At 42.4% G+C, this 71,210-nt stretch overlaps 5 protein-coding genes across 5 annotated transcripts; 3 read left to right on the forward strand and 2 right to left on the reverse strand.

Annotated features, from left to right (window-relative positions):
* The first annotated feature begins 16,634 nt into the window (after positions 1-16,634).
* On the forward strand, positions 16,635-23,435 carry fndc5b (fibronectin type III domain containing 5b). Its single transcript, XM_068747325.1, has 5 exons — positions 16,635-16,716; positions 18,783-18,901; positions 19,836-20,034; positions 21,440-21,529; positions 23,296-23,435. The coding sequence occupies exons 1-5, from the start codon at positions 16,635-16,637 to the stop codon at positions 23,433-23,435; spliced, it is 630 nt and encodes a 209-aa protein (XP_068603426.1).
* Positions 23,436-27,568: 4,133 nt separating this feature from the next.
* Positions 27,569-34,830, reverse strand: ldlrap1a (low density lipoprotein receptor adaptor protein 1a). Its single transcript, XM_068747264.1, has 9 exons — positions 34,767-34,830; positions 32,504-32,646; positions 31,727-31,839; positions 31,461-31,575; positions 30,758-30,830; positions 30,467-30,562; positions 29,970-30,076; positions 29,689-29,723; positions 27,569-28,361 (listed from the first exon to the last, which is right to left on the reverse strand). The coding sequence occupies exons 1-9, from the start codon at positions 34,828-34,830 to the stop codon at positions 28,265-28,267; spliced, it is 843 nt and encodes a 280-aa protein (XP_068603365.1). The 3' UTR covers positions 27,569-28,264.
* Positions 34,831-37,496: 2,666 nt separating this feature from the next.
* On the reverse strand, positions 37,497-43,533 carry maco1a (macoilin 1a). The gene is made up of 11 exons (XM_068747178.1): positions 43,454-43,533; positions 41,630-41,771; positions 41,172-41,298; positions 40,935-41,058; positions 40,607-40,785; positions 39,710-40,244; positions 39,442-39,600; positions 39,007-39,189; positions 38,722-38,842; positions 38,243-38,417; positions 37,497-37,699 (listed from the first exon to the last, which is right to left on the reverse strand). Exons 1-11 carry the CDS (start codon positions 43,531-43,533, stop codon positions 37,497-37,499), a joined length of 2,028 nt encoding a protein of 675 aa, XP_068603279.1.
* A 220-nt stretch (positions 43,534-43,753) lies between these two features.
* srfbp1 (serum response factor binding protein 1) lies at positions 43,754-46,481 on the forward strand. The gene is made up of 3 exons (XM_068747347.1): positions 43,754-43,827; positions 44,170-44,736; positions 44,821-46,481. Exons 2-3 carry the CDS (start codon positions 44,170-44,172, stop codon positions 45,997-45,999), a joined length of 1,746 nt encoding a protein of 581 aa, XP_068603448.1. The 5' UTR covers positions 43,754-43,827; the 3' UTR covers positions 46,000-46,481.
* A 904-nt stretch (positions 46,482-47,385) lies between these two features.
* e2f3 (E2F transcription factor 3) lies at positions 47,386-50,934 on the forward strand. Its single transcript, XM_068747579.1, has 7 exons — positions 47,386-47,507; positions 47,623-47,675; positions 47,978-48,215; positions 49,173-49,347; positions 49,441-49,614; positions 49,793-49,940; positions 50,121-50,934. The coding sequence occupies exons 1-7, from the start codon at positions 47,386-47,388 to the stop codon at positions 50,222-50,224; spliced, it is 1,014 nt and encodes a 337-aa protein (XP_068603680.1). The 3' UTR covers positions 50,225-50,934.
* The last annotated feature ends 20,276 nt before the right edge of the window (positions 50,935-71,210 follow it).

Here is a 71,210-nt window from a genome sequence, read left to right on the forward strand (position 1 = left end):
ACACAAAGAGATACGCACCCAGTTTGGCGCGTGTTGTGGCAATGGGAAGCGGTTCGGATGGATAGGTGTGTGTGCAGGTATGGCTGGGTCAGCCAGAAGAGAGTGATGTTTGACGGCTCCGAAACATTCTCCTTTATCTGTCAGACAGGCTTAGAGCAAACGCTCAGACGTCTAATGACAAGGTGAGAGAGAAAGATATAGAAAGGGAATAAAGGGAAGAGACAGCGAAAGAAACAGAGAGAAGTGCACACTCAACATTTTCCAGGTCAACCCAAGTGCCGGGGGCTAAACTCAACGTTCTGTTACGGTTTTTCTTCTCACTCACCCATCCTCTCACCCGCTCACCTGCTCTCTCTCTCTCTCTCACTCTCTCTCTCACCCAGGGGCAAAGTCGAACTGCAACAGGATTCAGCCGTTCCCACGGAGACCGCGGATACGGCGCTGCCATGGCAACAAGGCATCGCTTGCTCAAGCGTAGCGCTGCTCCGTTTCGACTTCTCTCTAATCGACATTCCACCTCTCGCCCCGTCTTGTTATGTTGATTTGGGAGCCTTTCCCCCTGCCTTTGATCAATCTTCCCTTCCTTCTGGTTTTCTCTCCTCCTCTGTAGCTGTCTCTCTCTCTCTCTATGTTCTTCCTCCTATCCATCGATTCTCATCACCAGAAATATAATGAGAATGGCACTCCCTGAAAAACCGCCAAAATAATAATTAAAATCCTGACGCAACTGAACGTGTCACAGAGATAAGAACAAACACACACCGCACCTCGTACTTTCAATGTGTGGCTAAAGAGAGAAAAACGTTTGGATGGATTCACAGAATGATTTAATCTGCCCTTCATCTATGGTTCTGCATAGATAACAGACATTTCATTAACTGTGTAATATCTTGGATTCTACACATCAAAATCAATAGTTTGATGATGTAGTCAGTCCTTTGGAGATTACGGGGATTGTTGCTCTCAAAGCCGTCTCAAACATCAATGTTTTTATCTTCATTTAACATTTAAAATACACATATTTTTGGAGGATAAATTGCATTAAATACATGAAACAGGTCATTTAAAGCCAATTCTTAATGATGATGAAGGGAGGCCAACGCCCCGATTTGTATGCCACCATCAGACACTGGTACCTAATAAACAGGAAGTGTGTAATATCATGATTTAAGATTGAATAAAAGTCGTGCTACAACAGGGTCAAAAGAAGAGCAGACGGTAATGAAAAAGTCAGATCCATTCATACAAAACTCACAAACAACACATCGAACCCAGCAGGTGTTCCCTGGCTCCACATCTTCCTGCTGTGACATTTGATTCAGCCTAACCTTTAAAGTTTCCCATTTTACTTTTGGAAGAGATTCCTCTCCTTCCATCGCACTCTTCCGTATTTTGCTTTTTCCTTCTCTCATCTATCACAGGTCATTAGAGGGCTGACAGACCTGGCGGAGGGTTGAGGCACGTTTCCATGCTGAGTTTTGAGCGTGGCACGTGACACGATGCCACTTAATGGAGGTTTTGGTGAACATGTGCATGACAGCAGGAGCCTGATCTTATAGATCGTGTATACGGGTGTCAGAGACATTCAGCGTCACAAGTAGCCGGATGGCGAGGGGAGCGGTTTTTTTTACGTGCGTCGTCGTATGTTCTAGAGCGTCAGAGTGTCTTTCAGCTGTCTGTCAGCTGAAAGAAACGTGAGTTCGCTGACAAGCGTTGTAGTAGTGACGTGATCTTCATTCATACACTGAGGTCCCATTTATCAGACCTGAAGCATTTAGCCTACACACCACCGATGACAGCTGATAACGTATAGGAGTCTGTATAGAGTTAACTTTCGCGAAGAAGCCGCCCTCACTGACCCACACACACCACCCATAAACCACTAATGGACTGTATGGATTTTTACATAGAGAGCTCTTAGTGACTGCGTCCTATTGTAGTCTTTAGCACTAACATGGCGACACGTTCATAGATGTGATGCAAGAGCTGAGTGTCAACCATGTGACCATAGTTCCTAAATAGGTTACACACTTACTCCAGTATCGTCTGAAATGTAGGTCATGCAATGACACCCAGTGGGAAGTTACTTTCTATGATCATGATTTAAAAAAAAGAGAGGCCGTTGTGAATGCTTTAAGTATTGTCACTTTACATTTTCAAAGACAATTTCATTCTTTACAAGTGAAAAAATATTAATTATTTCGATGATGGCCATGTTTGCGGGTTGTCCGTTTGCAATCAGCCCAATAAGCACCAGATTCACATGCATTGTGTTAATAGTCCAATGTGTATCATCCGCCAAAAGCATGAAGCTCTCATTAACTCTTTATTTTTAAATGTGTGCCTTTATTTTTTAAAGGCTCACCGTCATGGAGGGGCTGCCAGTTTTCTGAATGAAGGAAAAAAGGTATATCCACCTCTTGACTCAACATTTTTGAGTGTACTTTTAAATTTTATACCCTAATATTCTGTATGTAATTTATTTCAATATATCACTATAAAAATGTAAAAGGTGTTGGATCCTTTAATGGTCTACCAAAAAAAAAAATGCTAATATGGTTGAAGCCCCAACAGCAATCAGTCATTTATAATGATTTCAGGTTCCCACTTTTGGAGGAATATTGTCTTTAAAAATATATAAAGTTTTTAATTTGAGACATATTCACAATATTTGTTTCTGCAGGAAAAGAATGTTTTAGTTTAACAACTATTGCCGCAACCACAAAAACACACTCATTTTAATACACAAATACTCACCCATAAATGCCAACACATGCCCCCCCCCCCGCTAGGCTTCTAAATAAAAATCCACCAACCACACCGGATGTGCATCATCAGTTGTCATGGCCACCCAGGAATATTCTTCAGGGTTGCCAAGGTAACAGCTTGGGGGATTCTTCACCAGCATGTCACTCTGTCTAAAGGCAGATTGTCATATACTGTATGATGATTATGAATATATTTATTAGATAGAATGTTAGAGCAGTACAAGTACGAGTATATGTGTTTTTGATTGCAGTATGAGTGTGTTTGCCTGCATGTCAGGAATAAAATAGAATGCACAACAATTGCATCTTCACATGTTGACTGAACACACACAGAGCAGGGGAATCTCAGTTTGATGCTTTTGTTCGGTGTGTTAATGCGTGTTGTAATATGAACTGCACGGTGAGGAAAAAAAGTCAACGTGTGTGTGTGTGCACTGTCGCTCGTGAGGGAGATGTTGCTGCTACTCGCATCAAGTCAGCTGCCACTCAAACCGAAATAGACAGGGGAAGAGTGAAAATGAGAGGAGGACCCAGTTGCTATGGTGATGGAATATTGTTTTTCCAGATTAAGCATTCTTTTCCTGACTGATGTCAGCATTCTATCTCACCCGCATAACAAACACATACATGAACACGGTCATGCATGTGGACATGCAATCATGTAAGGTAGCAACAAAACAGCAGAGCGACTTAATTAAGTCTGCAAACAGGGAAACATTTGATTTATGGTCATGAGTTGTTGCACACCAGAAATGGACCTGACCACATGTGTGTTCTACCATGAGGAGTCAGCCATACTTTACTGATGGAGCCTACAAAAGACACAGAACAATTGCAGCAATGAAGCCATTTTTTCCACAGCTGCCTTCTCCTCTTTCTTCATTCCCTCCATCATTTGCTTTCACATTACCATCCTATCCCTTCTCTCTCTCCTCCCTGTCTCTCTTTCTCCTGTCCTATATTCATACTATAATCTGGTCCAGTCAGATTTCTTGTCTGACTTCAGTAATCTTGTCAGGACAGATGGCCCACACACACACACGCACACGCACACACACACACACACACACACATATATAGAGATAGATCTGTGACCCAGATTGGCCTGAAACTCACATTGCATCACATTTCACACCAATCTCATATTCCTCCCACCACACACACACACACACACACCTAATCATGTGACCTGTGTAGTGACGAGCAATTGATGACCAACAAGTCAGCAGATCAATGTGTCTACTTCCTTATGCCTTGAAAAATACACTGGATTTACTGGAATTAGAAGAAAATATGAGTTTCTAAATGCTCCACTACATCCACAAACAATCTATATGTCTGTCTGCAGTTGATTTACAGAATACTGCATACAGATTATATATTATATAATATATACAGTTGTGGCCGGGAACAATAAGAGCAGATAAAACAGATCATAACAAAGATTGGAGATGAGAGTAACTGTAAATACAGATGAAAACGGCAGGAATGTGTTTTTATAAAAGACTAAACTGTCCAGATAGAACAAGCACAAAAGACACCAAATGTGTCGTCTGGATGAGAGATGGAGGAGTAAATTAGCAAGGCCTGAGACCTTTATCATGGATGAGAGGCTATTAGTCTCATGGCTAATCAATCGATGGCTTATTAGTGTGTCCTCTGGTGGCATCCCTCATTCTATGTATAACCAGCTAAAACGCATGGCCGAAAGGTTTAATGAATGGAATTGAACACCTTTGGTGAGATGAGGTGGGCATGCTTTACGAGGCCAAACCAGGAGGAAAGCGTTACGTATTTCCAGGTATCGGCCACTGAGGTGGGATCTTCAGTGCTGGATAAAAGCAGCGCTGTGTTAGATTGTTTTCCTTGAATGTTTAGGCATGATGAAGGTAATCAAAAATATGTCTGTATGATTTTTGTTTGTGTGGTGATGGAATGAGAGGGTATATGAAGCATCAGGACGCCGTCTACCTGCCTCAGCCTTCCCCACTTTAACCTTCAGGAAGGGCAGATGAAAGCAAGAGAGAAGGTAAAATGCAGATGGAAGAGGAGTGCCAGAGGGCAATGGTGGCCTTTACCAATCAGCGTGGGCCTGATCAATACGAGGAACAGGTCAGAGAGAGAGAGGAGGCATGTAGTATCTGGAAGGACTTAAAATGTCCTTGGTGGTAGCGCTGGGCGATTTTAAAAGCAGATACAGGCAGTAGGTAGTAGCAGAAAACTACATTTCCCAGCATGCTGTAGACAGACAGGGGCGAGATGAGGGGGGGGGGGGGGGGGGGGGGAGCTCTCTCTCTCTCACACACACACACACACACACAAATACAAACTCTTGGGAGTTGCAAGTGGCAGATCCTCCATTTAATCAAGCATGGCACGAGAAATACAAAATAAGGACTCGGCTGATTGGATGTAAAACAACGAAGACACATAGACAGTGAGTGTGTGAAGATGGATGATGTTAGGAATGCAAAACAGGAGTAATGGATTCACATGTAGACAGGCAGCGGAGAGGGAGAAGTGGGGGTGAGTTCATATTGGGGAGGGATGGCGTTGGTGATGGGAGACATGGGCTGCATGACGTTTGTTTCCATGGTGATGGGTTCTCCGTCTCCCACACATAGGGAGGAAGATGGTGCTTTAATGAGTCTGTGTGTGTGTGTGTGTGTGCATTTATAAATGTGTGTATGTAATGGTATTTTGGTCAAGAAATTACCAACTGATTTTTCGTTGGCATGGCGGGCATTGCATTGACCCAACACTGCATTCAACAGCTGTGAATTGATCGTTTGCTTTATGTCTGTAGCATCCTGCACACTCCCGTTTCCTTTGATGGAGTGAAAGATGCTTTTGAGAATGCAGACGCCACACAAACCAACATGGGGCGAATTTGAAGTGAGAGCAGCGTTTATACCTCGCCTTTCCTCAGGGGAGAGGGTTCTTGTGTTTTAACATCCTGCTGATGCATTTTCAGGGACTGCAGCGATGCATTTTCAGGAAAATAAAAATTCATACATTGCAACTCCATTACTTTGCCTCTTCATTTGAGACACTGAAATTATTGATATGAAAATACTGTCAAATAAAAGCCATGCATAAAATATGCATTTTTCCGCCCCTGCAGACATCCATCAATCCACATTTCAAGAGTCGGACCAATTAATTAATTATCTTCTACCGGTAAATCAATTGTAATGAATCATTTTCCACCTGAGCTCTGTGTTGCTGTAATCCAGCCTTACACACACACACACACACACACACACACACACACACACATCGATGGCTGGATAAAAATAGCATCAAGTGGGCTGATGCTTTACCATTTGGATTGGAAACACAACAATATGATTGCCGTTAATGAAAAGAGATGCATCAATGCTGCATCTTGCAGACTGACTTGGACATGATTTGAATTTGTGGGTTTAAAATGCTCAAGAAAGTGAACGCTTTGAAGATGTCTGTGTGGTTGGCAATGTGTGCAGATGCATGTTGCCGTTTTTGAGAAGTGTGTGTTGGAGAAACAGGCTGATACCGAGGTGGGGTGTGACCAGCATGGTGAGAGGACCGACTGCCGATGCACTGAGCTGGAGGAGGAGGAGGAGGAGGGGAACGTGGTTGAACAAGGAATGGTCAAGAATCTTTAAGGCAACACCGCCCCCTGGTGTCTAATCAATACGAAGGCTGGAAAAAATATAAGAAAGTGGATCTAATCTGATTTCAAATTAATAAATATATGCATGGATGAATTGCGTAACAATTGTTAGTTAGCATTAGTTCAACTACAGCACGCAGACACATTTATCAACATTTAGGCATTTGAGCAAACACTCCATTGAGCATGCGGGACCAGCGTCGGTCAGTCAGAGGACTGGCAGGTTTCCACTCCAACGTTGGAGCAGATGATTCACATCTGTTACCCTCCATCGTCTTGATATATCACTGTCAACACCTGCAACAGCCTCCATCTGTCTGTGCATCTGTCTCTCTCTCTCACACACACACACACACACACTTCTTGAATGTCTGTCTCGTTGTTTTTTTTTGGGCCATTTCAACATTTGAAGGAATATTCTTGAATTAAAGACATGGACAATCAAAAACTGGGTTATTTTGATGTCCCTTTCAGCATCCGAATGTGAGCTACAATTATTAAAAGTGTTGCCTTAAGGCATAGAATGTGATGAAATAGACGTATAATTAAACTGAAGAGCCAACGTTGGAAGCGACTGAAAAATCCGGACCCAGGCCAAAGAACACTTAGTGAACACCAAAGTAGAGCTAAAAAGAAAGTAAATATTCAACCTCTAATGCACAATTGTAAAAACATATGTATTGCACATGTATTGCATGCGCAAATGGAAAACTGCTAGAATGTTCTTTTAAATAAGGCCACAATATATTGGTGTGTCGAGAAATAACCAAAAAATGTCAGATATGGCTGCTTTAGGCATTCCAGATTATCATGTTATTCATCATTGCTTTGGTGCCGCCGCATAACAGTGAATGAACTTGAAAGTGACAATAGAAGTATAGGCTATTAAATTATTATGAATAACTTTAGCTGTTAAGGTTTCATACTGAAACCGCTGTTGAATAAAGATTAATAAGAAACTGACCAATAGAGGGAGCTCTGAGTTAGTTCATCAGTTCAAAATACACCACAAGGCAACTCTCACATCTCCCAAACAGCTCTGCCCATCTGCCCATTTAATTCCCTTCAGCTGTGAAGTTGAGACCGTCCATGGATGGAGGCTGTCAACTTTAATTCTCAGGATGAATGGCCAATCGCCAAGAATTAAAGGTCGCATGTTGAAATTCACCATCTTTCCGAGCTCAAGCATAAATATCACATGGCCTCTCTCCAGTCCTTGTCATGCACGCACATCAGCAGATAATGATGTTGGTGTTCGTCCTATATTGCTTATATCAACTTTAAATCAAAGTAGGAACAGGTGAAATGCTCAACGACGCATACCTCGCATGTGTTTGAGGTGACTGGAGAGCCGATCGATCCATTGCTGTTTTTTCAGAACTGAGATACTAACAGACTCCCCACACTCTACCCCGGATCCCTCCTCGATACCCCAGGAGGCAAAAGACACCCACCTCATCCTGATTATATATGCCACTGGTCTCCATGGTGACCCATCTGGACCATCCAACACACACACAAAGTGCATAGTAAAACATATGCACACACACACTGGCATTAATGTCTTTAAATTGAATGGGATTTTCTTCTAATTATAATTTTAAGTGTTAAATTCTGAAGAACAGCTGACAGGCCCCAGTTTCTCATTACCACAACTGTTCCCCGTGTGCATGAGATTTATGGTAATGTCACCGCTGGTACTTTTGCATAACCGATGCCACGGAAGTCAAAATGCATTCAAAATGGCTCCCGTATGGCGCACGACTCCACCTTCTGCTACACCTTCAGGCACAAACACATTTTTGCACGGGCAGACTAACAGAGAGAAATAAATGAGTAGCAGCTGAATTGTAATTCAAGCCACCTATTAGCTGGTGCAAGACCATCTCTGGCAACACCTTAAATGCGCCCCCCCCCCCCCCCACCCCAGCAAGATGGAGCACCGCTGATGAAGCAGAGCTGCAAGGCTCAGCTCTCCGGTTTACACCACCACTAAATCAGTTGGTCTCCAGTACTCCTGTCAGCTATATGTGTCCAGCCGGAGGATGAACTGGAAACAGGAGAGTGTGTGTGTGTGTGTGTGTGTGTAATACATTAATACGTGTTCATTATCTGTTGATTATCTGTGACCATTTTCTATCCTGCGAGAAGGATACTGGCAGGTGCCAACGTTTACTACATCGAGTGGGTTGTACTCATGCAAACCTTCGGGCTACGGAATGCGCCGTTGCCCTTTCAGCGCCTGATGAACCGGGTTGTTGGTGGTCTGGATGGTTGCGCCGTGTACCTTGATGATTTGGTTAGTGTATTCTAATACCTGGGAGGAACACTTGTCTCCTGTGAGAGCTGTTTTTGTCCGCTTGGCTGAAGCTCGTCTGGCAATGAGCTTGGCGAAGTGTGCGTTTTGCTAAGGCATCACATGTGATTTATCTGGGACGAGTTGTTGGCCATGTGTTTGGGCTGTGCGGGCCAAGGTTGAGGCGATTGATCGGTTCCCGCAGACCCAAACCAAGAAAGAGCTAAACGCGTTTTTTGGCAATGGCTGGATGCTAGCGTCGTTTTCGCTTGAACTTTTCCACCGTTGTTGCGCCTTTAACGTGTGAGTGGTAGAAAGAATGAAGACTGGTTTGCAAAAATGACTGTTGAGTTTAAGTGCAGGCTTTCACTCCGTCTGGCTGGATAATGCTATTGCGCGTCAATCAAGAGAGGAACAAAACAACTCACACATTCCTCACGCAGGGAATCACTGCCTTTCCTTAGTTTGGTGGGGGAAACAATACTCTTGCCTCTCCTCAGCTGAAGAAATACGGCTTTAGAGAGAACGCAAGAAGAAGAAAGAGGACGCGGCAGAAGACTTGGGCTTTGCATACAACCTGAGTGTGTCTTCCAGGTGTCCTGTGTTGTGACGGCATTACACACAAAGTCCTCATGCTGCTCACAAAGCTAACGTTGTGAATAAGTAATGGCGGCTCCAGCTGAAGTCCCAGAGCTGCTACCTTTTGAAGCTGTGATGCCAAATATAGCGAAGAATTGCACAGGAGCAGAGAGGGAGAGGATAATAACATAAGCACTGACCTCTACCTCTGAGCAGGGTGTGAGTGTGAGCAGGGTTTACACTTGTTTTGGTGTCGTGTCAAGTGTCAGTTTTGGTTGTGAGGGTTTGGCTTTAATACCTCGAGGTTTCTACAAGTGTGTTCAGGCTGGCATCCATGCATTCATTCTCCTCAGTAATATTTAATTATGCTTTCACTCTGAACATCAGTCTTTTTGAGTGAGTTTGATCCTGACAGAAAATACAGTGTATTCTGTAGTTGATTTATGCATGTGGAAAGATGCAATCTGAAGCCTATTAGTCGAGGTAAACTTCTTAATAGCAATATTTTGTCAGTTACTGACGCACCTCAAGGATAAAGGCACGACAGGCTTTTTTTTAAAGTATGTTTTGTCAGTAACCATAATATTCAAGTCTCAAAGTTATAATTGAGATGGCCTGTGCTTCTGAGCAGAATAATCATACTAACAGCTCCTTAATATGATATAGGATATATAAGACTTGCACATTGATGCACTTTTCCTCCCCCCCAGTGGCTGCACCGTTATTGCAATGCTAATGAAGCCAACGCTTAGTGAGCTGCAGGATCGTTATACAGTGTGTGTGTGTAGAAGGAATAATAGAGTCAGGACTGGTGAAGATGGTGATTACAATGATGGCGTTTGCATCTTTTCTTGATATGAGGACTCAATCTGAAACGTATTGAAGTATTCGCTCTTCTCAATCCAGCAAGTATGCAGAATTGGTCCAGAGAGCACAGCGGCAATAATATCCTAGCCTGGAGCCAAAAGAGAGAACAAGTGCGGCTGGCGCTGTGTATATTGTGTGTGTGAAATAAATAGGAAATCTTATAAATTGGTAAAGAAGTCTGTGTTATGAAATTTCTTTTGTCCCATTTTGCCCAAGCTATTGCTCATTGTCAGCCCGTGTTGGCACCAAAGTCTTGGAAAAGAAAGAGAGAAATAAAGAAAGGGAAACATGTGAGGTGATGGCAACATTCCATTTATGAAAAACTATATGAAAATAAATGAACGCAATGCAGTTGTTTTTGCAAAATCGTCAGAATTAGTGGTGCAAGACAAATTTATACCTTGGCCTGACATACAGGATACTGTGATGGATCACTTGAAAAAAACCTTCTACATGTTAGCTGCCCGCTCTGGAGCAGCACATATAGAGCTTATAGCAATGTCACTGATTTCAGTGATTTCATGCAGCTAGCTAAATGAGCCAAAGTTGATAAACTTTCTCATTCTGATTTTTTTTTTGTCCAAATGATTGTTTTGAATTTACAACCTTATTGGAGGCTCTCCCACACAATCGATTGTTACAAAAATGATAACATGCTAACCAGACCTGGGAGAGGTGCGCAAGAAATGAAGGATGACTGTGGTGAAGGAGGCATTTATAACCTCACGCACCGCCTTTCAGTAATTAATAGGTGTGTCTCGCTTCAGTCAGGACATGAGAGGACTTGGCATCCTGTGCAACACGTATTCTATTTGGTGAATTAAAATGAACTTTATAGAAGATAAACGTTTAGTCTGAAATGATGTCAGATAGAGCCATTAATATCAGGCCAGAAAAGCTCCACAAAGTTTTTCGTGTGACTCGTTACATTTTTGAGAGATTCCGCTAACAGATAAACTTGCGCTGGTAAAAACAAATCATTCTTAAAATAGTCCACTGCTCTTAAATAAATGAACAAGTATCATCATCGCTTGCCTGTCTGGTATTAAGTCTGTAAGTCTGGTATTAAATGATCATCCTTCTCAATACGATGCAAGTTTTAATTAGATTAAAGGGTTCAGGTGGTTTTAGTCTGAGCAACACATTATAATAAAACAATGAAAGAGACTTTTACTCTGCTCGTTCTATCATGCATCTAAGCCAGCAGCAGCAGCTCCTTTCTGTAATGCTACAGCTGGGCCTGTTCTCTCAGCACCAGCCACCTGTCAGTGTCCTTGCAGGAGAGACAGGAAAGGATGCTGAGAAAATACAATGACATCCGAACAGGGCGGCCATTTATCTCCCCTTCTCTCCTTTTCACGCACACTTTGCAGCATATCTCTCCGTCTTTCTTCTCCTTGTAGTTCTCCTTTTGAGGGCAGTCCTTCTAAGCGATGCCAAGCCTTCAGTCAGGACCACTTAAGAAAATAAGCTGCTGCCATCTTTCCCCTGCTCCGTGCTTCTGCCATCATCGCAGGCTGCAACCTGACCAGGGACACTAGTGCAGAACTTGCATCTGAAAACATGGGCATGCAAATAATGCAGTACGTTTTCCATATCCCGATCACAAAACTCTGGTAACAGCAGGAAGCACCAAAATCTCTTATAGTGTAACTTGCTATTGAATACAACATCAGTGAGAGAAACATTTTGCATGTTTCTTGGTGAGAGAATGTAAAAGCCTGTGACTTTTACAGCCCTCTCAGTTCAATGGGATGGTCCTGTTTGAGGTGTTAGCAAATCATTATTCCCCGAGTGTGTCATCAGCTGATTACGCCATTCCTCTATGACGCACCACATCTATCAACCCCGGATGTTTCCAAGTCTACACTATTATTAAAAGATTTCATCAAGCAGATTTAGCACTTGAAACACAGATTTATTTAACCACACTCTGCTTGTATACTCACAATAATGTTTTCCCTTTCCTGTGGTGCAGTTCAACTTTTTTTTATTCTCTCCTATGGCTTCAGGTTTCACTTCCTGTCCTGCTTTGCCGTGTACAGACCTAACACTGTGGGCACATGACAGAAGTGAATTGCTTTAGTCCCATGTAATAAGTCTTAAAATTGAATTCCACCTCCAAGGACAAATGGGTCAAATATCTGACAGAGATAACCTAATAATATCAGCAGCTCTTTGGTTTTAGGGTAGCAGCATCCACGTGTGTGTGTGTGCGCGCATGTGACATTGCAAAGATGCCGAGTTGAACAGGTTCGGTTTGGCATCGGAAGGACTCCAGGTAACGAACTGAAACTCTTTTTATGATCTCTTTATCACACTCTCATTTTTTTGTCCTCTTCAAATTTTCCAACATCATTCCCTCTGCTACAATCTAATTCTAATGAGGGGAGCTTAGAGCCCCGTCTCCATTCTCTTATTCTATCTGCTTCTACCTCTCTATTACCACTTCTACCTCTCTTCCCCCCCACTGCCCATGCCATTTCTTCTAGGATTTCCCAACACATTTCACCCATAAAGCTCCTGCATTTTCATTTGCATGAGTCAGCCATAAATACTCTTCCATCCGACACGCAAACATACAGTGTAATAGTGTAATTAAACTGCTGCAGGGGTAGTTTGGAGGTTATCCGTGAGAGGAGGCGAGAAACAAGCGAGCGATAACGCCATTTCAAAGCTGCCCGCAGACCGTTTCATTCCACTGCAGCTTCAGATGGATTATGGCCACTTCTGGCCTGTTTGTACCCTCAGCTGCCCTTCAGTTCAGCACAGAGGTCTCTTTGGAAAGAGAAATGTCCAAACTCTAAGTAAAGCAGCGCACCAGTCAGAAAAAGGGTCACTAATATCTCACATAATTATGAATATTGAAGTTAAAATAATACATTAAATTAGCCAATAAAGGTGAATATTTTGACCTTTATTGCTTTACTGCTTCTACATTTACAAGAAAAAACATTGTCACAGTCTGATTTGCATCGTTTGTATGCAAGTTTGTATATCATGCAAATAACTGAAGCAAGACAGCAATATAAACCCAACACGCTAACAACAGCACATCAATACTATTTAAACATCATGATAATAGTTCTAAACTAAGTGAATTACAATTAATTATTTGATCAAACGACTGATTTCTTTAGAAATGTAGACAAAAGCAGTTTCTTTTCTGTGCCCTATATGTCTTGGTTTTTAAGGCGCGCATCTCGTTCACACGTCAACACTGTGTTTGTTTGCTGACGCACGCATGTAAAGGCATGGATCTCTCACCATCATGGCCTGTAGCAGCAAAAGCCAAGATCAACGGCAGATGAAAAAGCAAAGTCGCCTGTTTGCTGAAACAATAGTCACTGGAGGAGATTTTACTCGGGTCAGTAAAATCGAGTGATAAAATTGTCAGCGACAGAGCAAATCGATACGCCGTTGTCATCTGAAATTGTCCTCATAACCTTCAGCTGTGAAAAACGAAGAGGAGGAGAGGAGTAGAGTGGCTCTCCTGCCTCTTATCATTGAAATGAAAGAGACATTAAAGCAGCATCAGTTAGGAATGTTAATCGTTTATCGATCGGTGCAATCTATGTTTAACTCTTGTCCCTGTGTGAGCGGCAATAAACGCCATTGTAATAATAACGGACTGGTTTCTCGATTGATCTCCAGGCAGAGTTTGTTTCCCATACGCGTCGGTATTGCAGCTTCAAAGAGACCAAAAAAAAATAACAAACGACAAAAAGGAACCGAAACAACCAATACAGTGTCAATCACTCCATCACGATAGCAATGCAACGTAGCAACAGTGCAACAAACATATTCACTCGTTTCAACAGTGATCCAATGCATGTCTTTTAAGCAGGTAAACAAACAATTAAAGTCAACCCAGAGCAACATGAATGAATGACAAACAAATATCACAAATATGCCTACAAGCAATACGTGTGAAAGGAACGACTCACAAATATATGGTGCTTCTACCAGTCGTTCACCCGCAAGCATGATGTCTTCATGCTCGGGCTTTGTAGAAAGTCATGCCCGATGCTGGCTCCAAAATGGCATCGCCCTACTGACTCACATGGCCCTCCTCTTAAAGCCTGTGCTGCATCATGCTATAATGTCCCACGAATCCGATTGGTCGAAGGGAATAATTCTGATTATATGCCCAGAACCTCATTGGCCTCGGCCACACCCAGGAAGGTGTCTGGGATTGAATTGCTCCAATCCAAAGGGCATCGAGGCCAGCGGTCACAAAAATGGCTGAAACATTAATGGCGAACACAAAATGTTTATTTATTTAACCAGATAAGTGAATTGAGAATTAATTCTCTTTTCTAATAACAACCTGGACCCGGGTCACATGTGTTCGGTGGTGGGATGAAGCCGGAGAACCCAGAGAGAACCCACGCAGAATCCTCACAGAAAAGCCACAAGTTGGATTTGAACCTGCAACCTTCTAGCCGTGAGGCAACAGTGCTTACCACTGTGCCACTGTTCTGGCAACAGCTGCAACGGAACAAATTTGTGTTGCTGTAGTTTAGATCACAACATGCTTCGCAATCCAATAAATCCCATTTACGGCGGTAATGCTCCTGCCACCTTGAATCGCCGGGTTCAAAAGGCAGATGCAATGACTCGGGCTCGGCGACATACTGTCATTGACCAACCACAGTTACCATATACCTTACAAGGAACCCTCCAAACGGATAAACTTTGTTATCGGCCTTACAAACTCCCCAACTTGGGTTTGCACTCTGGCCGATCGCACCAGTCCACCTCTGCCTTTGGTGACTCTAACAACCAAACCTAAAGGCCATAACCCTTTAGGTGAACTTTCCTCACCCATCAACATGAGTTCGCCTTCAGTGAGGTTCGATTTAAAGTCCTGCCATTCCTTTCTTCCATGTGACAAGGGCAGATATTCCTCCAAGCACCGCTTCCAGAACATGGAGGCAAGATACTGAACTTGTCTCCAGTGGTTGTGTAACAATTCCTAGTGACAAAGAAGGGTTCCCCTTAGCAATAACAGATGGTTTTGTGTCAACAGAGATTCATCTTTGACGTCATCACTACACTTTGTGAGGGGGCGACCATTCACTATTCGCTCCACCTCACAAAGGGCTGTCACAAGAACGTCATCAGTAAGCTGATGAGAATGTGTATGAAACATTGGAACAGGTGCAATGATTCATACACATTCCTCCAGAGTCCCGTCTGCTGGTTACGTTCCAGCAGACTTTTTTGGATTCAGTATGTTGGTCAAGGACAGACGGAACGGCCTGAATGGACAATGCAAAATGATTTAATGGGAGCTCACATCCTGTTGCAGGGCTTTCCTCTGGTGCAATGCCACCACTTCACTTTGCTGATTGGCGATGAAGCTCAGAATAAATTCAGTCAGGACGACTATTTTTATACTCATTCATTCACAATTTTCTCCCTATGCCTTTTATTATTCAGCTGACTGAGAATAGTTACTCTTTCAGTAAAAGGAACCAGATTTTGTCTTTTGATTTTAACAGCCTAATTATTTCACCTTCCCTCTCAGCAGATTATGAAATCTGCACAAAGCAATAAATATCAGGAGTTAATAATAAAAAAAAATTTGCACAGTAAACTGGTCTTCATTCCACATGCAAGCCAAACATAATAGCCAAAAATAATGCCACAGTTGGGGCAACATGAACTGGAGCAGGTGCAGCAGACCAGACGAGTCAGGTTGACGAATGCCCACCAGTCCAACAGTAAGTCTATGCCGGTGTTATACACCCAGAGGAATGATAATAAACGCCCTATTATCTGGTCAACTGTAGGAGTCACGACCCAAAATCAGGATCAGCGTATTCTCCTGCTGCACCTTATTGTTGTGTCTCCTTTTTTTTGTGATGGATCAAATTGTTATAATCATTAAAAGTTAATAAGGTGAATGTTCATCCATCCCTCCACCAATCCATCTTCCACTGCAATGCAATCTATTTCACTCTTAGAGCTATAAACATAATTTTATTCATACTGATGTGGTTATGTATTTTTAGGGATTGACAGATTCTGTTGACTTGGCAAGGAGTGCTGTAGGTGTGTGTGTGTGTGTGTGTGTGCGTCTAAGCGAGAGAGAGAGAGAGAGAGAGAGAGAGAGAGCGATTACTTGTGGCTGCACGTTGCATCCTGCAGAACTTCACACACTCCCACTCACCTCCCCGCGTAGTAAAGCCCACCCACGCTGCCAGTCTGCCCACGATCGATTGGCCGTCACTAATAGAATGTGCACGCTCTTGAACATCACCCCCCTCCCGTGCTCCTAACCCCCCCCCCCCCCGCTCCCCTCCCCTCCCCTGACTTGTCGCGCTACTGCTGCAACATCCAAGCTCAGGTGAAGCCCCGTCTCCAGCAGCCGCCGGGATCCCTTCTCCATCCCGCTGAAAGGGATGATCTAAATGGGCCGTGCGGGATGTGAAGCCGCGGCAACAGAAGCAGAAGCAGGAGGATGGCTGAGCCAGGCTTTTCTGCGGCGGTGCTGCTGCTGCTCCTGCTGGGCTCCTTCCTCTCGGGGTCCTCCGTTGATGCCGGTGAGTCCTACTACAGGTTGTCGGGGTGATTCTGCACGTCAGTATGTCCTGCTCAGAGCAGCCCAGCGTGATGCATTCACGTGCCTGCATTAGTAGAGCAGATGCAGCATTGCATAAAAACATTGTTATGGATGAATCAGCATCAACATTTGCATCAGGTAGGAGCAATGAGCTTTGTAATGATAAAATAAAATGGCTGACACGGTTGCTGGTCAGTTTGGAGACTAACAAGTGATGTTTCATAAGAGGGACGACTTATAGTTTATTACTTTAAGAATGTTTTCGATGCCGTTGACATCCAAAAAGTGACCAGAGTCTTTTGGATATTATCAGAAAAGGAATCAAAAATGATGATAACGCATGAATAGTTTCAATCAGATAAAACCAATAATAGTAGATAGGGTTGGACATCTGAAGACATCATGTCACCCTCAAATTTGACTTTTGGCTGGGTCAGCACAGTTTCATCTAGCCTTCATGTAGCCTCATTCTTTGTCATTGTTGTGCATTTTCTGTGAGCCCCATAAATGTAAGCATTCTGGGTCATCGGATAATATTATTTGGATCCAGATGAGATTTGAACGTGCAGTACAGTATCTCATGTAGGAGTTATCGTCCGAGGTTTGTCCAAGCATTGATGTTTGAATTTTGGAATACTGTATACAAAATTGTAATTGGTCTATTTTCACAAAGGTGAAGTATCCTTTCAAAAATCATTTCATGACATGTTTCAGTAATCCTAGTAACAGACAGACACACAAAAAACAAACAAACAAACAAACAAACCATATCAACCATGTGGCTTAGGTAACATTAATACAGCCACATATATCATGTACCTACTCATCATATATTGTGCATGTAGTACATAATCTATCTTTCATGATACTGCATATTTTTATACAGTATACATTCAGGAACATCTATCTCAAAGCTAGGACGTTGTTTATGTTGCATCCCGAGGAGAAGCTGAGAGATGGCTGATTGTCCCCTTAGAAGCAGAAATGCTGGCGATTGAATCACGGTTTATCTAGAGAGATTTGATATTTGGCTTCTTCAGGCTGGAGACAGATGCTACAAAGGCTGTGTGTTTTTGTTTTGTTTTTTAATAAATGTGCATCTGGCTTTGAGCTGTTTGGCAGCAAATAGGATTACGAATGGATGTGAACGCCTCTCTGCTTCCGTATTGTTTCTGTAAGCCCTGGAAGACAAACGGCAGCTGGTCAAGCAGGGACCCATCGCAGTGTGTCACACAGGAACACACACCATCCGCTCTGCTTCGTCAAACACACACAAAGCTTCCAGGAGCCACTGAGATAAAAACAACAACAACAATGTGCAGCACCCCTGTTTTCTCTGCCGTATTGTGGTGATTGTGTTAGCATCGCGCACACAGGGTGCTTGGACTCCTCAAACAGTTTGGAGGCCAGGTGCTACATGTCATTCTTTTCTCTATATTGTATTGAGACCGTGTGTTCTAATTCCCAAAAAGTGATCGACTGTAGCTGCTGCTTGTAATCTGCCATGTAAACAGAGACTTGTCAGAGTAAAAGTAGGGAAGCATGGCACTATGCAGCAACCTGTCACAGTAAAAGTAGGGAGGAATGGCACCATGCAGCAACTTGTCAGAGTAAAAGTAGGGAAGCATGGCACTATGCAGCAACCTGTCAGAGTAAAAGTAGGGAAGCATTGCACCATGCAGCAACCTGTCAGAGTAAAAGTAGGGAAGCATGGCACTATGCAGTGTTTTAGCATCTTTCCTCTTACACATAAACTGTGTCATTCAGGAGCCATTCATTTCTCAGCCTGCCCAACATGAACCTTTTATAAAGTGACACTGACTCAGTTTACTGACTTCGTCTCTGTCATTTACCGCTAGGGCAACATTTTAGCATCATTTTAGCATAAGTATGATCCTAATAGCTGCTGTGACAGGACTGCACAGTTGGTGATAAGCATCAGTGAGGTTGTTAATACAAAGGATCCTTCATGATAGCCTTTTGAGGTGAGGTTAAAACTTCAGTGTGTGTGTGTGTGTGTGTGTGTGTGTGTGTGAGGGTGTGCAGACACCCTGCTGTCAGCTCCGCTCAATGTGACCATCAAAGAGATTGAGGCTAACTCCGCCGTAGTTACGTGGGAGATCTTGGAGGGGGACCCTGTCATTGGATTTGCCATCACCCAACAGGTATCGCTACGCAAAGCAAAGCAAAAAATTACACTACTTCTTAAAGTCATCACCCTTATTTTCAGATGTTGTGTGACTTAGGCAGCTTCACAGAATAATACTTGTTATATTCATTGTAAATAAATGACTGTATATCCCTTAAGGAAGCAAAATTGCATTTTGGGATTTTCAGTAGTGTCATACGTTTAACAAGCATGAAATGAACTGATAATATACATTAATTTTACTTATATTGTAAAACTTAATTTCAAATTGATGGTTGATCAGTTTTGGAGTAGAATGTTCATTTATGCGCTGTTCAGAAGGGCTCAGAAATGTCCCCCTCTAATTGCCAGAGAAAAATAAAATGCCCTTAAGCAGACTGAGTCTTGATCTATCATGATCTAAATGACCTGAACAAGCAGCCTTTCAAGAAGTATATTCATGCTCAGGAGAACACACTATTTCTGTAAACTTAATTAAACTGGCAGAAATTCTCTAGAGGCTTTAATTCAACAAATTCATGTACAAAAAAAGTACATGCATTTGTTGAATGTTAGCTCTAACCAGCGGGTAGTTTATGAGGTTGTCAGCAGGAAAACCTGAAATCTGCAGGTAATAATGCATGAAACCATTGAAGGTTGGTCATAAACCATTATAACGCCTTCATGTAGCAGGGTAAAGTGGAACCTCTGACATCAGTGTATTTATTAAACGCCTTGACCCTTACCTGTGACTCCTCTACAGCGATGATGCCAGAATGAAGAGTGTGGTGGTAGCCAGCGTGTGTGTGTGTGAACGCTTGCTTGTCTCTTGCACCTCCTGTCCAACCGCATCTGGGCCCGGCTCTAGCCTCAACGGCCCTGCTCATGATAAGAAGTTGTAGACATTGGACGGATCTGTGAATTATTCTATTTACATGGAGGCCTCTGCTCCTCTGCTCATTCGGCTACAGAAGAAGGACGCGCGCATGCTGAGATTCATCCAGGAAGTGAACACCAGCATGCACTCTTGTGCATTGTGGGACTTGGACGAGGACACAGAGTACATCGTTCACGTTCAGAGCATCAGCTTGGGGGGCAGCAGCCCCCCCAGTGAGCCAATTCTCTTCAGAACGGCCAAAGAGCCAGAGAAGATGGCGTCCAAGAGCCCAGGTGAGGGATAATAATGCTTAATTTGTTTTTTATTACTTTGTTGAACTATCTACTAATTTATATGTAATATTGTGTGTTAAAACAAGGTTGAATATCTGAAAGTATTTTCTTTTCTATTGGTGACACAGACAAATCTCTGCGCTAATCTAAGCAGCTTTTAGTATGAGGCAGTAACACAGGAGGGTTAATAATATTCATTTTGTTTAAATGTCAACCCATACCATGATTTGCTCTAGTTCTATAAAACAGAGCCAGCTGTTATCTGGAGCAGCTTGCAGTACTTCTAGTTCCATCATGTCCGACCCAGATACAGAGGCGAGACCAGCTGCTTCGGGCCGACGCAGCAAATGCTAAATGCCCATCAGCAGCGATGCATCAGGATGATAAGAGAGGGAATGGAAGACATTGGGGAAGGGTGCATTCCCTAGGAACACCCATGTGTGTGCCAGCTAATAGAGGTCCCCATGGCAGGGGGAAAGTGTCCAGCTGTGATGCACACTGTAAAAAAAAAGAGAGAGGCTACGCAAGACACAGGTTAGGAGGACTGACTTTGAAGACTTGAATAAAATCTTTATTTTATTAGATGAAAACTGCAATACTTCTCTCTGTGGCTGAGGTCTTTAGTTATGCTCAGCAAAGTAAGATTTTAGAACTCAATGCCAGACAGAAGTATTTCTTATCATAGTTGGCTTTATCTTTTGCAGTGTAAGTGAAGTCAGGTGACAGAGGTCTTTAATTTGTATTGATGTTGAGAGGGCTGACTCATTTCATTTGCGGCGACTTTGATGGAGGGTCCCGTGTATGTGTGTGTGTGTGTGTGTGTGTTTATAGAAGCATTTATCCGTGATTAAATCTTCCAGCCATTACTGCTCCCCTCTCCTTCTAAGCAGGTATTAATCAGCCTGACACTCGAGTCTCTCCAGGTACACTGGAACACATAACCTTTCAGGGTATCTGCTCAGCTCCCTGCCTGCAACTCATTTATAATAACAGCAACTCAAATAACTCAAACCCTGGATGCATTAAAGCTGAAATGTAGTGAAATATTTGATGTTGGTTTATTACATTATACAAATGTAATGGAACATGCTTACAGCAATCTTGCTGTTGCAACCTGGATCTTAATTTGTAGGCGTTGCAGCACAGTAAGTAATAGGTTCAGGATCCAGAGCTATCTACCATTGAGGCTGTCTGCACTCCCTTTGCTATAATTACACTGACCAGAGTGAGTCATTTACAACGGGCAGCCTCTTTGCTCTACTATTGCCTTGTTTCATTCTTTAATCTCTCCCTGCAGAGTTTCACAGTGATCACGATTACACAACTTCCCTCGGGAACAGTGAGTTGTAGGTGTCCTCAGTGGGACTTTATTGACCCCCTGAGTGTTCCTGTGTCTTCTCTCCAGACGAGATGACGATGGAGGAATTTGGACAGGCTACCCAGCTGAGAGCCGGAGAGCTCATCATCATTGTTGTGGTGCTCATCATGTGGGCAGGTAATGTTCCTCTGCAACAATGCACATTTAGCACTGCAGACCTTAGAGTCCGCCCGCCGCCTTTGTAGAAAATAAGTCTCTGACTGAGGTCAGAGGAGACAAACTGGTGTTTGGTGCCATCCTCTGTAATAACTAATTGGGGCCTGACTTGCTTTTGGGATGATTTGATGCTGGCCAAGACACCTTTAATGATTCAAACACCACAAATCCATGATTCAATCATAGACGTCTGTGGATGAACTCAAGTCTGTCCATCAAATTACGCAATTAAGCTGTTTAGTTTCATTCCCTGGAGGGAGATTTGCCTGCAGCCATGTGAACCATAGCAGCTGAAAACAAGATAATATGAAGCAATAAAGTAATATTAAACAAAACATCAATTATCCAAATCACGAATAGTGGATTCTATGTTGTTCAGATTGCAAAGCCCTCTCTGAGGCAAATTTGTAATTTGTGAATTTTGCCTGGTTTACCTAACATTTTATACATTTATTTAAGCTCGATTTCAAGCAGTGAAAATTGAACACAATACAAATTTCATCCCAGCTGAGGAACGGAGGACATTTGCATCACTCAGAAATGGTATGGAATGATATGATTCCTTGACCATGAAAATCCATCCCAGAATTAAGAATCATGCTGGTATCTTTATACTTTTCATAGATATTCTCTAAAAACAAAACATTTTCTGCAGGAGCTATACAGCAACTCTGTAACTTTTGAGGATGACTCACATTTGACATGTCATGAGAAAACTTTCAGCAAGGAGTCGATCTCTGTTGCAAGTCTGCAGCATTTAGCCCTTAAGGATCCTGATGAGGATCCGGCTCACAATTAGTTCCTATAATGAATTGCTCCTTGGTTCAACACCAAAAAAAGACTCTTAAAATTGTATCCCTAATTACTCATAATCAAAGAACTTGGGCCTTTTCAGAAAGCATCATGCTGCAGTTAGCGCTTCTGCATTGCCTTAAGCATCATCTTGAGAACTGCACATCTCATCTCATTATATTCAAATCACTGTAGGAAAAGTCATGGAATCAATAAAGTTGTGAGCTTTCATCTTATGGAGACTATTAATGTCTGTACAACGATTTGGCTCATCTGGAGCTCCTCACTCCTTTTTTAGATACTTCACAGATGCTATAAATATTCACCATCCATAACGAGATACAAATATGCCCAAATACTGTATATGAAATATACAGCAACAGCACCACACTTCCTCACCAATTACCTACGAGGGGAGAATAGACTGATGGAGATTTTAAAGGGATCAGCGAGGAGAAAGAGTGAAAAGCTCAGCATTTGAGTCTCAACAGGGATGAATGATGAAAAGTAAAAATTGAAAGTCGAGGTGCCAAATGGTGTTTTTCAGCTTTTAATTGGGCCCGCAGGAGTTGCTGACTGATATCGTAGATATATCTCACCCTTTGGTGTTACAGTGATAGGATGAGTAGAAGCTGACATAAACAGGACAATCAAGACCAAAGCCCATTCTGGCCACTTTTCTCCTGTCGTAAACCACACAATTATTCTCTTTCTTCCATATTATTTCTCTCAAATGTTTTTAATCTTTCATGATTCGCATGGCTATTTAATCCTAATGTTTGTCCCTTTTTTTGTTTTACCTGGAAATAATAAATGTCATGCTGCTCCACAAGCTGTGACCTCTGACCAGGACGGTTACACGTGTGAAGAAAAGGGAAAGGATTTTTAAAAGCTGTCATTCTAAACAATGATTGTGATGACCATTTGTCTCCCAGGGGTGATTGCCTTGTTTTGTCGTCAGTATGACATCATCAAAGATAATGAGCCCAACAATAACAAGGACAAAGCCAAGAACTCCTCAGAGTGCAGTACTCCAGAGCACCCACAGGGGGGACTACTGCGCAGCAACGTTTAAGACCAGCTAACACGGCCTTGTGCAATAAACTCGAACCTCAGGACAGGTGAGGAACAATTACATATTATTTTAATGGTCATCTTCAAAGAGCCCTTAAAATACCTCATATAAATACTTCATTGTTTCTTTTCTTATTTCTATGTTGTTGTTGTTGTTTTACTTCAATCCGTTATGTAAAACCATTGCATAAAATTTAAATAAATTAAGGTAAGCATAAAAACTGTACAAGTGTGTGTGAGTACAAAGAACTGTTACTGCAGGTGGGAAAATATATTTTTAAGCAGTGCTACTTTTTTCTTCCCCTCTTTTTTACTTGTCACTTTGAAAACCGCGACCCTTGTTTTATTGTTTGACCCTGATCTGATATGATCAGAAATAGTCTCTAAATTCACATTTGGTACAAACTCATAAGGAATACTTTGTGTTTGTTAAGAAGTGCAGAATGTACTTTAAAAGAATAGTAGTTTTAAATGACTCAGCTGCACCATGTAAACTGGAATGAGAGTTTTCCACTCATTTCCAATAGTAAATATGGCAAAACCCTCTCACCTATAACTGTTCAGACTCGCTGAAACAGTTATGGGTGACAGGTTTTGCCAATTTTAAATAAGGAATAACACAAAAAGTAAAATTTAAAACATCCAGACACTGACTAAATTGTCTTAGTGCTCCACAAACACTTTCCTATCTTTCCTACCTGAACTGTTACTGTCTGTTTCTCATCAGGTACGGTAATTGTTTCTTTCAGACCCTGAGACCAACAGAAAGCCATTCTCAGACACCGTCAAACTGAGGAACGATTAACCATTACCAAAACATGAACTTTACACGATCAACTCTTCAAAATGAATGGACTAAATCTGAACTTGAAAAAACAACCAACCAGGACTGCTGCACGACCAGCGGGCATATACCGTAACTTTAAATGGTCGTCGGCCAGAGCATCAGAAGGGACTTCCGCTTGAAAGGAACTGCTCAATTCATAAATTTATGGTTACTCTTCATCGAATAGCAGAAGCGGATCATCAAACATGAATTCGCTGAGTGGGGATTTGTTTTTCCAACATCTGGTTCGTCACAGATTGCAAAAGTTTTCATCAGCAGATAATTAAGCAAGGCCTTCTGTAGCAGCTCATCTCTCTCCCTGTCTTTCTGCATCGGCGCCTCTATAATGATGACATTGCTGTCTGGTGCTCCTCCTATTGCGATTGTTTGATCCTTCACAATCCAAATCCCATCGTTTTGTCGGGAATCGAGCACACGGAGTCTCGTGTCCTCCCTTTCTCCCTCAGCGTCATCATTTCGGTGATGCATCCCTTTCTCTCTTCTCTGACTTGGAAGCTGAGTGGTTTTCCCAGTTCAAGGATAAAATCTGAATCCTATACGTTGGCATACGAGCTGGAGGACGCTTTCTGAATACAACCCAAATTCAGATTGCACTGACAGAAGTGGGGCGTTATGGTTTGTTAAGGAAACAGGTAGTGCCTGATAAAGTAGACAATGGGAATTTTAAAATCATTCTTTCTCCAAAGAGCAATGCATCTGCCAGCATCAACAGATTGACCCGTTGAAAGCAAAAAGACTTTCATTAGCTTTCTGATTGCCCTTTATTTTACTGTTGTGTGAATCTGTCATGAGAAGACCAAGTATCAAGTTGTCCACGGAGACGGCAAGGCCACTGAATACTGCACACATCTCTGATGATGATTACTTCAAATTCCTATTGTGCAAGCGTCTCTGGTGGGATGACAGCTTTGTGGGCAGGATAAAAAAAGAAATGGAGATAGCTACCTGGCAGCATTCCAATAAGCTTGGGTGAGATTGATGCAGATGTGTAAGTTTCTGTACACACGTAAGAATAGCATAGTTATTTAGACATTACATTTCCAGATGTCTTAGTTAGCTGGGCCAATGGGGGTTAACACGATCTGGATCATTAATCTGATACAGAGGGTGATAAAATGAAGAATGCTTGGTAACCGTAGTGACGTAGACTCTGAACTGATACTTCTCCGGCTGTGAGCCGAGTGTATTCCCTGGCTGGCTGCATATTGCAGACTGACACGTTGGTGGAAGCAGCAGAAGGGAAGTCTGGCCCAACCCGCTCCATCTCTGCCTGTCTGAGACTGCAGGGGGGTGACTCAACAGCTGCTCAAGGTGAACATGCAATGAGGCATGCGCGAATGTAGAGTATGATACTGGGAGAGAGAGAGAGAGAGAGAGACCTAAAGACAGACAGGAATGGAGAAGGTGAAAAGGGAAGAGGAGGCAGAGAACCAGAGGGCGTAACATTGGGAGTGACAGACACTGAGGACGAGAGCGGATCATTACGCCCAGTGGGATTCACTGGGCCAAAGCTCCAAGCTGGATCCTGTATGAGGAAAGGTTTTCATTTTGGCAGGAGTGTTTGGAAACCATAAAATGTGCTTATATCGCAATCCTAAAATAATTTCCAACCAATCGTTTTTTATTGTTGTACCTGCAAATGCAGCAGGCCAATTCATTTAGGAGATTCAGTGCATTGTCAACCATGGAGGTGCTTGCTTTTTGTCTTTACAATCGCTCCAAAGATTATTTCATGGGTATGAATGCGTCAGGCCCTCAGAGCTTGGTTTTGAGTAAGATGTAAGGCATCGTAATGAGGATGCCGTCGTGCCGGATGTCTCACTGCAACGCCACCAGTTCCTTGGCGACCCCGCCCTTAAAGCAAACTTGTGCTTATGTGATCATCATGTGGCGACGCTCACGGTAGTTTGCCTTTACTGTGGATGACTGGATGAAGGACAATGATCAGCATGATCAACTTCACGCATAGTGAAAAATATAGGGCCATTTACTTATGGTAAATATTTGTACTTTGTGTCAGAGCAAATAACCAAGAAGCATGGAGTCAGTGTTTTATGTACAATCATGAGTCCCGTGTTTGAAACATTTCGACGTCCATGGGATGAAAACCTTTTCATGAGGGCTAGCATGTCTCTGCTATTGTTCATACCCATGGTATCTATACTATTTCTATGAAAATATAGACGTAATTATGTATTAACATGAGAAATAAATAAAATATTTTCAATGCACCATTTGTATGTCCTTTTTTTGTGGTTTTTAACTCCTTTCTTTCAGTTAGAGAAATTCCATTCGTTCTTTTCATGATGGGAAAATCCTGAAACAGCTCGTAGACCACACTGGACTCATCTCTGTCGTTGACACACTTCAACAACCTCCAGACAAAAAGGCAAAGCCAGGCTCTCTTTCCTTCTCTCACGCTGCCAGGCAAACCCTGGCCAAGACGACAATACGAAAGGAAAACCACAACATTCATATTTCACTGCTTTTATGTCTTGAATAAATTACCCTTTAATGTCACTTATCGACATTAGTGCCTGCTACTTAGCTGTGTGTGTGTGTGTGTGTACCCATTGCATCTGTTCCATCCTGGCTTGTACCTCAATGTGCATCCGTTCACCAAACGCACAGAGACAGCGCATCGGAGCTCCCTTTGAGGAAAGGCTGTTAAATAATGCAGGTGGTTAAGTGAGCTAGTCGGGACGAATTGTTAAACAGCCTCTGCTTCACTGAGCCAGAAACTGCTGGATGAAGGAAGGGGGGGGGGGGGGGGGTCTGCACTTACCACCCCCCCCCCTCCTGGAGTTCTGTTCATACACATTGGTCAAACAAGGCAAGGAAAGGCAGAATCTCTACTGTGCTCTTCTCTCAGCATGTCATCAGTGCTTCCTCTTTATGACGGCCTCTCAGAGCTAATGAAGTTGCATTTATTGATCTATAGTGTCACTTAGAATATAGGACAACAGCACGGGGAATGGGGGGGGGGGGGGGTCAGATGCCTATGTCATTGTCTGGCAGCGGGGAGCGTATGACCGTCTAGGTCTGCAGCTGAAGATGTGACCAGCATCAAAGAGTGATCCTGACTCAAACAGAGTTTGAGCTGCTCTGGGAGGATTTCACTTGGTTGGCTAATGCAGGGCTGCCCCCTGCTGCTGGGAATGACAAGCTGCACCTACTATTCAGACCCCAGAGCAATCAACACAACCCGAAAGTCATTCCTCCTGTAGTCACACCCGGTATGTGAACGCCGTCATATCCTCAATAAATGTATCAAAAACAATTTCTCATTCAATCCTACATTTATTTCTGTGTCATGTAATGTTGGATGTGAAATGGAAATCTGCAACACATTTGGGCTTCCGTGAAAACGGCATTGTTGCACTGCACTGCAGTGAAACGAAAGCCTGCAACAACTTGTTTTGTTTGAACCACCGAGTCCTTATAAATGCAGTACATCGATTTTTAGATATAAAACAACCTTCAGTTTACGTCCAGTGTGATGGAACACGGTCACACATCAGCTAGTTCAACTAAGACGCAGTCTGGCTGATTGTCCTGCCGTTATTTAGGTCTGTTGATACAGGTCTGCACATCTGTCTGAGCTAAATCCTCGTCGAGTCTTCATCAATGAAAAGAACAAACAAAAACATCAACTATAAATTAGAATTAAACACACATACAAAAATACTGATTGTAATGCCAAAACTACTGAAACAAACAAACAAAAAACTGACATCAATATATCTCGATGAGCACGAGTCTGAAACATTGCGCTGCTTTGGCATGTTTCCACATGATGAGTGCAACAACACGCCGGAGAAGCCCAACAATCACATTTCTATGCAAAAGTTTTTATGGATTTAGTGCAGCTTCCTCGTGAAGACACGGGAATATACAACGGCAGCCTTCCTTGTCCTAGTTGTTGTCGTTTCTCAGCAGTATCAAGCTGATCAAAAAGCCATGGGCATCATCCCCAAATGGGCTCAGGCCATTGGGAGCGTTGCCATTGGTTCTGTGTTCCAGTCCTGGGGCGTCACCCCAATGTCCAGGACCTGGGGGTTAGTACGCGACACTGCCAGGCTGAGGAGGGATGAGAAAAAGTTTAATGATGAATTATTAAAAAAAAAAAGAAAATGCTCAATTTATTTTTCAAATGAGGCTAATGTTATGATTTTTTGTTATGTCACAACAGACATCAAACCCCAATGACAACAGGGGCTAGTCTGAAGTGGCAGAAGTCCATGTGCTCCTACTGAAGATGCAGATCTGTAATAAAATGCAACGCCTAATGAATGTTACCGAAACAGAAGTGAATGCTTCCACGCAATTTTGTCGGTAGTTATGTAGCATACAAAAATGTTGACATGTCTAATGCAAACTTTCCACAGAGAAAGAGTGGCAGAAAAGGTCAACACTACATCTTGGATGGGGAAAAGCTGGGGCTGAATATAGACATTATGAAATTAAAACACAAATGTCAAATTGGTTAACTAGTTCGCAATAAAAATCCCATCGACTGGTTACTTTCAGTGGACTCGAGGCATAATGGAGCTTCATTATGGTTGAAGTTTAGGAGACACAGGAATGCTCAATCTCTACCAAAGGCCTCAGGTCGGCTGTAAAGCGCCTTTTTGTCTCACACGAAGCTCGGGTTGAGGTCCACAGGATTACTTCCAGGCATTGCGCTCATTTAAGCGGTGGGATAACTGCTTTGACTTTCCATTCTGATGCTCCACGGTTACAAGTTACAAAGAAACTGCACAGCCAGGTATTCAGCGCGTCATGGTCTGATTCAGTCCAATTATTAACAAATACCATCAAGAAAAGGAGGCAGAAGCCTCTTGTGATAAGGTGACCATGAAATATTCGCCTTAACTGATTATACTTTGAAAATCAGTTTCTCCTTACGAACCCTGTCAACAAATTCTGGAAGGAAATAAATAAAAAGGCACCGGAAGCTAATCTACACACACGCACACTAGTGACTAACGCCAACGGCCTGTCAACAGCTGTATTGGGTTTAGCAATGATTGATTGGAACGGATTAAGGTTTAGTTAGTGATTAGGACTACTACACCAAGGCTTGCAACAGTCGACTGTGGGACTCAACTTTACCTGGACATGAACCATAGCTATCCAGAGAACAGCTGGAGACACAAATACACAAAAGGTTGGGGACAAGTTGCGCTGTCAAATGATCTCCAAGTGTCTATATAGATTCTCCTTACTGTGTAGATGATGATACGAGTGTATTTATATTCTGTAGTACACATTATTAACTGAAGGCAATGCTGAACTACTGTCTGCTGAGGATTTGACAGGGCAGCGTTCTTTTATTTTAACAAGCAAGAGAGAGAATCAACTAGGATTAGTTTTACATTTGTAACTATTCAGACAAATCTCTCACCTGGAGAAGGCTTCGTCCAAATCTTCATCTTTTACCTAGATGAAAAAGGAATCTGGGCTTTAAAAAAATAATTAAGGAAATGTGCTTTCAGACAAGTTGCTTTGGATGCAAATATATCTGAAGTTTTCAAACCATGTGATTTTCTTAAGATTACTAAAATAAATTCTCCCAGGATCTGCCGACAGCAAATCAAACTGAAGCACAGATGACTTGAGAGATACGGAATGTCAAATAGAAAATGGACATCAAGACAGAACAGCAGAAAGAGAAGAGGATCCTACCCAGCCAGGGTTGTTATTGTTCTCAGAGGGCCTGGGGGTGTCCAGCCGAGTCCCCTCCACATTCACACCGTCCTCCAAGTCCAGTAACACGTCAGTGGCAACACCTACTGCAGGGCAGATGGGACAATCCATTGATGCTTTATGCAGACCTGTGCCAATGCAAGGCAGCGTTTCCTCCCCACCAGGTATAACGATTGGAAAGAAGGACTGATCGACAGCAGGGGCACCATTAGCATCCTCCCCGTTGGATTAAGGTCCAGATGGGTGGCGGCAGGTGCCTTAGAGACATGTCATCAACCTTTGTTGATCAACCATCTTTTGCTTTGGGGGAGCATGTAGCTGGGAACACTCCAGCAGAGCTAATCAGAATAGATAATACAGGATATTTGCCAGGCCATAGGACACTCCGCGTCTGGATTAATATTTTTACAAAATGGCCAAGGTGAAGTGTATGAAAAAGGGTTGAAAGCAGGACAACGTGCCATCCCGAGTCTTACCCGTCCCCTTCAGGCTCCCCGAGCTGTTGGACGTGTCTGAATGGACGCTGCCGCCGGCGTCTCCTGCCGAGCCAGACTTCGCTCTTTGCCCTTTCTCTAAAAGTGAGACAAACACAAAAGACACAACACAAGCTGACAAACTCGTCCACTGCAGGCCAGGCGTCTTCCTTCTAGTGGCATTATGGTTGATTCAATGCAAACACAAGCGGTGCCTGTTCCCCCATATAGACAAGTGCTTGGCTGTGTTTGCGTGCTTTATTAAAAGACGTGGCGGGTCAAGTGCAGGTTTACCTTCTTTAGCGACTTGCCACAGTTCGAATGCAACAGAGAATGCCTGGGCTACAGTCAGAGCCACTGCCTGAGCCTGCAGAAGAGCAGGAACCGATTCGTTACCGAGCGCATTGGCGTTAAAATCAACTCCACTGACAGTCGGCCGAGTATTTACGATAATAGGAAGAATGTTTAGAGGCAGACATATTTAACAGACCGCCTCCACTTCTGTTGCCGATTAAATTAAAAACCAGCTTTTCAAGTTAATAAGGAACAAAATGAGAGTTATTGATTCCCTAATACACAAACTATGTCAACAAATGTGCAGATGAACCAAGGGATGTGCTTTTAAAGCCACAGAGTACGAAAGAGGGCAACAAAAAAAAGGTACATTTAACTCTGGGATGATGCCATGCAAATCAAAACCCATCTGTCTATAAATGAATACAACACATACTGAAGTACATATTATGTGTCTTTTTAAGTTGTTATTTTGCATCTGTGGAGTAATTTATTTTTATTTTATTGGTATTGTCGATGATTTATGTACTAAGGACTTTCGACGGAAACAAGACCGCAATGGCTTTTTTGAAATGCTCCTCTTAGACAGGATGCGTGGCTGTACTTGTACTGTAATACATACTACTGTTTGACTGTACTTTTACCCTAACATTCTATCTAATAAATATATTCATCATCAAGTGAAACCACGACAAAAACTCACCGCTTTCCTCTTGGAGCACAGGAAGGCGTGGCACTCCAGGGTCCCATTGAGGGTGCTTTGAGCAATATAAGCGAACACTTTCTCGTGCAGTTTGTCCACAGTGCAGTAGGATATTCTGCAGGTCAGGGTTAGAGAGACAGCTTAAAAGAGTTTAAAAGACATACACGACACAGAAAGGGCCGTTGTGACTTTAGCAGGTTTAGAAGCTCGGCAGCACCATTAACTGGAGATTCCTCTGAAAAACCTGCGCGCCGCCGTTTACGTGCCTGTATATGGAAACGCTTTCCACCAGCTTATTGGTCAAGTGGTCATGCAGGACGACTCCCTGAGGGGAGACCTTCAGAGAAACCTTCTGAGGCTTTTTCCCGCTGGCTTTAGCCTGTTAGAAAATGAAAACAAAAGGCATGTTAGTCTGTGGAACCATGGGATCAGGTCCCATTTGTACATGCACACTTGAGATGTGTGTGTGTGTGTGTATATATATATATATATATATATATATATATGAAATCTCAAGGAAAATAAATGCAGCTGAACTCACTTCATCAAACTGATCCACTTGCATTAAGATGAACATTTTAAATCATATGTTCAGTGTGTTTCCCCGTTAGCCAATTTGCAAATAAAAAGAATCAAAGATCCCAGATTATACTATTTTTTTCCCCACAAACTAACGCAGTTCTCGGAGACTGGTATGAAATATCTGTGACAGTCTTTGGTCAAAATAGCAAACAGATGCTGCAGGACACCGTCACTCTTTCCTGTCTCAAACAGCTCTGTCAGAAAAGCCTCTCAAAACGAAACCAAACGCACGTGCACGCACACGCATGTTCCAACAACGTGACATAACATGAACGAGGATTTCTGCACAGGATTGACTGGATGGCTTATTTAGCTGCTTTTGGTTTGATAATGGTGTCATCCAAGAGGTGTGTGAAGTATTTATGTCAAATAGAAAATGTAATAGGAAGAGTCAAAGCAGTAATCTGATTGGATGACAACAGCAGTGTGACTGACATCGTTATCGTGGCTCCCGCTCTCACCGTGGCAACAATCCTCTTTATTGCAGCAGCTGCTATGTCCTCCCCCTTGGGCTGGTCCACTAGCGTCATGCCGAGGTGACGGAGGTTAAACGTCATGCCCTCTACGATGGTCTCCCGTATGTCGGTCCAGTTCTCTGGAAGCTCTGGAAAGAAACATTTCCAGGTGGAAAAAAAAACCTTGCTATTCCAATTAATCATATTAAAAACACAGAAGTTATACACACACACACACACGTTAACGTTGCAGAGTTTTAGAAACGAGAGGAAACGTAAACCTATTTTGAACTTCAATTTGAGCCTTTTTATTTTAAGTCTGCCTGAAGTGCAAAATCAAAGCGAGGAAATTAGGTTCTCTCGTTGAAAGCAAGCATTCCAGCACAAAAACAAAAAAAACTTGTCATTTTAAAATGAAAGAGTTCGGAGTGTGTACATGGACTCTGTCGTACTGTGATAAGAGGGAATTGTGGGCTTCCGTTTTTAAAAGGAACTTAACGGATCGCATTCAAACGCGGCCCGAGACGTCTCTCTCTACAAAACACATTGAGACGTTTCTCTCTACAAAACACATTGAGACTTCTATTTAAAGAGCGTTTCCAGGGCGGCACGCTGAACAGGCCGCCGAACGAGAACAAGGAGGGTAAAAACTGGAACTGCTGAAGGAACGGCTGCCATCTCCTGTGGCTTCTTATCGGGGTTTGCTTGGTGCCGGCTGGCGCCGACCCTCCGGCTGTGTTTACAAAGACTTCCTCTGAGAAAGACATGAGGGGAGGTAAGGGAACAGGAAACATCACCATTACCTCGAAATGCATACCACGTCTTCACCGGTTGTTATGACAACCCCACAGCTTTCACGTGAACTAAGGAACGCAAACCTCCCGATGGTACCAGAAGAGGACCAAGGCCCCGAATGAAGCCAGAACTCTTCATCTGCAGGGAACTTTGAAAGCCCACAATTAAAAAGGGCAATCAAAATGGAAGCAAACTGTGGTGGTGCTCTTGGCTCTGTTATCGGACGACTGGCTTTATTGTGAAAAACAATGACCGGTATTTCCTGCCAAGGGAAACGTGATGGAGTGGTGAACTCTGCTGCCATATAGTAAAGAGGATTCTGGCTTTGGATCCAGTTCTGGGACCTTTTTTAACAACCTCAGCTGTTAAATCGAAACCAGCCACATTACACAATTAAAGGAGAGAAGTGGAAAAAACCAAAAAACACTAGATATCCATTAAAACTGCCTTTGACAGAAGAATAAACATCATGGACCAAGAACAGAATTCCAGGTTATACATTTTAGAAAATTCCTCACGAAAGAAAAGTGAGTTCCAACTGGTAAAGTTAGAGATCAACCGTGAGCAGCGTTACTGCAGGTACCAGGCACCACACAGTGAAAGAATGCAGAGAGCTTTCTGATCCGAGGTCAGCAGCAGCAACGAGAGGAAACAGCTGTGTGGCCTGAGCCCCAGTGAAACCAGGGGACTCGGTTGGAAACACAAGTCGAGCTCACCGTCTGCTGGTCTTCAGATTATTCACAAGGGGTTTTCCCGAGGGCGGCGGAGTACATGTAGAAATAAGTACCGGAGTAATGTCCAACCATCATTCCTTGTTGCGGGAAAGATGGCATCTCAAATTCCAAAAACAAGGAAATATTTACCGGTAAGAGGCCATGTTGAACTCAAGCTAAAGATTCGCACCTAAACCGGACTTTGAGAAAAGACAAAATCACTGTTCAGTAAATTCTAGCAGTGACCCCCCCACACCCCATGCACTTCCTCTGGTGGTGCAGATGGAAACAAGTTAATATCCTTGAAGCCTCGGCTTACTCACGGATAAAGGATTCTGCAGTAAAATAATGTGAGAAAGCTACAAAAAATAACATTTAAATATGCATTTAATATTCCTTTTTTTATTACGCATAAACAACGAGTTCTCTTGAGAGTAAGTGTTTACGAATAAAGTGCTGATATCTAAAATACTCACTGAATTCCGCAGAATGACTGGTAATAACTTCATTAATCAGATTTGTCTTTTTATGATTAAAAAAAAAAAAGTTACCTCTTGCCCAAATATGAGAAGAAAAAACAAAACAATGTTACTAAGTGTAACAAGTGTTTTGTCCTTTGTCCACAAATGAGACGCGCATTACTAAGTTTAAAAAGTTATCAATCTTTGTCTTCATATCAATAACATGAACGTAAATTGGTCACAGCAAAGCAAAAGTGAACTCCAACCTTCAAAAGCGCAACTTCTACCATCATTTCTTACTTCTGTGTCTTCCGGCACTCGGGCTCCGGATGATAGCTCTCCCTGCCGACCTCAGGACATCCATGTCGGCGTGCTGCGGAGCCAACAGCCGGTAAAGTTCGCCGCTGGGTCTTCGGGGATGTCGCTGACCGGACTGCTGATGGGGAGGACGGGACTCGTGGTGCCTTCACGGGCGTCAGAAATCCCGGCATTAACGAGGTTGGCGCACGTGAATGTGCTTAACGCAGAATTAGTGATAGGTTTATGCAAATGAGGCATTAGGGGGCGTTGATGATCATGAGGTGTGTGTGTGTGGAAAGACATCTCGATATTTAAAGCTATTTTGATGAAGGATCTTGGGCAAGAAAGTGATTCAATTTTGAGTTGGATCCGGGAACAGCTGAATAACTATACAGTAGTACTAATATTATAGTATATTATACAGCACCGTATATATATATATATATATATATGTTGTCTTCTCGTCTGTAAACTTTGTCAGGGGCCTCACTCAAGAACTATTCAATACTTTAAAAATTGTGCTAATTGTTTTTGGTTTGGTGTTCTCATGTTTTTGCGGTACAGGCTGCGCAAAGTAAAATGAATGTATTAATGTTCATTGTTTTAGATGTTTTAGATATAGGATGTCAACAGGATGTTAGTTTCGTGCAGATTCTGGAGGGCAATAAGCCAAATAAAATGACACGCATGAGTTGTTGAGAACAAGAGAATACATACAGCCTAAAAAAGTAGAAAATATTGCAATGTAGACATATTTTTAACAATTTAATTTGTCCTCTGAAATTAATTTTTCATACTAAAACATCCCAAATATCATCGACCGCATTAGCGCCATCGTGTGGTTGTATCTGGGTAGAACGTCAGGCAGGAAAAGTAGCCACAGCTGAGCTTGCATTGCCGCCAGCAACACTTTCTTTAATTAGTGATGGCCAAAGTGAAAAGTGTGACACAGCCACCCTCACTTTAGGTAAAGAAAAGAATGGGAACAATGGAAATATAAAACAAAGCACTTTTTAACCTTCTCTTCCTTCTACACAAACTTGTAAAAGTAAGTGGAGAGTTGATTTCACAACACCAAAGTGAATCACTAAAAAAACAAACAAACAAAAAAACGTTTTTCCAGGTAGGCAACATGACAGCACAACATGGTCAAAATGCTTCCGGGGAAACCTTTTCCCAACACAACACATTCACAGAATCCTTCTTCTGAATAAAGACGGGGAATATCAAGAACGCGTGTCACTCAACAAAAGTCTTTAACAAATAAATAAACATGGAATAAATCAGTCAACTCACCAGCTGCCGCTTCCTCAGAATCGGCGCGGAGTCGCGTAAACACCATATGAATATGTTTAAATGACAAGAAGGGTTAAATGAAATGAAATAACAGCACTCTTCTTCAAACGGTATGCTAGCTACGCTACACTGATCAAAGTCTGGATGAAAACCGAACATCAACACTTGGCACTTCAGAACAGAAAGGAAGTAAACAAAGAAAACATTCCTCAGTATGTTAATGTACATTGTTGTAAACAACTAAATGCCGACTCTGGGGCACGAGACAATCGGTTTGGTTGGCGTTTGGCACACCGAGACTGTGAACCATGTCCAGTGTTACTTTTTTCCCTTTCTGCGTGTAATATTGAGCTGGATCTGCTGAGATATTAAAGACTGAATGTGTCCTCAGTGACATTTCTTTGTCTCTGAATACTGAATTGAAAGAATTAATTGTTGAAGGAAAATCAGGCAGAGCAAAGCCAGAGAAAGAACCCTAGCATGGGGGGGGGGCTTGATGCGTTTAGATATGGTTCTCTATGGTTTTTGCATCTTAAAAAGACAAAATGCAAGGCACTGTAAAATCTGCAAATAATGGCAACCACTGGTTACCTCGACATCATTAAATTCAGAGAAGCGTGTGGCCGAGCGGGTTCGAAATTGGTCCAGAGGGAGAGGAAAGAACTCTGCAGCAAACAGGTGAGCGTTAATATGACATTTTGGCAGTGCCGGGTTGAATCCTGAATTATTATTTTTTTATGACAGTTTCTGCTTCTGCTAAACTGACCTAATATGTTCAAGGCTTGACTATTCCAGCCGACAGAACAAATTGTATTGGAATCTTTGAAGAAAACAGAAAACATTTATCTCCAATTTCATTACTTTTCTCATAACAGAAACGAAACATTACAAAACAATCACTGATTTAAGTTGAGTGAGAGACAAAACATGAATCGTTTTACATTCATGCATCTCTCATTGGGCCTCACAAGCGTGATTTAGACAATAATCTGAACTGGATACATGTCTTATGGCTCTATGTAAATCTTCAAGATAAATACAATTGTATTTAAAATTAAAAGTCCAAATTGAAAAGGGGATTTCTGAAAATATAGGAACGACATCAAGCGATGTGCGATGACCCTTCCGGAGACGTTTGGCCCGAAACATTGTGTGTTCCTTTCTCCTCATTTGAACACATCGTACCGTCTATATTGAACTAAATCCAAGAACTCAACAGAAAATCTTTGCACACAACCCCCGTGAAAATAAAAATCCTCGTAACAGAACCAAAAAATAGGAGCCGAATACACGTACGTATGGACGGATTGTGTCTCATTGTGTGGTAACAGAGTGCAAAACCTCTCAGGGGCTGGTAAACTCACAAATATCATAAAAATGATAGAGCGAGAGAGAGAGGCAAAGTTCTGTCTGACAAAAGTGTGGGTGTCACAGTCACTTATTGAGTGGCTGATAGACTGAGGCGTTGGGGTCCAGGGAGGAGGGACTATTGTCCATGAACTTGGAAGAGTAGTGCGGGGTTACGGTGTTGAGGTTGCCGCCGTCTGACGAGTAGGACAGGCTGGGCATCACTGCCATCACCTCTGCTATCTTCTGTTTCAGTTCTGCAATCTCCTGTTCCCTCTGGTGGATCTGACCTGGATGGGGACGAAGGACAAGGGATCAACTGAATGTCCTGCAAGTCCTTAATTTAATGCCACGGATCCGTGGCGCTGAAAGCAGCTAGAGGAGCATGCAGCAACCCATAATAACAACGAGAACTACACGCCGACAGCCTGCAGCGATTGGTTGAAGTGGTCGGTTCAGGAGCGACGTTAGAAACAGTTTAAAGGTCGGCTTGGTGAGGGTTTAGTCACTGTTTCTTTGACCCGTCTATTTTAAGAGTCATTCTTCGATAACTTCCAGATGACAAAGACAAAAAAAAAAAGTACATTTCAATCCCATCATGACACGTTTTAATTCCCGGCCAATGTTCGCACTGTAAATCCAAAAGTTTAAACACCAATGCTGTATCGGGCACTTTTAAACAGCTGTAAGGTACAATTTCATCTACTGTTCACGAGATAATTTAACCTCTTACAAAGGAAGGAGTTTAAAAAAAAAAAGCTCAGTTAATGATAATGTCCACCATTATTTTTTGGATTAAGTAGCAGCTGCCAAATCCCTGGTGTCCCAGGTACCTTGTGCTATCTCCAGCTGCCTTTTGGCGTCCCCCAGAGCAGAGAACAGGTCCAGTTTGATCCTGGTCTCAGCACTCAGGCTGTTCTCCAGGTGCTGGGTCTTCTCCTGCATGGCTGACAACGCTGACATCAGCACTTCCGTGTCCTTCTCATTCTCTTTATACTTCCTCAGCTCCTGTAGACAACATGGCAACAAGATTGTTCAGTATAAGATTGTGCAACATTTAATTTATTTATTTTTGCTCACACTTGCTGTAAATTATCACAAGCAACTCATTAAAAGCAATAAATGAGATAAATGGATCCGGCGCTCGACAGGCTCAGGGGGTGTATTTGTTTAATCGCATCAATTAGTCATTAATAAGGAACGGTTATCCACATTTACATTCACAGCATTTAATTGTGTGTGTTCAGTTCACTTTAATAACATGAGACGCAATCATTTAAGCAGCTGCGTAATCAGAAAGTGAACTTCTCACCTGGCACTTGCACTCCATGTCCCTAATTTGCTCTTCCTTAAGTTTCATATCCATGCTGAGCTTCTTGCACTCCGTCTCCAGCTCTCGGATGCGACCACGCAGAGAGTCCGTGGACTCCACCCTGTTGGACAGGAGAGGACAGACGGCATTGCAGAGTTCAGTCCTAGAGTGGACTTGAGCTTCGGCTTCTTATCACACCACTTTGTTTTTTTTTTCCCATCGGCTTTCTTACAAGTTTTTTAAATGACACAATAGCTGTTTAAAATACTTTAAGGGAGCGGGCACCTAGTCGCAGCAGCTAACGCTACAGCTCTGGCAGCAGTGGCCTCCTCCATCTTCTTCCTCTTCCTCTCCTCTGCCAGCTGCTTCTCAGCCAGGGCGCGGGCCTCCTGCTCGGCCTTTAGCCTCTTCTCCAGCTGGGAGATGGTCTGCTTATCTTTCTGCTTGGCCTGGATGGCACTATGGAGCCTAAATGTGGAGGAGAACATAAGAATAGGTGTACCAAGTGATAAACTTACTATCAGTTTACTACTTCAGAACATTTGCAGGGATCAGGTTTTCACTGTTTCTGAGACGTCTAGTACCTTACTCCTGTTTTTCACGGCTGACGCCGCCACACGGTCCTTAACAAATCCTCTACCTACCTCAACACACTGTCAAGCAAGCGACCTTTACTCTGCCCTGTATGGCCGCTGTCAGAGCTACGGCACGAGAACGCACTTGTTCTGCAGCAGCTCGTTGTCCTGGCGAAGCTGGCCGAGCTCCGAGCGGAGGCTGCGGTCCTGGCTGCTCATCGAGGAAAGCTGACTCCGCAGCTCGGACTCCAGCTGTCTGTTCGCCTGGAGATCTGCCTTCAGACGCTTCACGTCCTGTTCCAGCCTTTCAAGGGTCAAAAGGTCGTCAAGATACAACAACAAAAAACCAACAACAGACAAACGGGAACTGGTATTTGAGACAGCGGGATGGTGTGTGTGTGTGTGTGTCTCACCGTACGAGAGCGTCCGGCTTTCCCAGCTGATTGTTGGGGATACAGTTCTCCACTGGGTCCTTCTGGCCTTTCCCCACCCCCTTCTGCTTCTTTTCATTCTTATTGGCTGAGGAACCTTGCGGTACGCTGCCATTTGAAGAACTGTGATTCCGTGGAGACGAGTTGGAAACGCTGCTGCCCCCATTTTTGTAGATCTTCCCTGACCCCCCCATTTCGTCTTTAGAAGCAGAGTGTGTGTTGCTATTGGTGTGAGTAGCATCTCCTGCCAGGTCGTTATTCAGTCTCTTCGCCCCGGTGTAGTTCTCTATGTACTCTGTCTCCTGCAGTTTGGAGTCCAGTGTGTGTGTAATACTGTTGTTATTGATGCCAACTGCGTTTTGCTTTTTGCCCTCACGCTCTTTTCCAGTGCCGTCCTTCCCTTTCTCCCGGTACTCCAGTTCTGGTAGCGTGACTGTGGCACCTTTCTTACCAGGGGGTGCTCCGTTTTGGGTTATCACTGAGGGTTCTACCTCAGAGATCCCTTTGGCTAAAGCAACTGGAAGAGAGAGAATGCAGAGACAGTATCAGAAGATGCCTAAAAACAAAGTGGCGAGAATAAACCAAATGGAAACGCAAACTGGGCTCGTATCGGACTGTAAGCATAGAGTGAACTTTTGTGAGCGGCTGAAACAGGTCAAATCTATCAGGCGACTCATAAACTGACATTTTTCTATTCTACTTCTACTACAAAAGAGTCAGAAATACTCTTGGTGGTATTTTCACATCAATCCTGTTTGGATATGACCATCATATTTCTTCCTTCTTCGTGTGTGACTTGATTGACCAGTTCACTCTCCTTTTTTTTTTTTGGCTTAGTCCATCAATTGTGTTTTCATTTAGCAGTAAGAGTTGTCTCACCCTCTTCTGCCTCCCTCTCCTGTCTCTGCAGCATCTGCTGCTCTGGAGGTAACGCCTGCTGTAGAAGCTGCATGTAAAACTCGTTCTCCTTCTGCACCTCCTTCTGTTTCCTCAGTCGCATCTTGTAGCTAACGTAGCTCTTAAAGCCGAAACCCAGAGTCACCACAGGATAGCCGATGCTGGTGAGGTGAAGAGGATAAACAAGTGTCCAATACAAATTGAAGGATTTGCGTTTCATGAATTGATATCATTTATCATGGGGCTCACAAAATAAATATTAACTTCTAGGCCACCGATAAAAAAATAAAAACTCTCCGAAGGCTATTACCAGTGAGCAGCAAAGGGTCGACACAGGTCTACGTGAAAGTTCTTCAGATCTTTGAAACGTATGGCGGCTTCAATGTACACAAACAGGATCCACAGTGATACAGTTGGTAGACATACACCCCTCTCTGCATGTAAATAAGACAAAAAAAAAGGGGGGGGGGGGACTTTTGAAGAAACTTGGCAGCTGTAATTCTCTCTGAAATTAAAGTGGCATTGGCGAGCAGAGAGAATCACTGACCTGTGTGCCAGACATACTGGACCCATACGTAGGTGCTGGCAGCGAAAAACAGCCATTGGACAGGGATGAAGAGGAGGCAGATGATGTCTGATGTAAACGCCACGCATACGAAGAAGACAGAGAAAGCCTACGTGCAGGAGACAACAAACAGATAAGCTGTTACAATAGTGCAGAATCGCAGTGTGTTCCGTGTGGAGAGACGTACTTACACATATTCATCAATACAGACACACTTACCATCACCAAAAGAGAAAAAAATAAAAAAAACATCACCAGCTTTCAAGTCAAGTTTAAAGTGGAGCTTAGCTACCTCCATTATATTTGAGTATTCTGCTAGGAGTAGGAGTATTCCTACCATAAAGGCTAATACCAGCGTATATTTGACATATTGATCCAAATGCTTTGCATAGGTGGAAAAGCACGAGTCGTATATCAACAAAAAATATATATGCTCTTACCAGTCCCTGATATCTGAAGGAGTCATAGACACTGCGAATGAAAAGCCAGAAGGGCCACAGGTATTCAAACCTGAACTCCAGGACAAAGTCGGCCAGTAGAACCAATACCCACACCACCAGGAACTTCAGGTACAGGAATGTACTGTATATGGGAAAAGAAAATATACAAGCAGACAGCAGTCAGAGAGCAATAATCTCCACCACAGGCAGCTCAGTTTCGTCACGTTGTACATACTAAGTGTCTTTTTAATTTATTGTTATTTTGCATCAAAGAAGTAATTTATTTTTATTTGTATTGTTAAATGTCGATGATTTATGTACTAAAGACTTTCAATGGAAACAAGACCGCAAGGGCTTTTTCTAAATGCTCCTCAGACAGGATGTTTGACTGTACTTGTACTGTAATACATACTACTGTTTGACTGTACTTGTACTCTAACATTCTATCTAATAAATATATTCATCATCATCATCATTATACCATTCCATCTAAAAGAAATAGATCCATTATAGCATGGCCCTCGTAATATGACTCCCTGACTATGAAAACTTCCCACTCGGATTTGGAATCAAACTATTGTTTTTATTAATTTGAGAGTTTATATATATATATATATATATATATATATATATATATATAAAAACAGGATTCACAATTTTTGAAGCAACAATTCTGGGGTGAACCAGCCACTCTCATGTCCTCCCTCACTACGTCCATGTCTCTTCTCCTGGGTCGACCTCTATCCCTGTTGCCTGGCAGTTCCTTCCTCAGCATCCTTCTGCAGATATAGTCCCTGTCTCTCCTCTGGACATGTCCAAACCATCAAAGTCTGTCCTCTCTGACCTTATCTCCAAAACGTCTAACCTTCACGGTCCCTCTTATCGTCTCATTTCTAATCTTATCCAACCTGGTGGACTCCCAAGGAGAACTTCAGCATCTTCATCCGCTGTCTTTGTTATGAAACGAAGTTGACCATGTACTGAATGTATATAGTACACGGTCAAATATATAGTACACGGTCAAATGCCACAACAAGCATTCGTCTTAACAATTACCGTAAAACAACAGAATCTCCTGAATCCACCTCAAATCTTTAGATGTCCAAAAAAAAAAAAGGAAAAAAAAAATCCTGTGAATTATAGCGTACATAATATAATAAAAATGGAGAATAAATATTCAAACAAGTGACAGAACAGGGTCCAGAGAGACACAGAGTATGTGTCATGTCCGGACATGTTTCCATCTTTATCTTTTCTTTCTCTGTCATAAATCCATCTATTGGAATGCGTACACAGTTTATGCACTTTATGAAACTTGTGCACGCTTTTAGCTTTAATCCCAGTTAGACCGGATTAATCTTGTGGCCATTCTATTACCGGCGCGTTTGAACCTTTGCCAGACAAAGGACAGATGAGACCTCCGTCAGAGAAACAAGGGGCTTCGGGACACTGCCGCTACCATCTAGCCATGCCTTGATAATCCTCACAAGTTCAGTCTATTATCGCTTTAGATGACACAGATTTACACAAAACGCAGGTGCGATATGCCCGCGAAGTGTCGCGGCCGCCATTCATTTAAATTTAACGAGCCAGTCAGCGACATGTCCTTTGCAAGATAATCACACAAGTAACATTTAGGCCTATGATTTTCAACAACGCGCGGTTATGCCAAGTTAGCTCTTCTGTAGCTAGAAAGCTAAATGTGCTTCAATGCGAACGTAGAAGAGGCTGGTAGCCTCGTCTTGACATATGCAGAGAAGCGCCATTGTTACACAATAACGTCCCTCCAGCCCCCCTTTTTTTTTTTTTTTTTTTTTTTTGTACCTGCTATATATACCCTCGGTGATTCGGTTCCGTTTTAACGGCCGTCGGAGTTTGCTGCAGTCCGCATTGCGCCGCTTCATCCTCCCCCCGTTGAGTCACTCGAGCTATCAGTCTGGTAAACGGAACTGGAAATGTCATTCGCTCGTCCATAGATTCAGACTTCTTCAATTATCCACCATTGTTGTTGTTTTATGCACATGAAACAAAGAAATAAATAAAAACAGGCAAGCGGAAGGACCTCCCCTTTACACGACGGGCTGCGTCAATTTACGTACGGCTGACGTCATGACGCCGTTGCGTGAAAAAACATGGCTGCTCGCAGTGAGTCGGGACGTTTCTCTCAGTTTTAAGTATTTTCTGTTAATTTCAAGACAGTAAGTACGATAACAACGGTTTGATGGTTTTTATTGTAGTTTACAAGTAATTGTCTGTTACGTCAGCGCTAGCTGTACATTCAATTTGTCTGATTTTACATGCCGGTAAAAAAAATCCATGCTGACTCCACGTTTGTATTGTAGTATTGGAGAGAAATGAGTGCTACGCATCTTTACGGTCTCAGTGGAAATATATGTCGTCTCCACTCTTCGTAGTTTAACTTTTAAAAAGAGCTTCGTTCTATTGTACAAGTGTATTTTCGTGTATTTCGCTTTTTCTGGTTGTTGCCAATGAAAACAAGTGTAGCCAGTTAACGATCTCAATTTATTTATTTTTAACAGATGATCTCTATGGATAACAAAAAAGAAAACGTGAAGCTATCTGCTGAGGAATGGGAAAAGGAAGAATCTTTCCAGAAAGAGGTTGGAGAAGACAACGATGCTAGCGATGAGGAAGAGGAAGAGTCTTTCCAGAAAGAGGTTGGAGAAGACAACGGTGCTAGCGATGAGGAAGAGGAAGAATCTTTCCAGAAAGAGGTTGGAGAAGACAACGATGCTGGCGATGGTGAAGAGGTTGATACAGATACTGAAGAACAGGAAGGTAGAGATGATCATGAGAAGAGAGACAAATCCGTGCCATGGATTGCAGACAAAATTGAGGAAAGTATAAAATTGTCCGTTCAACCCAAAGTGAAAAAGAATTCTGAAGACCTAAACCTCAACAATGAGGTGGTTAGAATGAGGAAAGAGGTGAAAAGGGTGAGGGTTTTGATCATTAGGAAGTTGGTACGACGGTGCGGCGCCCTGAAGAAGAAGAAAGGCCAAGAGACGGGAATAGAGAGAAATCAGAGGAGAGCTGCCAGATTGGTGGAGGAGATTCATGCTCTGAAGTCACTCTCACCAGACCTGGTAGGTTTTGTTGAAATAATAATTAAATAAAAGTTAACGATTGATGATGATTTCATAATTTATTACTTTTTTCCCTGCTATCAGGTGACCAAAAGTGCCTTGCAAAAGAATTTCAACTTTGAGCAAGTGTGTAAAAACCCCAAGTCCACTATTTCTGACCGGGCTTTATCACGCATCGCCACCCACCCTCAGTTCAAGAAGAAGATTGAGGACATCAAGGCTGCTGTGAAAACCTTCAAAGAGGAACGGATGAAAGGTGGAGGGCAGACGGGAAAGGAAAAGGTGCAAAATAAAGCTGGCAAGGTCATCCCACAACCTCCAGGTGGTAAACATGAAGAAGAAAAGACTGAAAAAGTAGGGGTGAAAAAGATCATCACTGAGAACAAGGGATGGGATGGTGTCGATAAAGACAGTACAGCTGCAACTTCTACTACACCTGAAATGAAAACAAAGAAAGCAAGTAATTCGGCTGATAAGGTTGGTCCTATTCGAGTAATGTCAGAGTCCAAGAATGTAAAACCAGCAATCTATAATGAAGGAAAAGACATTGTAAAAAGTAAATCGGAAGCCTCCACTGTAAAGTCTGCACCTGAAGGGATTGAGAAAAAGAAAGAGGTGGAAGAGAGCGATTTGGAGTCATCGGATGAGGAGGATAAAAAAGAGTACTTCGATGACAGCACAGAGGAACGTTTTCATAAGCAGTCCTCCCATTCTGAGGAAAGTGATGATGACTTCTTTATTGGTAAAATCAACAAATTCAAGAAGAAGAAGAAGCAGAGAAGTGCAGAGGGGGAGAAGAGCCACGAAGTAAAGATGGACACAAGAGATGATGAAGTTGAGTCCAGGCAGAAATCGAAAGCAACCTCTTTTGAGTCTGTTTTTTGCCCTTCTCTCGCTGCATCGAAGCCTGGTTCAGACAGAGGAAGAAGTGGGGATAGGTTTAGAGGCAGAGGGAAACCAAGGGGTGGTAGCGGTCCGAGAGATTATAGTAAACAGTCCAAGTTTATTAAGCAGGAAACGGAAAGAAATTCATGCTCTAGTTTCACCAAGTCAGAGTTTCCAGGAAGAGGCTTTCACTCTGTCGGCGGAGGGAGGGGGCGAGGCAGAGGTGCTGTTTCAAGGCAAAGGGATCACATGGGTGGAGGATCGGCAACAAAGCAGGCACTGCATCCATCGTGGGAGGCCAGTAAAAAAAGGAAGGAGCAGCAAGGACAAATCCTGGCCTTCCAGGGAAAGAAGATTAAGTTTGATGATGATGACTAGATAGGAGATGTTTATTGATGCTGCGTACATGGCTTTGTTTGACTGTTGCATGTCCCGTTTAGGTAAATCTTGTTTGCTTGAACAATAGTAAGTGTACAGTTTATCAGGTTTTCTGGTGGACACAGATTCCCGGTGGCTATGTCAATAGCTAAATGGCTTTTCCATCAATACAGTTGATAAAGATAATAAAAAAAAACGGAGGATTTTATACAAAGCACAAGTAAAATGTTATAAAAAGATCTTTAAGTGTGATTGAATTAAATTCCCTCAAGTTATTTTAGTCTAACCTACTTTTCTCTAGAATGTGATACGCTTTCCATGTATTGCCACACATCTCAATTTTGAATAGAAGAAATTGATGTGTAACGACTCAGATGATTATTGATTACTTTTTGTAGCAAGTGTTAAACCAAGTTGGCATTTTGTTTTTTATCTATGTACTTTCCTTTACAGTCAAGCCTTTATGCATTTTATGATATTAAAAGATATTTAAAAAATCCTTAACTGCTTATTAAGAAAATAAGGGGAGGGGGGGGGGTTAGCTTCCTTGTGTACTGGAAACATGCAGGGAGCAGAGGGAGAAAAAAACTAGTCGATAATGTTTTGCCACCTGTGATGAGGCTGAAGGTCTGGGCTTCATCGAACATTCCAGAAGGACAGTGATTCTATTTATGTTTCGGGGTTCGATGAAGCCTTTCCATTTGAGGTAAATGGACTATTCCCATGACGAATGTGCCACGGTTCCGTAAAACACGCCCATATGTTTTAGTAAACCAATCATGATGCTTGACGTCATCTCTCGGCGACACGTTCGTGTGTACATTTTCCGAGGGAAATCGCCTCCTGAAACAGCAAGCCCAGTGGCGCTTCCATTAGCGCCTTTATACAACAGCAAAAGAAATATATAAAAAAAAATAATCCCCGATGGTGAAACGTTGCAGTCACGGCTTGTGTAACAGCGACGACCGGTACCCCGAACGACTGGAAGGAGGTGTCTGCTTCATTCCCTTCCCTAAACCGACGAACGACTATGAGAAATGTCTGCGCTGGATCAAACTTTGTGGAAGACCACACGACCGGTTGAATCCATCAAACATTAACGGAAACAAATATGTCTGCACTAAAGTAATGTTCTCCATCGCAGCAGAATAGACTGTAATTTGATGTGCAGCTACTGTACGGCTGCTCCGCGCGGAACGACAATTGCGTTGATTCATTGTATTCAAAAAAAAATATTTCAGTCTAATTCCTTGATAGAAAGCTTCAAAAAAATGTTATCTGAACTCCCAAACGGTGAAATGTGTAACATGTAATTAGCTATATATATTATATATATATATATATGATTGACTGATGATTTTCTTTCTTCAGCACTTTGTAAATAACATGCCGAGTGAGGAGTCTCCAGATCCCTTACCTGCTGATCCCTTCTGTAAAACGCTCGTCACCCGCAAGGCCCCGATGAAGAGGAAGATCCCGGAACGAGATGTTGCAGCTCCTCAGCAAAAGTTAGTTTATGTAAATCTTGGCATGCATATATATATATATGAGTGAGCATTTACACGTGTACAGTATATAAAAAACATGAAACCCACAGTTAAATTTTGTATTTGAATCTTTCAGTGCCGACACCGAGACGAGAAACACCGAGGTAGAGGATGCCGCTACTGCAGCAGGTGAGACGAAGCCTTCCGGTGGAACTCTGGCTGCTGCAATATGTAAATGATCCAAACAGCTCACACTTATGTACATAATGTTCATGAAATGAAATAAAATAATGTCCAAGACACTACAGTAGATTGCAGTCAGTGTTTAAAAAGTTGAGATTTACTCCTTATTTCGTGTGAATCTGGTTCGGTTCATCTCGTTTTATGCTTCCCTCCTTTAAATGAAATGCTGATCTCCTTGACAGACGCCTGGATTTTCAGAACCTTTCCTAAAGTCTCTTCTCCAAACTGTTTCTGCCCATTTTTCCCAGCCGATAAACCCGACTCCCTGCACACGCCCAAGGACACGAGGACGCGCTACGACACCTCTCTGGTTTTACTGACGCAGAAGTTTGCGGAGCTGGTGAATCGTAGTGCCGACGGGGTAATGGAGCTAAATGACATTGCTTCGGCGCTCCAAGTCCGTAAGAGACGTGTCTACGATGTCACTAATGTCCTGGAGGGAATCCATCTTCTCGTGAAGCCGTCTAAAAACCACATTAAGTGGCTGTAAGTACAAGCTTATCAAACGGTAAATGTGTGTGTGTGCATTTTGGAAAGGAGCTGAATTGGATTTGTTTGTCTGTAATAAGGTAATAGTTCTTAAGATTTTTCTTTAACTAGATCAGGGGTGGGCAAACTTTTTGACTCGCGGGCCACAATAGGTTCTAAAATTTGACAGAGGGGCCGAACCAAGAACAGATGGAAGGAGTATTTGTGTGAGCTAATATAAATGACACATGAAAGCTATTGCATTAAAGGATTTGGCCTTTTACAGGCAGCATTACAGGGAAAAGGTCAAATGAATGAGGTTTAATTAGAATACAATTTTATTTAATTATATCATTTGGACAAGTTTGGCGGGCCGGATTAAAAAGACCAACGGGCCGCATATGGCCCCCGGGCCTGGGTTTGCCCATGTCTGAACTAGATGCTTATCCTGGGTTTTATGCAAGCAACGGATCTCAAACTATTTGGGACAGGAGCGACACAATTGGTGTAATGGTCAAAAGCCACAGAATTGGATTTTTTACCTTTTGATCCCCACAGGCGAAAAATGCTTATTGATATCATGGCTGAATGTGAAAGGGGAATCCTGGAAAGACTTGGTCATTCACAAAACACAAGCTACTTTGTTCAAATTTGCATGGGCACAAAGAGTTCAAAAAGGAATTTAAGAATTTCAACAATTACAGACCATAATATTAAATGTTTCAGAGAATCTGAAGAGAAATCTACTTTTAGGTGGCAAGGACAAAAAAAAACAAGATCATACAGGCTATGACCTTAAACTTTATATTTTCCTTGATGGGAGAAATGAGTGTATCTGGAAAAGCCCACCAAACTGTGACCAACACCAAAGAATAAAGCATTTTCTTATTTAGAATGTTGTGTAACCTAGTTACTGGTCACATAGTGGTCCCCGTGTTGCTGTAAAAACGTGTGTGTGTGTGTGTGTCCGCATAGAGGCAGTAATTGGTCTGAAAAAAATGCTCAGGATCTGGGGGATCTCATCCAGGCGGAGAAGCACCTGGATGAGCTGATCGAAAGCTGCGTGTTGCAGATTTACCAGATGTATGAAGACCAGCACAGTCTCAAATATCCTTTTGATCGTGATTTCACTTCAACAGATTCCGATATTGTCACCATAATATTCATGTGAAAATATTGATTATGGGGTGGGAAGGTCCGATCAAAGACGTGGGATCCATTAATTAGCCTCTCTTGGTGTGAGATCGATCATTGCGTGCATTCTTGCTGCATACAAACACATTCCCTAACCTTGATGACCACATTTGCCTATGTGACTTACGACGACGTCCAAAGTATCCCTAGCTTTAAAGATCAGGCTGTGATGGTGATCAAAGCCCCCGTTGAGACAGAACTGGAGGTGCCGCACCCGACAGAGGTACAATGAAATTCAACGTCATTGTGTAATTGCATCTTTCAGTCTAATGAAGCTCAACTCATTATGACTTGAAACCCGAGTAAAAGGATAAATGGCGGATAACTGCTTTGTCTTTACTGGTGCAACAATGGCTCTGTGTGTGTGAATATATGTAATAAAGACTTCTGCTGATTCTCAGAGCCTCCAGGTTCATCTCCGCAGCACAACCGGGCCCATTGAGGTGTTTGTTTGTTCCGATGGCCCAACCAAAATGAACAGCCGCTCCAGCTCGTCCACCGATGCAAATCTCTCTGCCCCTCTTTTGTCCAACTCGTCGCATCCCAAAGGTGAGTCCTGCAGAAATACTTCGGACCCTTCCCAAGGAGTCGCTGTCTTGTCTTTCTTGCACCTCACTACTCCATAAAAACTAGAGAATGTAAAAATGTCATATTTTTGCAATGTAATGCCGTTCAGCATGTCAAACATGTCGACTCGTGTTTTCTCATCCGCACTCTTTCCTCTTCCAGACGATCCCAAACATCCTTTTACAATCACTACCTCCAGCCTGATGGTCAAGTTGACCCAACACACACTTCCAGCTCCACCCATCACGCCCGCCTCTTCACAATAGATCAGCAGAGCTTAGTCACCCTCTCTCGCACCCCTGGACTTTTTCTGTTGATGTGCAGGGGTACCCCCAAAGCCTGGCTGATAAGGACTTCACTGACCTCTTCTCCCAATTGGCCCATGGAAATACAGTCGTTTCGGAGACAGTGTCCATCTACCCACAGTAAGGAGAGCAAGAAGACATTGACATCCTCTGAAGTTTCAACTCGGATCTAATTATTGACCATTAATCTCAGGACAGCCTTGTCGTTGTGGTCTTGACAGACATCATGGATGACATTTTGTATATTTGTCGTAATTTAGCATGATGACTTTAACATCCATTTAGCCTTAATGAAAAGCACTGTTGTTGGCAGTACTACAAGGGATGCAATAATTTGATTGCTTTCAATAAAGATCTATAGTCCGGGTGTCTAATGATGCTGGGTATTGATCAGATATTGGAGGCTGGGAATCACTATTGTTCTGAAGGCTACATTGAATATGCAAAATGTATCAATTAATTTGCTTTTTTTTATTGTTAAACTAATTAATATCGTAAATTGCATTAATATAATGCATTAATTCATCCGTAGGAGTCAACGAGATCTGCGTATAGCCCAGGCCTGTGTTCATGTAGTAAATACTTTGGCTCCCTCTTGTGGAAAACGAATATAAATGATTCTGATATGTCCACAATCGTCATAGCTATGTGGTACCCGTGACTGTTTTGTAATGTGTTAATTGTAAATAAATAAAAAAAGTTATTAACAGTTGTATTTTTTATTCTTTTGAGTAACGATATGTGGCACAGAAATAGGATATCCAATCGGTTGTCAGGGTTCTCACCCACAACAATCCGTTTCACATTACACCCACCTTCATCTGTTTGTCATAAAGATATTTTAAATTATTCAACAAATTTTGATAACGAAGGATCAAACACTGGATTCATTTTTGACGCAGACCCAGATTCTCTTTCTGGAACATTGTGAGATCTTATATAAAAAAAACCTTTGCTCATGATGTTTCGCCACTATTTGATCTGGATTTGGTTCCTAATTTAAAATGGGAGATGAAAAGATCAATTTAATTTCTCTTGAAAGTGCTGACGATACATGCTAAAGCTGGTGTTACTTAGTTTGTTAGGATGAAGATCCCACCGCCATAGTTTGTGCGATGATGCAACAGTTGATCTCACTGTTACAAAATGCATCACTGTGATATTTGTTACAGGATTTATGAATGACACAGCCTGGAAAACATTTTAATGTTATGTAGATTTATATGGCAATGTTTTTTGGTGGATGTATGTGTTCTAACCGTTCTATAGTCAGAATGCAGACATTTGTTTGCCCGAATGTCAATTAATGATATAATGTGTGTTTTTTGTTTTTTTATGTGGAACTGAAATATTCTTCAGACAAGACTCGAATTGTCTGTCATTTCTTTTCCCTACAGCCACTTTTATGCTTTCCTTTATGCCTCTGCTGTGTAGAGTAGAACTGATCTTGCTTTTCTTTGTCTGAGCATCTGAGAAAAACACATCAGTCCTGTCAACACGATGATGTAATCCTTCGGGAGCCTGCTGCATCCAGACCTGCCCATAGGTGGCAGTGTTGCACCTCAGAAAAACCGCCTTCAAACCCAGTCAACCCTGAAAATGTGGCAAAACACTCTAAGTTCACGAAGAGTCACTGGATAGCTGCTATTATTGATTCATGTGTGTTTCTGTTTTTTGTCCTCTCTGCAACCACAAAGATTTGCACATGAACCCCCCCCCAAAGTGAATATCGAATTGGGGCATATCGATTCAGGCCTGAAGTCAACCTCCTCCCTTTCTCAAGAGGGGCTCTGTTAAGGATCAGTCAATATGACTGTCAATCAGCGAATCAATCTGTCAATGAAGTTTCATTTTGAGAGTGCTTTTCCGCGTCAACTCGTGAATGACGTACTGTGGAAGACCTTAAAACATCAGACACAATTCACAGATGGCGGGGCTTAAATGGGCCAAGATGGGAGCAAGAAGTCACCGATCAAGACGCTGTCCCCTCAGGGGTTTGGTGACGAGTTGGAGGAAGTGATGCCCACGCTGTAAGTGTGGGCTGATGGTCTTTTTCCAGGGGTGCCCTCATCCCGAAGTGCAGAGCTTGTTCCTTACACTGTACTGTCTTCCGCCACGGCGCTTTGTTTGACTGCTGTAATGCTCCGAGAGAAGAGAGAGTGAGAATGAAAATGAGAGAGGGTTAAAGAGGGAGAATAAAAAGCATGAGAGCGAGTGAGAGAGAGAGAGAGCATACTACTGGCCTCTCATTGGCTACTGGGAGCGCGGCGTCTTTTTGCGTAGTGCTTCTCCGAGCCAATCGGATGCCGTAGCAATATTTCGGGTTTATGAATGAAGTGAATAGTGAGAGAGCAGGACTGGAGTAGTAGGTTTTATTCAACACCCACAGCTTATGTGTGTAGAGTAAACCAAAAAGATAGGTGTTGCGCTGCTGTGCAACGTGACTCAGAGGGCCTCTGGGTAATGGTGAGAGATCAACAGATGACCAGGATGATGATACATGTGAAAAGCGCCTGCAGGCGTACCTCCGTCAGGAAGGAGGTGCTTTTCGACAATAATTCAGCACAAACCTGTTGACAGATCAGTGAGGACAGAAGAGAGACTTCTTCTGCTACACAAACAAGCAATGATGCCCTTCAGACAAAAACATCCAAGGTGGTCTGGTCCACACCTAAATGTCATGTTCTCTGATCACCATATCAACCTCCTGTTCAGGAAAGGTAATGTAGCCGGAAATCAGAGAAGATACGTCATATGGAAAAATGCTATTGTAAGAAGAAAAAAAAACACACACAAAAAACACATTTGTACAAATATAAATTTCCCCCAAACATTTTGTCTCAGTTTGTCTCACCCGCCTAGCAATTGTTGTTAACTCTAAAACATCCTGTTTGCTGTTTGCAAGATGTCCTAAATATAAGCAAACCACACCTGAAAGTGGCATCCATGCATCCTGGGACAGTCCTGGAGGTGTGATGATGATGTGAGGGATGACTCGCCAGAGTTGTTGGCAGATTCATCTACTCGGTGACAAAGCCGCATCCTGGAACACGTGGGCATTGGCAGGTTTATAATCTCTTCATCGTGGATTGTTTTCATCCACCGGGCACTTTGTTACTTAGTTTACATAAATAAATGCATTCAATTAAAAATTGCTACACTGCTAATCTAGCAAGCATGTTGGCATGGACACATGATGCACATATGAATTTATGATTTCCGTCTGTCCACATGGTCTTTTTGGGGCTTGTCTGCACAAAGGTTTGACCTCTTCACAGGAGGCTTTGGCATTAGGTGTTAATGCTAACGCTGCCATATTTATATTTAAGCTTTGCAAGGATCCCAAAAGTGAATATGCGAGGCACCAGATGATGCAGGAGTTGGCTGGGTCTAGCTTTGGTAAATGTGGAGTGGTTGGACATGTAATTTATGCTTCCCTCTTGTTCTTGGGTTTTGAGGTCTGTATTTTTCCTTCTCTTGCACCAGCCTGAACTTGGTGGCTGAGTAATGGTTCGGCTGTTGTGACGACAGCCTCCTGGACCTGCTGTGAACCTCCACCCATCTCTCCATTGGGCGTTTACTTTCTTTACTTTCCACTTGGATGTACGTCAAATATTTGCATAGACAAAAATCTTGAACCCATGGGCTCCTGCCCTTTTATCCAATAGAGACAAAGGCCTGTCAGTTGTCATTTGCATGTAATTTGCATTGGATCCCCCCCGCCCCACATGTGACTGTTTACAATGTCGGGGAGGCCAAATTAACCGGTGTTCTGTTTCAGGCGTGATTTGCATTTCATTTGCATTAGAGTCGTTTTAGGGGCGGGGGGGGGGGGGGTTACTCAGCTGAGTGACCCCTGTGAAAACGCCTTACCTTTGCTTTCACAGGAGGAAGATAGTGAGATTGGCTAATTTCATTAAGGGAAACAGCCATTTGACTGAGAGCGTGCCTTTTGGATGTAATCATTAAAAGGGATGAGGGCTTGCAAGCTGTTTGTAATCAGGCTGCTCCTGCATGCATACGGACGTTGTGTCGTGTTTACTGTAAGGATGAAAGATTAGGCACGGAGGGGATAGCGGCGCCGCATCAATCTCACTCAGCATCTTTGAACAGACACATTCATCATTCCATCATCGGATTCTGGGCTACGTTGTACACAGATGTTTATCACTGGATGCTGGGATGGACAGAAGGAGAGTTAGTGAATGACTGAGCAAAAAGCACCACAAGCCAATGCTTCGTCATTGATCTTTGGGACTTGGATCGGATGTTTCGCCCCCCCCCCCCACTACTGTGCTCACGTGGCTGCCCCCCTTTCTGCCTGAATGTACCAGTCTTGCCCAGTGACCTTAATACCTGAGCCAAACTGTTTAACTTCCACTTGCGCTTCCAGAAAGGCTCCTCAGATAATATTCTTTGTGGATCTCAATAAGGAGAATCAATTTCGGATTTTGTTTGTGGAATCAATGCACACAGCAACTGATACACACACATATATATATATATATCACTGTCTGATATTTCATCATGTTTCTTCGTTAGAAAGAAAAAGGCAAGAGATGAAAGATTGAATTCAAGCCCAGAAGGAATTGTTCAACGGAGCTCCGGTTTCCTTTAAGCGTTGCTGCTTATTCCACGCCTTTTATTTTGAGAGGCAAGTTCCATGTAGAAAATATGATTAAATCGCAAGGATTTATCAAATGCTTTCACACATATTGCATACATCCTCTGAGCGTGCTTCCAGCACCATTTCCTCTCCAGGTGAGTGGTGACTCCTGTTTTGCGCACTAATCCCGTCTACACAGGGGAAATGAAATTGCCCTTTGCTGTCTAAAATCTGCAATTATTCCCTCTGTAAGAAGACTAGCCAGCACTCACGCTCTCATTACCAGTGCTTAAGTGTTTAGAGCTGTACGAGGTGCTTAGCTGTGAACATGCATGGTACTTGCACATGTGCGCGCACACACACACACACACTGTAAAGCTGGTGGCAGGTATAATGAGGGAGAAGGCCTTGAATGGTTCGTAGGATGTGATGCATTAAAGCTAAATAACCTGTCCTTTCAACTCACTCTGAAGCACATGCTGATAATTGGAAAGATATTTTCCTCTTTCTCCTGCGCTCGCTTGTCTCTTTTGTCTAATTGCTGCTTTCAGTCCGGTTGGGTCAATTATTTGTCCTTGAAAGACATATTTTCTTTTTTTCTCCCCGTCACATGTGACTCTTTACAGAGCTTATTTTATGGGTAAGGTGAAGGTGGCATGTTTAGTTCTGTAGTACTTACTTCCCAAATGTCCATCACATTTAACCCTGTGTTAGCAAAGGAATGGATTTTAGAAAAACACATTTTTTAAAGGGCACTTTGTCCTATTAAAATTTATGCTGAATTAAATTAAATCTGAAGTAAACTGGTTCAGTGTAAAATAAATATATCTGTACCATAAATGAATCAATGCTATCTCTCAGGTGGAGAGCCAAGGTGATTCAAGTCCAAATAAGCCATTTCAGCCCAGAATATTTAAAACTAAGCATGAGAGATCTTTGTGATTCCAAATCAAGGCTGGCTTTTATCAGGGGATTCAATGGTAAAACATGCTTCTGTTTCAATGTTTAAAAACTTTAAAGCCTAACTTTAGGAAAATATGGACTAAAAGTTCTAAAATGAGCTGAAACTAATAGCTAACAGGCTCACAAGTGATGCAAAACTCCATTTTACTGTTCCTGGAGACCAGAATCACAGAGAGCCTGTCACAGACAGTTCATCTCAACCCTGGTAGAGAAAGCTCAGAAACACCTGAGGGAACTTAAGAGAGCAAAATTCACATGCCAAGTTCTTGTTAACTTTCTCCGAAGAGTGAAAGAAAGAGTCCTGAGTTGAAAAAAAAAATAAGGGGGGGGGGGGGGGTTTGCATAGCCCAGGACAGGAAGGCTGAAGGCTGATGATTAAAGCCACCCAAACCATCACTGGTACCCATCTACTGAGCATCTGCTATATTGATGAGGAGAGGTCCTTTCACAGAGCCTGAGGAATAGTAAAAGACAAAACCCAAACCAGACGCAGTCTGTTCAGCCGCCGTTGACTGCCAAAGTACACATACGAATCCAGCGCTGACTACAGAGCAGCTTTTCTCTTCTGGCTGTGAGGCTCCTGAACTCATCATCCACACTCCAGCTTGAAAAGTTGATATTTTGCGACTTGATTCTTTATTCATTTTTCTGTTGAATGTTTTTTTTTTTGTGTGTGTGTGTATATAATGGTAATTAAGGTAAAGCGCGTTGCTGATTGGGCGGATGCACTCGCCATCTTTCTCTCACAGAAAGGAAATGTGTCGTGTATCTTTGTTAAGCAAACAGGAGAATCAAAAACATTGTGAGGCATTGGCCTTTGTGGCTAAAAAGGTTCCTGAAAACGTACTAAACGTATTAAAACTCATTAAGAGCATATTTATTATACATCCAGTCAGCGATGATCTTTGTCAAGAGCAGAAACGTATACCTTTTTTTAAAGTCGAGCATAAATGCTGTGTTTTCTAATCTCCATTGCGATTCCTCATTTGTTGTTGTGTTTCTTATTTGTTAAATTTTAACACGACTTAATCTCTGCCCATTTCAAACACCGAGCAGCCCAATGCTTGCTTAGTTGTTGTCACTCGGCTCAAACCTGTCAATGCAGAACATGTGTTTTTTTTTTTCCAGCGTGATGTCATCGACTGACCAGCAGCTTAATTGGTCCACGTCTTGCCATCTCAGACTAAATGACAAAATTCCAACCTGCTTCTCAGTGGAATCCTGATATTCTATATACCCTGTCCTGCATGTTGCCTCCAGCTGTGTTCCCGGGACCACTGCCGATGAGCCAAGGTTCCGATCCATGCCCGTTATTGCACACGACACACTGCTGGCTGCCAGCGTCTTGGATGCAGGTCTGTACGTGTCCCTTTTATGCCGTAAAGGGCAACTTTGTGCGTTGGCGCCCTGAGCAGGGCTGCATGGCTTGCAGTAAAAGCCTAATGCGCGGTCACAGTTGGTAGAGGCCCGTCGACGTTGCTGCGCCGCCACAGGGCCGTGGTTGACGTCTCAGGAAGGCTGCTTGTTTAATGCTCGGTGACCCAGAAGCTTACAGTCTGACCTCTTTAGCGTCTGCTCATAGACCCCGCCCCGTTCTCTATATCTCTCCTTCGCCCTCCCTCTGTTGGCCTTCAGTCCTCTTGCGATGTGACGTTCCACCCTCGACCCCTCCCCCCCAGTAGACTGTCTCTCTGAATCAGTCTTGGACTCTTTTTTTTTATTATTCAGATTGGATTTGTTTTCCCATCTTGTCAGTTCACCTTTCCCATAACCTAAATGCAGGTTTCTTTTCTTCCTGCTGAGATGTTAAATGCCCTTTGCATTTTTTATTCGGTTCAATTTAACAGCCAATGGCAGCACCGTCGCTGCTCGTCAACTGCAAAACACAACTTTGGGATATGAAAAATAGACTTTTTAAATCTTTTCCCAGGGAGTTGAGTTAGTTATCTGACAAGAACATCTTGGTGAAAATCACATTTAGAGCCAGTCATGCACCAGCTACATTTAACAAGCTGAAAACAAACACACATTTGTTTGTTTGTGTATAACTGTTTAACTAATACTTTAAATGTAATCTGTATTTAATTACATTATATTATATCTGATTTAATGATATGACAGTTGATGTAATGATGATTCGATCAAGCAACAGTGCAGTATTGTTAAGACAATTAAGAACTCTAACAGTGACTGACGTTATGTACGTCACTGTGGAGCACGAATGCAGACAAGGTAGAAGGAAGAAAAAAAAAAGAAAAAGACAATTAAGACAAACTGGCACACACACACACACACAGCGAGAACCCTGTTGCCATCTTCTCTCCTGCTCCTGTTATTGTGACTTACATAAGCTGTGTTACTGTTTCTGTTTGACCTCTCACTGTGATGACAGTTAGCGCTGTGAGAATGCCGCCTCGTCCTGCTCAATCAGGCTCAACAGATGTGTGTGTGTGTGTGCGTGTGTGTGTGCTCGGTCACGTCCAGAAATTCAATGCATTCTGAAATATGCTGCATAAATATAAACAAATATTACTTAGTTTGCTCATATAAAAGTTGACCAGAAGTCCGAGTGCTGCCGGTGATTATATTTGAGTGAAGCTCTAGACTGCTGTGAACTCTATAGGGGAGCAACAAACATTCTAATGTTGAACTGGTTTCGATGTTCTGGTGGGTCTTGGCATATGCTTGCGATATTTGCTGTGAATGCATCATGTGCATGAGCAGGAAAGGTCCACATAACCCACTCGAGTTTTACATTTAGACCTCTATTGAGACTGTAGAGGTCCGAGAGTTTGAAATTCATCATGCATGTGTACAAAATCTATACATCTACCCAAAACAAATTAATTAGCGGAACTTAATTTAAACATGTGTGAATGCTCAGAGGGAATTGTGTGTGTGTGTGACGTTTCATGCCAGCTTGTTTTTTGCTGTCTTTGCTCCGGACCTCCCGTCCGTTTGATCCCAAATGCCACCCCCCCTGCTTTGCACGACGTGAGACTTGTTATGCAACTGCATCCCGAGAAAGGCGGCTCCTGCGGTGTCAACAAACCCCATCGGCTGCAGAGCTGTTCACGATAGTCTGTTGTTTTTTTGTGTCATTTTTCACTCTCTGTCATCACAGACTACATTAGCAAGTTCATTATACGACTTGACATGTACCCCGCTTGGTGAGAACGGTGTCAGGAAGGGAGGCCTGCACTCGATGGCCAGAGACTCATGACTGAGATAACGACGCGTGGTAAATGTTAGACGCCCGGCTGCATCTGCTGTGTCTGAAACTTGTTCCTGATTTGTCCTCATTCTAGCCGACCTCTCACATGGCTGGGCTGGAGATTGCACTGGTTGATGCCTATCAAGGCCCACTTCTGTTTATAGCTATGTAACCAGTGTCCTGGTTGTTGGGTTCTGGTGCACTGAGTTCACCTCTCTCTCTCTCTCTCTCTCTTGCTGCGTGAGTCACCGCAGGATAATCACGAGCTTTACAATGATAGCTCAGCTGACAGACGAGACACGTTCTAACCTCCATCAGCACCCCATCAAAGAAAAGCATGACATATATCAAGCTGATAAATACACGTGGATCAACCGGATGACTCTCTTTTGCCTGTGCACACGAGATTTTCTTTCTCCTCTCAAAGGACTTTTGTGTACGCATGCATGTCTTTGCGTAAACAAGCCTGTGTGCATGAAAGTGTGTTTCTTCCCTGCTGGTTCTGGTAGGTCATCGGGTGCAGTGAGGTTGGCACATCAGGGTTTTTCCGCGGGTTAGTTCCAAGGCCAGTGCCCAGGATAATTATGGTATTATTGCGCGCGTGCGTGCATGTGTGTGGGTGTACGTGTTTATTTTACCAGAACATTCTCTTCTTCCCTTCATTCCCCCTCACATTCCCATTCTACACTGTGTCTGAAGCCAGTGGTGCCATCTGTCAGATGTGCGTGTGTGTATGTCTGTGTGTGTGTGCGTGTGCGTGTGCATCTTTAGCTTCAGAGAGTACATTATGCAAATTAGCAAGAGAGTTCAGAAAAAAGGAAAAGCGTGGCAATGAACAGAAGGGTGTGGACAGGAGACAAGTCTAATGGAAATGATTCTGTGTGTGTGTGTGTGTGTGTGTGTGTCCGTGTGCGACTGCAGTGCAGCTTGTGTGTCCGAGTTTCTTGCCCAAGAGCTGCAAAGTCAGCCATTAATTTGACCTCTTCCTGGCAACGTGAGTGTGTTGTGGTTTGACACCGTGTCTTTGTGTGTGTGTGTGTGTTTGTGCATGTGAACTGGAAAACGGCTGGTACCACCAGTTCTTTTACTGGAAGCCTGATGTGAAGCTTTAGCTCTCCAAGTGTTATCTGGTGTGCAGGGATGGAAAGACGACTGGCTGCAGCTCCAAAATTCCCCCACTCCCTTTGAAGTGATGCATTTGGACAAGTGTTAGTTGATTAAAAATGAAATAATTTGTCCTCAAAATACACCAAGGCAGTTAAATGTTTAAATGCTCCATTGTTGCACTTTTACAACTCTGTGCAGAGCTTTTGAAAACCTGATGTGAATGTAAAGCCTTTTGAGGCCACAGATGGAGCTTCATTGTTGTTTCCTCTCGTATTCTTGCTCTATCGATCCTCCGCTGTTTCAGCACCATGTTTATTACCTTTGTGAACGTAAGAGAACTTGAGTCCTTGGATTTTGCCTGGATTGTGCCACGAGTGATGGATTCTATAAGAATGTGAGAATAGAATAATTTGATCCTGTAAATATGCTTGATGTGAACAAAAATACAAACGTGCCCCTCAGATCGGAGCTACGTGAATTCAGTTCTATTCAGACCGTCTGACGGTGGGTTTCAATACTTTTGATGCAATTTTGTCATCAGACATATTCATTACTGGATTTTGCTTATATGTTTTGACATTTTTTATGCTTTAAAAAAAACCAGCAGTGTATTTTCCTCAGTTGTATCCCCCAAAAATCCTAACTGATAAACATCGTTATTTGTACATACTGGTATTTATTTCGAGCTTCATTGTTTATAAGTCGTGAATGCATTAGATTAGACGCTCAATGACTGGGATTTGAAACTTTATGCCAATGCACTCCAACCAAACCAACACAAAAGTATTTGTGTCAAACGTAAAATGATGATCCTTAAGACATTACTTGAGATAGTTTTCAGAATTGACCTGATGGACTAGCCAGAAAACATTTAAGTACCTTTTTTCACATTTTCAGTGGAACTCCTTAATACCTGTTAGCAAACTCGGAGTTCCATTTTTACAATAAAATCTTTGCTTTTTATTGGTTTGGCAGGATAACCAGTGGCTGCATTGATTTTTTTTTTTTTTTATTATTAATGTTTTGACCCTGCTTTAAGGTTTTCATGTTATTCTTTTCAGCGGAAGTCAAGGACACATTAGAACACTCTCAAAATCTTCAACTCAATTTGACAAGTACTCATTACAAAATGATTAACTCAGCAAGTAAAGATAAAAGTGGTACAGGAAAACCAACTGGTCGCAGTTTAAGAGTGTAATTGGAATTTGTTTCTTCCACCCTTGGGTTGGAATCTGGCTGCGCTGCAGCACAAGCCCTATTTGTTGCGCTCAATGACAAATTGTGGTTTGAGCTTCGGTTCTATCAAACCGAAAACATCTTCCAGTAAGAACGAGTCAGAGTTTGCCACATCCACCCATCTTGTTTACCCCAAACCCACCGGGATGCTGATGCATCACATTCTGGTTTTAGGCCTGAGGGGTAAATTACATAAGATGTAAACGTTTTTCCTGACCAATATGTGAAGTCAAAAAAGAAATGTCAGGCGGCTATTTTTACGTCTCATATAATCTACAGACAGGCGGCAAAAAAGCATAAACAGAATAAGACGGTTGAAACATTGTATTGATACAGATCAATACACAAGAATGAGAAATAAATAAATAAATTCTTGCAGCATCTGTACCTGATTTTGTTAAACTCCCTTGAAACTACTAGATGTTTTTGACACTAATATAAATCTATTGATTTGTCATTATTAAGCTGCTACAATGGGGAACTGTTTCTCCATTCAGTGAGTGTAATTACAAATAACACCCTTGACACGTTTATGACACCACAGGCCCTGCCAGGCTTGTTGGTGCAGGCTGTAGCCCATGACTGTAACCGACTCTGTTGCTGCAGCTGCTCCTGCTTTCAGCTCTGGCAAACCAATATTTGCATAAAGGCATGGCTACTCGTCAAAGTAGAAGACAGTCTCAGGTTGAAAGGCTATGGTTTGCAGTGAGTTGCAAAAAGAAGAAGCAGCTTTATTTGTCATTCTGCAAATTGTAAAACAAAATGACAGTGGAGAGTTGGTCCTGAGTCCTGGCCACCTGCCACTTATGGGCCAACATAACCTAATGCATGTTTTCTCCAATGGTGTGTGTGTGTGTGTATGTGTGTGTGTGGGGGGGGATCCTTTTATGCACAATCACTGGAGAGAAAACTCGTGAACTGGACATCATTAGACAAGATCAGCAGCAACACAGAGGTTATTTCTCATGGGCCACACTTCAAATTTGTCATCTGGACGACCTTTGACCCCCAGCAGTCTCCTGTGGCTGCAGCCTATTAGTTGGATGTTGCATGTCAGTGTCCACAAGTGTCATTCTTTTTCTGCGACAATCAAAACGTTGATTACATTCACTCTGCCGCTCCTCTGCCTCGCCAGACTGACTGTCTGCAGAAGAAGAAATCTGATGTAGTGCATCAAGACACAGATGGAGTCTAAAATTGTGTTCTCTTAGCATAAAAAAAACATTTGATGGAATGAGATCATTTTATTTGTGACACATTCACTTTGCATCACTGCCATCCTTATAATGTCACTTTATTCAAAGGAGAAAATGCTAAACCCTCGGTTGCACTCTCTCAATCTCAATTGCAGTTTACATTTAGCTGTCTTTATGAGGAACAATGTTTTAACTGGCACCAGACAAAAGTGACTTTTTTGCTCCCTGCAGAACACAGACGCAGATTAAGATCACTTGGAAGCTCTGAAGACGTGACAGAAGGCCCAAACCATCTGTCTGTACGAGAGACACGTCTCACGTCCGTGCTGCAGTCTCACCATCCCAGAGGAGCGTGTTTCTCCAGCTGCATCCTGCATCTGCAGGAGGTGAACCAGTGAACAGTCCTATAAATGTGGTAAACACGGAAATGCAATATTAAGACCAGGACTGCACCGCTTGCCTAATGGACAACTTCTGTCATCTGTCTCAGACAACCTCTGTTTTAGCCCTTTCTCAGATCTTTAAACATTTTCTTTACCCTGGGGGTTTTAGAAAGCAGAATCAACATCAGCTCAAAAATGTAACAAAGTGTCCCTTCTCCAGTCCTTGTATCCCGGCAAACTTGCAGAGGAATAGAACCAACACCATGGGTATATATCAGTGTTGTATCTTCTTTTTAACAAGGTTTTCTTGATCCAATCATATTTCTGGAAAACAGCTGCCTCAACATGTTGCTGCTTTTCACAGTCTCAGTGTCCTTTTCTTTCACACTTATCAACCAGCGCTTTCGTGAATCTATGGCTTTTCACGAGGTGCAATCATTTAGAATTTTTTATTTCCTCTGCCAAGGAGGTTACCGCTATATTTTTGATGGCGTCTGTCTGTTTGTCTGTCTTTGTTTGCAGGATTATGGAAAAACTGATGGATGGATCTTGATGAAAACAATGCAATGCATCATTGTAACCTTCTATTACTTTTCAAAATATATATAGTTTACTGTTTCTGTTGTGCATACTGTTTCGTATTGCTGTGTCTTGTTGAGTGGAAAGCATGCATTTAAGTCACTCACCAAAGATCGCTCTCATAAAGGGGTCAGATATGCACTAATTACGCAAAACGTCTTCTAGATCTGATCCAGAATGAGGTAAGGAAAAAAATATTAAATTTTAACATTGAAAATGCCATTTATGGATTAAAAAAAAAGAAATTTGTAAAAATGACACATAAACTCTGATTCACTTTTGCTTTCCATGATCGGTGTATAAAAATACCAAGAACAATTTAGAACCTTTTGATGATGGTCACTGTCTGGATCCAGGAATTAAAAAACAATATATGACTGGGTTATTTGTATTATTTGTTTGTGCCTTGGTAGACGTTTGTGCTCTCCGAGTGCTTTTCTAGTTTTATACTTTGAAATGTCAGTCAATAGCAGCACAAGTTTCATTTCAAATCAAATAAGCTGTTGCTAAAATCATGTGTGGCATCAAAACTGTTGCCCTCAAGGTTCAGTCTGTTAAAGTGCATTTGTTGAATTAAGTCCAGATTTTAATGGATTCTGCATTCCTAAATGTCCTACCCTTCTAGCAAGTACCTTGAACAGCTGAAAAGTAGTTTTATGGATGATTAATTAATATCTGACAATGATAAAGGACTGAAAAGATCTCAGATCCACTCCAAAATTTGAATTTGACTTCCTGAGAGTTTGCCCCAGTATCCCATCTAGTTTCACTATAATACAATGACCGCTTTATGTGTCACAGACAAAAACTATTTAAAAAGCCCTTTATTGTTTTGTTCAAAAAAAATCCTGATATTTCCACTTGATAAGGAACCCACCACAAGGTGTAATGGGTTCTAGGCTGGCAGAAGCCCAACTCTCTATCTAAGTTGGAAATCTGTCTGGCAGTTTCTGTGTGGTGATGATAAATGTCATACAAACAAACAAACAAGTCAGAAAGCAGCACTGCCCCATAGAGCTACATGAAAACTACTCTACAATCACTTTTTTTTAAACGAGCAATTTGTGGCTTCAGCTTCATGTGGCATTGCTTCTCTCAAAGTGTGGGCAACACAATACACAGTCCTGTAGATGGTTTCACTCTTTTCCAATTATCAAGAGTTGGTAGCAGAAGGAAGGAAAGTAAGGCCAGTGCAGAGGAACAAAGGAAAACAATGAGGAGTTTAATCTAGTCTCTGCCAGTGCTGTCTGAGAAAGTAAATTATTTTTCTGCATTTGTTTGAATTCAAGGATTCACAGGTTTTGGCAAGGCACAAGGCAGCTTTTAGATTATTCAAATATACAAAATTAGAGAATAGGAAGTGATTTGGTTTAGCCGAAATAAATGGCAAATTATATTATTTATTATAAATATTCAAATTTACTGTATTTTAGTATCCCCAATTTAGTTTTACTTTGGTAAATGTCAACTTTTATTTAATAAATACAGACTTAAAGTTATATTATTTATATAAGATTATATGCATATTGTAGATCCATCCATCCAGCCAATCAGTTTCAATGATAGGAAAGCGAGTCTGCAAAAGAAGAAATGGAGCGACCTTGGGGGCACAAGTGGGCACAACCCAAAGGCTGATGTAAAGACATCAAGTACACATAAAGATAACGTCAATAGCAATTTGAAGATGATTCAGATAAATCCAAATAAATAAATCCAGTCCCTGCAGAAACCATTATATTCTGCGATCACTCTCATTCATTTTGGAAAGATCTCATGGCGACGCCTGCAGGTTTGCACTGGGCACCGGGCAGCGAACAGTCCTGGATAAAGATAAGGGCTTTCCATGGTCCCAGTCAAGTTTCCCAAGAAGTCGTCTTGTGTTTCAAGGATCCAGCTTGTGAAGCCTGAAGGGTTGACCTGCGCCAGATGTAACAGGATCCTTTAAACTGGATTATAGTTTACATGTAAACCTCAGAAACTCTCTCTTCCTTTAGCAGCTTCACCATATGAGCCACACAGATTTCACAAAAGTGAATCTCCACAACACCCTTTCCCCCCCACACCGTCTCTTTTCTCTGCGCCTTCTCGTTGAGCAAATTAAAAGGCCTTGTAAGGAGACTGTTGAGTGGCAGTTCATTTGCAACCCCTGCCAGACAATAGGCGCTTTCACTCATTTCATCTGAACCCACACTGCACAGCCAGCCAAGACAAAGGAGGGACAAGACCAAGTGAGAGAAAGCTCAAAAAGTTTGCATCATCATTGGTCTGAATGATGCCTCTGAGGCAGCCATCATCATATCTGATGCAGACCTCATTCTAAAAGCTGAAAGGAGGAAAGAAGGTGTGTGTTCTGCTCATCTCGCCGTCTACCCTCCCCCCCAAACATAACTGATTCTGATCACTTCCCCAGCATCGTCTTGGCGGTGCCTCTCGAGAAATAAAGCAGGCAAGATAAAAAATGATGGCAGGGAGTGGAATCCTAATTAATTGTGATGAATATGCAGATTGGGTTGAGTCCTCTGGATAGCTGATTCTTTTCACCACGATCTGCTTCAATATTTAGACAGAGCTTGGGGACAAAGACAAGTCTACAGCGAGAATACAATCAGCCTCTATTTAAACTAAACTGCTAGTCGGCTAATTTGTGTGTGTGTGTGTGTGTGTGTGTGTGTGCTTTCAGTTTTCCAGTCCTCCATCTGTCTTCCCTGATCCTTGAGAGACTGCAAATAAAAAGAAAAATCCATCCCATAAAATGACTGTTTTTAATCTAGCTTTTTTTTCTCCTAAATTAAAAAAATTGCAACAACAAGTTTGAAGGACGTATTAGTGAAGCCATACTTTGCATCGTTTATACTGGTGTCTTTTCATATAGATTAGGATCATACTCCACAGGGATGGCAGATACTGATCATTTTGAGTGAGTTGGGGCATGGCAGGACAACTGTATGGAAAGTACCGTATTTGTGTGCACCAGCAAATATTTACATGCTGACATGCCCACCATGGCCATGCTAAAATTCTGATGTTAAAGTAGGTTATTTTTAGCTCGTTTACATTTTTGATTGGCATGCAAGAACGTTAACATTTACTAAATAGTCCCAATACTAAACATGAAGTATGGCTGAGGCTGATGGGAATTTCATTATCATCTGAAATCAATTGCACAAGATGCGTTTAGATGACGGCGCTGGATGAAAATCAGGGATTCAGCAGAGTTGTAGATTATTTTCCAAGAGTGACATTGCTCAGAGAGCAGAATCAAAAGTAGAGACAATCCATAAACAAATAACTACAATATGTATTTATATTCTAATATATTATAAAAAAAAAAAAAAAAAAAAGCCTCAAGTCTTGATGAACCTGCCGGCCTCTCCGACCACCGCTGAGAATATTTATGCTTTTGTTATTTACTGTAGGTACGTTGTCAAATCTTCTTCAACCGTTGCCGCGTCTTCAGCCGCTTGTCTGCCTCCTCAGGCCCTCCTGCAAATCATTGCAGGAAAAAAGGATGTTATCTGATGATATTTACATTAAAATTATTATGTTTTTATTTGATCACATCACTGATGAATGTTTTTTGCCTGGTAATCAATAACTGGAGCAGATGACATTTATTCGGAATCCCCTCTCTCCTGAGGGTGTGTCCGAAACATGGAAAATCACTCTGCGACTGAATAATAAATTAGCTGCGGGAGAGTTTGTATCAAATATGTAGCCCTTAAATGTGTCGAAAAGGAACGCAGAAGGGCTGCTGCTGTTTTCCGTCGTGTGTGTGTGTGTGTATATCTGTGTTTTGAGCCCTTTGATGCAATTATCTATTTTCCCCTCATGTCTCCCAATCTGTTTTTCATTATGATTATGCCAGTAATGAGTATTCATTCTTTTGAATAATAATAATACAAAGAAAATGCAAGTCCACCCAATAGAATATTTAGTAATTTGGTGCGTCCTTGGATAGGTTTGTTTTCCTTCACTGTAGTGTAGAGTGAATGCACTCCATGGAGTGTGTGTGTGTGTGTGTATGAGAGAGAGAGAGAGGGGTGTGAGAGAGAGAGAGAGAGAGATGAGGCACAGCAGGGGGCTATGACCTGAGAGGGGTGTGTCTTGTTGTCCTCCCTGAATAATTTAGCACATGGGGGGAGTTAGTGAGCGAAATGCTAACCCAAGCTATCATGGGAGACCACAGCCTGTTTCAACAAGCTTGTGTCTTTTATTATGTTATGTTTCCATATAAAGTAGAAAAACACATATTTAGGGAGCGTTGAATTTACGAGTCGCAGATTATGAAAAGAAGGCATACAGATGTGAGCTCTGGTCACCAAAAGGAATCGGTCCAGTGAGATTGACTGAAAGCTCATTTGGCCTCACTTGGCACTCTATAATCCTGTCAGCTTCTGTGACTGAAGGAAAATAACAAGCAATAGAAAAATATTGGGGGGGGCTCCATGAATGTGTGATCTTTTCCGGTAAAGCCTCTTACAGTGTTGTGGGTTTGCACTCCTGTCTGGTGATTTGGGATTTTGTGTGTTTTTGTTTTCCATCAGATGTCTTCATAAGGACGTAAAGACGAGGGAGATCCTTTTATGTGGAGACTAAAAGCACGAAAATTAAATTCTTTCAAGGTTATGAGTTGGAATCAAGCTAAAGATTTGCCTAATCTTAAATCAAGATTGCAGGATTAAGAATGAATATAAATTAAGGGAAGGTCCTCACAGTTGTAGCAAAACCAATGTGTGATTTCACATTTATTCCTGCGGTGTAGGAGTCCCTGAACTTGTGAACTCTCATTCAAACCTCTCACCCTGAGGCTTAAAACACACAAATGAACACACACAGACTCTCTCTCTCTCTCTCTCTCTCTCACTAAACACCCCTAAGGACCCCTGCAGGTATCTCGTGGAATGTGTCCTCTCACCTTTACACTCATTATACCCACATGACTCACAATCTATGTCTTTCACCTTCCTTGTGAAGTTTTTCAGCACTACGCCCTTATTTCTAAATTATTATTTATTTCCTCACTATCCTCTGAAACCTCTCTCTCTCTCTCTCTCTCTCTCCGCTTGGCTATAAATGCACCCACCCATACTGCAAATATGTTGGCATTCAAACACTGTTTTTTAGAAAGCAAAACAACCCGGGGAATATGCTGGGATATGTAAATGCTTAATCTCTCTGGATGGACGAGTATCAAATCCCCCAGCAAATGATCAAGGTGGAGAGAGGGAGAGAGAGAGAGAGAGAGAGAAAGAGAGAGAGTGGAGGAACATTTTGTCAAGGCCAGATGGTGAGGGCGGCTTTGGTGCTGCTCAAACCCTCCTCTGCCTGTCAGGCCATGACACACGCACATGCACATGCACGCACACACGCACACACGCACACACACACACACACACGCACAAACAGGCACACAATTACCTCAGCTTGTTTGCACTGCAGTGGTAGCCCAAGCAACTCATATTTATGTGATAAAACGTTGTTTGTTTCTGTCTGTCGCCACCCATTTTCATCTCTATGTGTTTCTCAGACCAAGATACAGTTACTGGTTGGAATGTTCCTCATTTGAATAGTTTGTAATCTGCTGTTGTGCGGATACTTGTGTCTTTGGGAAGTGCAGATGTGTCCTAAAGCTGTGTTGATGGTGTTTCGTGATGCTGCTATATATACCTGGTGTCAAAATAAACTTCAAAAACAGGAGCTTCTGTAGAAACAAAAATTTCCCTTGCATTTCACACATTTTAACAATGTTAAAAACTATACGCTAAAACAAACAGAGAAATGCATTTCACTATTGAGCCATGAAGAAATTGGTAATAAATGTAATTATGCGTCTTTGATAGCAGTCATGCTGTTTTAATCACAAGCTGTTCAAAGTGCTAGATTGACTTGTAAAATAGCTGAATCAAAGTGTGTGTGTTGGGGCGGGGGGGGGGGGGGGGGGGTATAACAATTTAAAATATGTTAATGGTGAAGGTTGTCATGCCCGGTGCAGAGTGGTGTGCTGCTGGTGGTGTAGTTCAACAAAGTGGCCATGCTGTACAGCAGGATTGAATGAACTGTTTAGATCAAAATATTTGATATTGAAATAGTACAGCAGCTGTAAGTAATCAGCAATGATTCACACCAAAGTCATATAAGCAAAACTGTCACTTCAACAATCTAGACAGTCAAGCTGATTTGTTGGAAATGCTGAAAATGCCCATCCACCTGCTCCTGGCGGCATAACGCTGCCTTCTAGTAATGAGTAACAAGCTGAAGCTTTCTGCCACGTTTACTCTCATCTTTTTTTAGTCAGCATTAAACACAGTGGGCTGAGTTTTCATTTTGATGTGTGCTGTTTCTCATTTGCTGGAGCTTAGCTAAATATCTGGTATTGCCAAGCTCATTATCTCTATTGGTGCATTCGCACAGACAGTTCAAACGCAGACGTTGATTTTTTCTTATTTGAATATACAGACACACAGAGTCAAGACAAGTCACTTTTATTCATAAAATCACCAAATCACAAAAGTTATATCCAGGCCGTACAGTCTACACGGACCTGGCATTCCTACGTGAGCATGAACTTGGTGACAGTGATGCTGAAACACTACTTGTGCAAGCTGAATTGCTTCTTCTTTTTGAATGGGATGAATCTAAACAGCACAATGAAGCGTAGTTGGAAATGTCCTTGTGGAAGGTGGACATATTTACCTCGGCCCGCTGGTGATGTATATGACATTCCAATATACAAGACTGAACAATCGTAGAATGATTCTCTGCAAAGCTCTGGCGTCCGCTGCCTTATCTACCCAACGCCATTGGGCTTTGGCTACCACATGTTGCATTTTCTATACGTTCCCTTTCTTACTGCTGTGAATTCTTGACTTTAGTCCCAAATGGATTTTGTAGTTTCTATAAAGTGCTGCTGCAAACAAATGAAGCAGCACATTCTCTCAGGGTTAAAGTTGCTGGTGAACAACCAGCCTTTGCCTGTTGTTCCTCTCTGCTCTGCAGTTCACATTTGTTGGCTCAACAAAAGACTTGGCCCTGAGAGTCTAAAAGATATAATTTGTAATTCCTTGGCATGGAAGATAGGTAGATATTGTCTCCTCTGCTCATGTCCTTGTGTGAAGTGTTGCGTGTGTGTGTGTGTGTGTATGCGTTGGTATATTTGGAAGGCTCTTATCCATTTTGTCCTCTTATTTTCTCTATTTCTGGTGGGTTTAATCAACATTTGGCGCCGCTGGCACTGGAGCAGCTGTTGCAAAAACACGCTTTGCTCTTCTCTCAATTGCTAATGCAGTTTTAAAGCTCAGACTTCCTCACCCCTGTTGCGGTAGATAAAAGCGCTTTCATCCCATCTGAGGTTTCTGGCACTTCTAACGTGGAATAATGTCCGAGCGTATATATGAATCAGTGCAGGGGTCTGTAGGTCTGCCTGCGAATACACAACAAAGCGTTCAAAATAGCTGGGCTCATTGCCATTCCAGACAGATAGGGCTAGACTCAGGGCAGCATTGGGCAGAGAGAAACAGAAGCAGGAATGGGGACAAAGCCAAGGTCGGTTCTGGATATACACTCATCAAGAAGTCGCTCATCTAGCCGAGGTGACCTCACAATAACCTTAAGAATTTTTCAGCTGAGATGGGATACGTGCTGTTGTACGATATGAATTAATGTT

Source organism: Brachionichthys hirsutus, chromosome 13 (assembly GCF_040956055.1).
Source record: "Brachionichthys hirsutus isolate HB-005 chromosome 13, CSIRO-AGI_Bhir_v1, whole genome shotgun sequence".
NCBI classification, from domain to species: domain Eukaryota; kingdom Metazoa; phylum Chordata; class Actinopteri; order Lophiiformes; family Brachionichthyidae; genus Brachionichthys; species Brachionichthys hirsutus.

Coding starts and splice junctions, on each gene's coding strand:
- maco1a (XM_068747178.1), bottom strand. CDS start 43,533: ATGAAGCGGCGCAATGCGGACTGCAGCAAACTCCGACGGCCGTTAAAA. Junction 41,299..41,629: donor CCTTCAGATATCAGGGACTG/GTAAGAGCATAT, acceptor TCCTGCACGTAG/GCTTTCTCTGTCTTCTTCGT. Junction 38,843..39,006: donor GCGTTAGCTGCTGCGACTAG/GTGCCCGCTCCC, acceptor CCTGTCCAACAG/GGTGGAGTCCACGGACTCTC.
- srfbp1 (XM_068747347.1), top strand. CDS start 44,170: ATGATCTCTATGGATAACAAAAAAGAAAACGTGAAGCTATCTGCTGAG. Junction 44,737..44,820: donor AGTCACTCTCACCAGACCTG/GTAGGTTTTGTT, acceptor CCCTGCTATCAG/GTGACCAAAAGTGCCTTGCA.
- ldlrap1a (XM_068747264.1), bottom strand. CDS start 34,830: ATGGATGTCCTGAGGTCGGCAGGGAGAGCTATCATCCGGAGCCCGAGT. Junction 30,831..31,460: donor TGTGCTCCAAGAGGAAAGCG/GTGAGTTTTTGT, acceptor GCTCTTCTGCAG/GCTCAGGCAGTGGCTCTGAC. Junction 29,724..29,969: donor ACAATAACAACCCTGGCTGG/GTAGGATCCTCT, acceptor TTTTTCATCTAG/GTAAAAGATGAAGATTTGGA.
- e2f3 (XM_068747579.1), top strand. CDS start 47,386: ATGCCGAGTGAGGAGTCTCCAGATCCCTTACCTGCTGATCCCTTCTGT. Junction 47,676..47,977: donor GGATGCCGCTACTGCAGCAG/GTGAGACGAAGC, acceptor CATTTTTCCCAG/CCGATAAACCCGACTCCCTG. Junction 49,615..49,792: donor AGGTGCCGCACCCGACAGAG/GTACAATGAAAT, acceptor GCTGATTCTCAG/AGCCTCCAGGTTCATCTCCG.
- fndc5b (XM_068747325.1), top strand. CDS start 16,635: ATGGCTGAGCCAGGCTTTTCTGCGGCGGTGCTGCTGCTGCTCCTGCTG. Junction 20,035..21,439: donor GATGGCGTCCAAGAGCCCAG/GTGAGGGATAAT, acceptor TCTTCTCTCCAG/ACGAGATGACGATGGAGGAA. Junction 21,530..23,295: donor GGTGCTCATCATGTGGGCAG/GTAATGTTCCTC, acceptor TTTGTCTCCCAG/GGGTGATTGCCTTGTTTTGT.